The sequence below is a fragment of the Leptopilina boulardi genome, unplaced genomic scaffold (assembly GCF_019393585.1).
Source record: "Leptopilina boulardi isolate dan_hultmark-lab unplaced genomic scaffold, ZJU_Lbou_2.1 LbouV2_347, whole genome shotgun sequence".
NCBI classification, from domain to species: domain Eukaryota; kingdom Metazoa; phylum Arthropoda; class Insecta; order Hymenoptera; family Figitidae; genus Leptopilina; species Leptopilina boulardi.
The window spans coordinates 1-59,217 of record NW_026137915.1 but is presented as its reverse complement, the minus strand read 5'-3'; the positions used below and the strand labels follow the sequence as shown (position 1 = coordinate 59,217).

At 32.0% G+C, this 59,217-nt stretch overlaps 1 protein-coding gene across 1 annotated transcript; it reads left to right on the top strand.

Moving 5' to 3' along the window:
* Window positions 1-37,566: 37,566 nt before the first annotated feature.
* LOC127286079 (uncharacterized) lies at window positions 37,567-42,477 on the top strand. Its single transcript, XM_051312374.1, has 12 exons — window positions 37,567-37,612; window positions 40,457-40,552; window positions 40,635-40,799; window positions 40,892-40,960; window positions 41,035-41,109; window positions 41,206-41,295; window positions 41,370-41,501; window positions 41,607-41,687; window positions 41,774-41,851; window positions 41,950-42,021; window positions 42,111-42,269; window positions 42,356-42,477. The coding sequence occupies exons 1-12, from the start codon at window positions 37,567-37,569 to the stop codon at window positions 42,475-42,477; spliced, it is 1,185 nt and encodes a 394-aa protein (XP_051168331.1).
* The last annotated feature ends 16,740 nt before the right edge of the window (window positions 42,478-59,217 follow it).

Sequence of the window (59,217 nt, the reverse complement as noted above, 5' to 3'; positions counted from 1 at the left end):
CTGGATTATGGCTCTCCAATTTATGTTGTTGATGATGACGCAATCCTAATTTATGATTCTGGCTCTCCGACCTTGGTCGTTGATGATGACATTATCTGAGACATTGGTTCCGAAAATTCTTTCAGTTAAAAGAAAAGAATAGTTAAAAACATTAATCAATTAATTTCAAACTTCTTTTTGAGAATTGTGTAAGAGAGGATTTTCCGAGGAAAAACCTTTTCAATTTCTAAGTGCTTTCAAAAAGTACGTGACGACCTGTTTGAATTGCGAAAAATTGTGAATTTGGCTCTCCGACCTTGATCGTTGATGATGACTAATTCACACTTTTGATTCTGGCTCTCCGACTATGTCGTTGATGATGACTAATCGAAATTCATAACAGTAACTCTGGAAATTTGTTTCTTTTCGAAATACAAAAATTACTATTATTCCAAAATTTATAAATACTGTTTAAAATTTTCTTTTATAAAATTTTCACTTAAGGTTTTCCCTTTAGGAGAATTATGGCAAAACGAAGTTTAAGAATCATTAAATTGATAATAAAACCAGTTACTCTCCATCGCTGTTGCCGGTACGACACCGCGAGATCGAAAATTCCTATGCTGCATCTGAATAGTTTTCCATAAGGAAAAGCGAGATAGAAAGAAAATACAATTCTCTTTTGTACCTCGTCATATTCAGAAGCGCTGGTCTTAGTACGATCTCTCTGTGAGGAAAGTTTTAACTTGCTGAGTTGATATAAATGTAACGAATTCCTGGCGTGGAATTAATGAAAATCAGTGAAAAGAAAGGAAAATTTTCGATAATGGATATTTCAAAATGTCATCCAGTATAAACGGATTTTCTCCCAATAAAAACCCTAGAGAAAAAAGAGCAGGAAAGAGGTGGAGAAAAATTGCAGGAAAAAGGAGTGCACCCACAATTACAGAAAAAGAACCAGCGACAAGAGTTCCGAGTTGGGAAATTTATTATAACCTTACCGAACCGACATTAAAAATCAGACCCATTAATAAAGTGAAACCTTTGTCCTCAGTTGTCCTCCCTGTTGCAGGTCCAAGTAACCCCCAGGTCCCCCTCCAAAAGCTCGAGTAATTGACCTTGAAAGAGAGGAGGAATTAGCTGGTCGCAGAATAGAACTCTTACATCTTGACGATAGTTCAGACGATTCTGACGAGACCACAGCATATGACAGTGACGTAATAATTCTAAATTAAAAATAATCAATCTAAAATGTCTCCGCCTATCCTGACTGACAAAATATTCAAAGATTTAACACCTACCTCGATGACACCTTGCAACATCCCCTTAGTGCTGGTTTCTAAGAAAACGAATAACCGATTTTGCATCGACTATGATCGACTAAATAAAAATTTTAAATCAAGTACAATCAATTACGATGCAAACAAAATCAGCCAACGCGATAGATTATAATTTTCCGCATGCTCAATCACTCTCTATTCGAAACAGAACATGCCAACATAACTCTTCGACAAATCAGCCAGGACACTACGGCCGCCATGGCATCTGTCCTCGAATGTATGACCCTACAACAGAGTACATACCACATCCCTTTCTTTGACGGAATGAATCCACCCTTAAGAGAATTTCTACAAGATGTAGCAGAACCTGTTACAGAAATTCCCAAGACAAGATTATCATTCAAGGACCTTCTCAACCCCCAGACAGCGAAGGAAGCTCCGAGTCCCTCGCCGAGGAGGAGGTAGATGAGTCAGAAAATAGACTGGATCGGTCAGTCAAATGGTTCAACGATATTATGAAGAACCGTTCCGATCAAACTAACCAATCTCTAACATGGGATAACGAATGGATGGATGGAACCCCTAGGAAAAAGGTCTATGTATCTGATGGAGACAGTGATCATGAATATTTGGAATATCTGAAAACCCTGGACCCATGTCAAGAAAATGACGATCGACAATTCAATGAAAGATTAAAAAAAAATTTAGAACAACTCGACAAGAGTCGCATCGAAAATCGGGACAGTAAATAACCCCCTTCATCGGAACTTGAACTTCTCCCCATTACCACGGTGGATACCCCACTAACGAGCAATTCCTCCTTGACGCGAAAGAGGAGTATAGTCCGCTTTAAAGACATCCCCGAAGTTCTTGAAACCCCTAACTCAGATCGTAACCTTGCCGCAAGTTAGCCATCATTCACTCCTGGTCGGGTAACAATCCCTGAAGCACACTCTACCTTATTTTTGAGGTTTACGGATTACAGAAAGGAGAAACAAGAGGAAAAAGTGCGAAGAAAAACACAAATTATGCCCCGTAGATTAACCCCTACAAGTGAGACCGGAAGTAAGACAAAAAGGAACCTATTAATGGACCTAAACCTTTCCTATTGTGATTCTTCCTCCTCCCCTGATTCCTCAGACAACGAAGAAGATAACCCCAAAAATTGTGCTCATTCTAACCAACCAAACATTCCACATCAATGTACAGAGCCTTTGACTTACAAACGAGACAACTACGCTCATTTTATCTCCGAGAACTGTGAACCCATTGACCCCATTATGAAACTTTTGGTAGCAACAGAAAAGATCGACTTACAGGAAATTAGGGACAGTAAACCAATCAAAGGACAAGTGTACTTTACTATCTGTGGACGCTGTAGGGTATACTCAATTATTGTAAAAAAACGACATTTTGACGAAATCAACTGGAATGACGTAATCACTGGGCTAACAAACTTGAGAAATGCTATGACCTTAGACAATCAGAAACATTGCCGAATGGCTAACTCAAGTGACCTTCTAGGAGCACTTTCTCAAAATAAAATGACGGAGCTTTTAGCAGGAATATTCCGCGGTGGGGATATAAATATCACACTATGCCACGGAAAAATCGAGGTACCACCCTTACAATTACGCCCCAAGATAATATCAGAATTTCATGGCAGTCTGATTGAAGGGCATAAAGACCTATAGAAGAATACGTGAGAGGTATTATTGGCCTAGAATGCAAGACGAAGTCACAGAGTATATTCGCAAATGCAAGAGTTGCTTTGAGAATAAACTCGCCAGGGCTCGAACTCGTGAACCTATGCTAATAACAAACACACCTGCGCAATCCTTTGACAAAGTGTCCTTAGATACCGTGGGAAAACTTAGAACTCTCCCAGTGGCAATAAGCACATACTAACAATGCAGGACAATTTCAGCAAATATTGCATTGCGGTCCCCATACCAGATATAAAAACAACCACCATCGCCCATGCCATAGCAGCAAACCTCTTTTCTGTATATTAAGCGTCTCGATGCGTCCTCACAGATAGAGGAGGAGGCTGTATAAGCTCCCTAATGCGGAAACTGGAAAGCATCTTCGGAGTAAAACAACTTACGACTTCCAGATACCGCCCTCAAACTAACAGAGCGTTGGAAAGAAGCCATATTGAATTGACGGATTATATTAAGCAATATGCTTAAGATTTTGACGATTGGGATCGTTTACTTCCTTTTGCCATGCTCAATTATAACACGTCGGTTCATGAAGCTACTAACCTAACCCCATTCGAGTTAGTTTTTGGACGAATAGCCCGGATTTCTGCCTCCCTACCACTTGGACCAGAATTAGAAACCTATGGTTCATACCTAAAGGATCTCGTGGTCCGATTGCACGAACTTCAGAATCTGGCAGCCAACAAGCTTAAAGGAGCAAAACAACGCTCCAAAGAATTTTATGACCGAAAGTCAAGACCATCGAAGGTCAAAGTTGGCGACCAAGTCTATACCTATAAAGAGGTTAGGACGAACAAGTTCGACAATCGAGCTAATGGTCCGTACACTGTTGTAGGGTTAACCCAAAACAATAATGTCATTTTAGAAGATGACAATGGCGAAAGATTCGCCAAACACAAAGACAAGGTGATGGTTACCTATCTCTAACTATCACATTCACAAAAATTTGCTTTTAACATACATTAAAATTTTTTGGTAGAAAAAGATGTACTTGGCACAATACTTAATCATTTTGCACCTTTCCAACTCACTGATCGTGAAGGCGCAGATCAATGCAATCCCAATAGGACCAATTGACGGCCCCGGATACCAGATCACCCCACTTGACATAAGTAGTGGGCTATATTACGAATATTCGGGAGAAGTAAGGAGGTCAGTCAGTAATTGGAGGATCATCATCTTCCTGGACATCGGCAAACAAGTGAGGCATTTCGAGGATTTGAATTACAAACTGAACGACGTGAAGCAACAATGCTTTCCAAGAGAAGAATGGTGCGGATTCCGAATCGAGTCATTTCCCTGGGAGGACCGATGGGAGATAGCTTCAGACCTACAACGAGAACTTCAGCGGCAAATAGAAGAACTAGAAAGAACACGCGAAAATCTTCTATATTGGTATCATCATAATTTCGTGCTGAGCGCAGTGTACCCCTTTTTGGATTTCTTGGAAAAATTGCAGGACCCATAGCTGGTGTACTAAACTAGGAAGATGGGGAACATTACGAAGCAGTTATACAAGAATTGAATGAAGCGCAAGCCAACTTATCACACCTTGTTGGAAAGCAGACACATGTGGTTAGGTCTCAATTAGCAAGTCTGCTTAGTCAGGTGCTACATAATGACGAAGTCTTGCAGGAACTACACCAAGCCTTCGACACCCTAAATAAGGAATTAAATGGACAATTTAAACATTCCGAATTCCTAGAATACTCCAAACTCCTGGACAAGACTTTGGCTGCCATAAAATTGGATTGATCACAACATCCATACGACCACAACAATGTTAGACGCAGTTCACGATGCTAGGAGAGGACATCTTCATCCTGGAATTTTATCTTCAGAACAATTGGGACCTATCCTCAACGACATTAGAAATAACGCCACTGATGTTGTTTTCCTCATACCTGGACCGAAGGTCAGCGTAGACGAATTGATTCAAGTAGCCACAACCAGTATTCTATGCAAGGACCACAAAATCAAAATTTTGATAGACATTCCTCTCCTTGAACAAGATAAATATGCAGCTTTCAAACTACATCCACTGCCGACCCTTCAAGGTAAACTTGGAAACGGATTCATCAGCCCTATACGAACCCGAGTTACACCTGAATTTAAAACGAATTTCAAGTGTATTTTCTACCTATCCCCATTTAACAACTACAATGGAAGTTGAAGAGAGCAGCCGAAGAAAATCAAGGATTTCCAGTTTCGAGGCCAACTCAAAAACTCTAGAAGAAATGGAACAAAAGTTAGAGGATTTTGCAATGCAGCGTAAATGGAAGAACCATCAGTCCATTCTTATTTATGGATCATATGGAGGATTGATTCTGCTCAGCATCTTCATCCTTCTTCTCCTATGTAGAAACTCAATCGCCAGAAAGATCAATATCATCACTAGTAAAAATAAACTTAAAAGGGATGAGATCAACCCCTTTCCGAAAGCAGGTTATAATTAAAGGAATCAAGACGTATATTCAAGTGTTCGGAGATCTAAGGAAATCCCATCAACATTAGTGGATTTAGAACAAAGAGTAGAATTCCCGGAGATGACCTCAACAGCTGACGAACCTGTGTCACGAAATTAACTATCAACTCACGAAACGCTCGAAAATACTACATCAACAACCCGATCCTGAGAACTAAATTTTAAGGATTTCGAAACTATCATTAACAACACTATCACCATCGGCCAGTAGTGTCAGTTTACCAATGCAGAACTGCTTAAAGGGATAATTATATTACCACGTTGTCAAAGGACTGGGTGCAAAATGTGCTCTAACGAGACATCATCACCTGTCTAATGAGTTGTGGGAGTTTTGGGTCAGTGCCTGGTTGATGGAGTAGTCTATCGTGGAAAACCATGTAAAAGTTTATGAGATGAAGACAACGGGTAAATCCTACCCAGTATTACTGTGACTATTATCATCATAGAAATTGCTACTCTTATCATTACAAAATTTTCCTGAAAGTAAGAGAATAGAATGTTTTACACTTACCTTACATTGAAATACCAATCGTTGGAGGTTTCCTCCCCTCTAAATCTTTAACAAGATACTGTGCATAAAAAAAAAGAATTTTTTTAATATTTTTTTTTCTCTTCTTTTTTTCCATATACATGGGCGGGTCCGCAGAGGTGGTCGATTTTTATTTATCAAGATAAAATTTTTCCAAATAGCAAGCACACCTTTTATTTATGGTTTCTTTTCTTTAAAATATATTCAAGAACAATTATCTTCTTGCGTGATTCATTTTATTTTAATGCCGTTTCAGTTAAAAGCCAAAAACGAAAATATTATTTTTCTTCTGAAAATAACAATTAAAAATAGCATTTCGTTTTTCTTTTGTTTTTTTTATTAATTGAAATATGTGCAAAACTAAAATTTAAGTTGAAAATGGTTTACGTTAAAACATAGAGTGATAAACATTGAAATATTTTCTTTAATTCTAATTACACTCTATTCTATGATACGTATATTTGTTCGTCTGTTTACAAGCAATAAACTCTAATTTGAAAAATTCAAATCGAATAATTGCAGAAAAGATAAATACAAAAATGTATAAACATTTCATTACTTTAAATTAATGAGTAATGCTACTTTCAACGACTGCCAATTTTTTTTAGGAGCACATATTTTTATTACTTTCAAAACATTCTTCAATAAGTAAACTGTAATTCACCAACGTTTGGAATTGTTTCGATCTATGTCGAACAAGTTATACCTATAAGAATTGAGATTTATACCTGGAGTAACACCGTAAATTTCCTTTTTTTACTTAATTCGATTTTATTTTTATAAAAGCCTAGAAGGTTTACATTTATTGAATTTTCTTATGCTTAGGTTCTCAGAGATATTACAAAAGGGAAGAAGTATGAAAATAACTAATATAATACTTCTAAAATAGAAAAATATGTGAGTAACATGAAATCGACCGGTTCTGTGGATTTACCCATGTACCACTGAAGCGCGCGAGAGAAGGAGAAATGCGATCCTTCATCCTAAACAGGATCTGCAGCTAATGAGACGACCGGGCCTAAAAGAAACCCATCTGGACCGATCGTCTCCCAAACGCGACTCACAGGAATGTTAATCTTCTGCAAATAAAGGGGAATGGCTTTACCCTTGGCCAGATCTTTCGTTTTTTTTATTATTTACTTTTATACACAAGTATAAAACTTACCACTTGCTATCTTGCTCGGGTCCTGGACTGCCGACCTCGTGTCCAATAATGGCAATGCCTTAGAAACGAGTTGGTACCCAACCTCTGGTGGTACCGGCAGTATGGCAGATAAAGGGCTAAAAAGAAGAGATAAGGTTGGTTCTTTACCCCATTACAACTTTATAAAAAAAAAAAAAAAATTATAAAATAAAATAATAGTAATTATATATATATTTTACATTATTGTGTACAAAGGTACTGCCCTGTCGACTCACACCAGTCGTTTATTCGATAGGGAGCCGGCCTCCATTTCCCAAATTCAACAAAGAACCTATTATTAAGAATGACTGTAATGATTCTTTTTCCTATTAAGAATATTGTTTTGGGAGTTTTTATAAGGATAACAATTTTGAGGGTTCTGTTAAAACGGTATTTTTTCCTTGAGAAAGTGTAGTTTCTGGGAAATTTTGCTGGAAGTATCCTTTTAAAAAAATTGTGATTATGAATTTTATCAAAATTATTATTTAAAAAATAAATTGCTACTTTTTATTTAAGTTTTTAATAAAATTATTACTTTTCGAAAACTACTACTTTTCAAAGTTTAATTTTCGAAAAAATTTAATAAAGTTGTCATTTTTTTAAAATTATTATTTTTCAAAGTTTAATTTTCGAAACAAACAAATTGTCGCATCAATTATCTTAAAATTTTCCTCTTCCTCTGCCAATGGGGCTCGCTCCTCATCCTCTTGGACCTTCGCGGACCGCATCCTTTTTGCTTTTTCTAAAAGGGCTAACAATCCCTGTCGTTTTTGTCTTTTTGACCGGCCAGTCCGCTCGTGTGGTGCCTGCGCTGTTTAGATTTGGTGGACCCGTAAGTGCATTTTTGTGCGCTACCACTTGACATTTTCGCGATTTGATAAGTGTGTGCATTTTTCCGCCCGGCGGATAGCAGCTCGACGCCTCGCCCTCGTTAGCTTGCGACGGTATCATAAGCAGTAGAGTAAGTTTTTAAATATGTATCATTCCTCCTTATCTTACTGTATTATTTTTATATTTTAAAGTTGAGATTTCTTTTGATAAAATAAATGTATTAAAGGGTCTTAATTGTTTTATTGTGTTTTATCCCCTACATTTATTGTCTAATAACGTAACTTGGCAGTTTTTTTTAAATAGGATACACGATCCCATAAAATAACAGGAATTTTTTTTAAATTTCGGCAGCTTGGTGCCTTCAGGACATAAAAAAATAATAATTTTATAATTAATATTTTTCGGGTCGGAAAAATTCGTCCAAACATTTTCATTAATAACTAATGTTTAAATTAACGTAAATACACAGGTAAAATTGCAAAATGTTCCTGATGATTCAAGGATTGAGATAAAATTATTAGAATCTTCATAAATTTATTATTTATTTATAAATAATGACTATAAACTAATGTAAAAAATACTAAATACATGTTATAAAAATTATCTATAGAGTAGATAAATTCCATTCAAAAAATTGTTATTTATACAAATTAGTATCTAATGGTTTTTGGGGTCGCTGATTACGAATCCGAAGTCAGTTTTTGAAAATTCAAAATGGCCGATCCAATATGGCGGGTGACTTTTTCAAAAAATTGATGGATTTCTATGAAACTTGGTAACTGGGAGTTTTTGGGGTCGCTGATTACGAATTCAAAGTCTGTTTTTGAAAATTCAAAATGGCGTATCCAGTATGGCGGATGACTTTTTTGAAAAGTTGGTGTATTTATATGAAACTTGGTAACTACGGGTTTTTAAGGTCGGTGATTACGAATCTCAAGTTGGTTTTTGAAAATTCAGAATGGAGAAATACAATATTTCTATATATTTTTCTTAACGAATAGGATCTGCTATACCTTTTACAACCAGGTACACCCAGGATGTTGTACGTGAAGGCTTCTAATTTCGATTTACATCCGTAATTTTTTTTAAATTTTTTTTTTTTGAGTTCATAATTTTTTAAAATTTTTTTTATTTTTTTAAATATATTTTTTATATTGTTAATGAAACTGACATTGGGACTTTTGTACTTTTACACCGTGACTTTTTCTTGTCTAAAAATAACCGAAACTTGATTAATATAGCACTTGCAATATTTCTTGTTTAAATTTAACCGAGTAACATGATTACTAATAAACAAGTGTTGGTTAAAAGTAATCATGTTATTGTTTAAATTTAATCAAGGAATGCTGCAAGTGCTATATTAATCAAGTATGCAAGCTTCATGTTCGAGTTCGCATAAAGATGCTTCGCCGTCACCAAAGAAAAAGGTTGCAGAAAGTTTAAAAAAAGGCAAAGAGGAGATAAAAAAGCAGTTACTATTCTCTTTTTCTCTGCAAAAACAAATAAAAAATAATTATCAGTCATGTTCGTCAACCGAGAAGACTTCGGCGGCTAAAATTGTAGCGGGAAAATATTGAAAAAAAACCGAGTTATGAAAAATGTTAAAAAATTTAATATCTCATAGACGATACACTCATAATGCTGAAAAAAGGGGAATCATTTTGAATAAACAGGTCAGAAGTGTGTCTAAACCTAATTTATTGCAAGAAAAAATTCGTGAATTTTTTTGTAATGATCAAATTACTGTGCAATCGCCAAATAAAAAAGATTTGAAAACATTCCAAAAACAAAAAGAATTGAAAAGGTATTCGACAGACACATTTCCAAACTTTTATCAAAAATTCAAGAAACTCTACGATACTGAAATTTCATTTCCATAATTTCTTAAATACAAACATTTTTTTGTTACTCATCTGAAATGTGATGCACGTAATACGTGCGCTTGTGTAAAGCATATGAATATGCAACTCAAATTCGAGAAACTACACGAATTGAAATTAATCGGCAGTAATAATTTGAGCGAGTTTATAAGCGGACTTACTTGTAACAATAATCGTGAGGAAAAATGTATGTTTAATCTTTGTAACGAGTGCAAAGAAAAGAAATTTTCGAATAACGAATCCGAAAAAAAATTTACTGTCTTATTACTTTAAATGGGTAAACAGTGAAGAAAAAAGGATAAATAAAAAAGGAGAGAAATACACTTTCAAAGCCATGATAAAAAAACAAATTGTTGCTACGTATGCAGAAATTGTTACTGCAACTATGAATGACATTCCATCGTATCTCGAACACCTACAAAATATTCGTGTCCAATTTGAGTATTCAGCAAAAGTTAAATCAAATCTTGACACTAAAACAGTGGTGTTAAGGGCAGATTTTTCTGAGAATTACTCAACGAAGTACCATTCCGAAATCCAAGCTCTACATTATGGTGGACACAAAATCTGAAAAAATAAATGCTGTTAATTCTTGTACAGTATCTGAGGACGTCCGACATACCGCTCCAGCAGTATTCGCTCATTTGAAGCTGTTATTTCAGAAATTTCAAGATTCCGATGTCAAGGTTCTACATGTTTTTACTGATGGACCCACAGGTCAATATAAGAACAAAACAGCTTTTTTTTATTTATTGCACTTCGCAAAAGAGTTTCATTTTGAAATCGTTATTCGGAATTTTTGGGAATCTGGCCACGGAAAAGGTCCAAGTGATGGCGTAGGTGCAATCGTTAAAGTAAAAGGTGATAAGAAAGTTGCCCAAGGATTTGACATCATAGACGCAAAAAGTTTTATAGAAGCGGTAAAGGATGTCAAAGTAAACTTGATGGACATTGCGACTGAGGACATAAATCTCGTTGAAAAACTAGTACCCGAAAAATTGACAGCAGCAAAAGACACTTTGAAAATACACCAAATTATTTGGAAGCGGGAAGATAAAGACAATTTGTATCTCAGAAAACGCAGTGGCAACCATAACGAAAATGTATCTCCTTGTTTACATTGTGATTTAAAAATTCCGATCTACAACCCGTTGGATGATAATTCACAAAATATCGACAAAACAAAGAAATTACCCGAACCTGAAAAAGATGCGCTATCTTCGACTTCGAATTCTTCTCAAAATGAAAGCTGAAAAACGCTCAGTTAATACTGAGCAATACTCTCTTCAAGTAGGCGAGTGGATTTCCATCAAAAATATTCCTCATTGGTACTTAGGTAAAATAGATAATTATAATGCGACTGGCGATAAAAAAATTAGAGTAGGAAATGTACTATCGCCAGTCGATAATAAATCGAAGCGTTTTACGTTATCTAAAGAAACCAAAGAAATTGCGGAAAGTGATATTATTTGCAATATTCGGTCTTCTAAAGAATTATAGCCACCGAAAAATGTTTCCTCTATTGCAGAATTCGCAAAAATAGAAAAAAAATTGAAAGTGTAAATTGTTTCCTTTCGTAAACTATATGATTTCTGTTATATAATATTATTATCTTTATTATTTTATTATACCGTATGTGATAAGTGAAAAGTATTATTACTTTGTGTTCCTACTAAATATTTGTGAGAGAAAATAGTATAATATGTTTAGTTAAAAAAATGTATAAAAAAATAAATTTTTAATTTTTTCTGTCAAGATTCAGTTTTCTGCATTTTTCCCTGCAAATTACAAATTAACATTTGCTTTATTTATTTTATGTTCAATTATTCGTATTTTAAAACTCAATTTTTAATTATTTAATTATAATATTATTATCATTTAGAAATAATTGTCAGTCGGATCCTTCAAAATGTCAGTGGTGTCCCTTACAATATTAGTGGTGTCCCCTAATTTACTCGCGCCTTCTTGAGATTTTCAACTAAATGATTCACGATGAAACTTAATGGAAAGTATTTCATAATTCGTATTTAACCATTTAGTTTTAGTATCCAAGTATTTACACTATTTAAACTGGAGTAGATTTATTTGAGGCAAAAGTAAAAGAAAGCAGAACAATTTTTGAATTTTTCTTTGGCGTTTGACTCACGTTGAAAAAAATATTTTGTGAAATAAAAACTTCAGCAATGAAATTGAAATTTAATATTACCAGAGAGGAATTGAGAGTAAGCACGTAATGCAAATCGCGCTTTTCTATTAAAGTCTGCCCCCTCGCGGTCAAAATATCGAAGTTTAGGTGGTTAGCTATATATATTCCTTAAATCGGTGAGGCTACACACATACGCATAATGTAATGGCTAAGCCGAATGACGTTCGGAATTGATCGGGCGGGCTCGTGTATCTTTGCGTGAATTAGAGAAACAAACTGAAAACGAACCGTGCGGGCCTCATCCAATGTTTTGACTTTTTTTCAGATAAAGTATATGAGCCAGTTTTTGAAACAATTCACTAACCGACAATATTTTTAAGGTTAAATTTAGAAATTTTAATTTAAATTAGTAATTAAAATACAATTTTAATTTATTATTTAAATTTCATTTTAAATTTTTATAAAATTTAGAATTCTAAATGTTCTCTCTTCGAATGCATATAGGTAGTTGAATAAGTACGAAATTCGTTTTCTATAAATCTTATCATAATTATTATAAATTTTTAATTAAAAAATGTTTTTCTTAAACGTATGGGTGATTTCACGTGAGATTTCAGTCGACCCTTTAATTTCAGCCAAATATAATTTTTTCGTGTTCTGTAGTGAAAACAAGATACTTTCTTTATGCAAATTTTCGAGTTATAAATTTTCAAAATTTCAGTTTTGTAAATGTAGACAAAAAACTGGATTTTTTCAATTTTTGCCAAGAGAAGAAAAGTTCCAGTTTATCTTTTACTTTTCAATAATGTTAACGAAATTTTTTTTTCATTTTTTATTAAAAAATAAAAAAATTAAGTTTTTTTAAATTGGAATATGATTAAAAAAAAAATTTAAACATACCTGAAAATACTAAGAAATACTGGAAATAACTAAGATTATAGGTTTAAATAAACATTTAAACACTGCGCGCAGCATTGTGCACATTTCTGAAAAGTAAAAAAAATTGTTAAATAGTTAAAAAATTTTCTTTCATTTTTCATAGTGAAATAAAATTTCAGGTTTCAAAAAAAATTATTTTAAATAATTGTTAACAATTTACCAATTGTTTTTACTATTCAAAAATGTGCACAATGCTGCAAGTGGTGTTTTTTTTTAAATACATAAAAATATAAAACTTATTGGCCGACTCTAAATTTTTTCACTAAATCTTCTTCTTATTTCCAGGTATGTTTTAAAAAAATCACATACAAATTAAAAAAAAATTTAATTTGTTTATAAAAAATTGTTACTTTTTTAATAAAAAATGAAAAACAAATTTTTTTGATAACACTATTGAAAAGTAAAAAAAACTGACATAATTTTTATAAATATTATCTTTATTTATTTAATTTAGTTAAACATAAATAATAATGTGAAACTAAACACCATAGAATATTCTATACAAATTAATAATGTATTAAATTGTGGGTAATTTTAATAGGTATTGACAACAATGTTTACAATTTAAATTTTAAGAATATTCTCATTTTATTTAAAATTAAATCATTTTTTACTTGGACAAGCCCAAAGAAAAAATAATTAATTAATTTACAAAAACAATTTTTCTGATTTAAAAACCTATAAAATATTTTTTAAAATTGATTATTTTATTTATTTTAAGTTAAAACATGTAATCTCTTGACAAAATGTTTTTAAATTTAATATTTTAAAAAGTGTAAGCTACCCGAGGCGAAATTTGAATCCTCTTTAGCTTCCCTTAGAACCTAAATAGGCCCTCTTTACGATCTTGTAGACTCCCGTAGGCCCTCCTTTGAATCCAAACGTGGAAGAAAGGTAAATTTGCGACTGGTTGAGGAAGCTAAAGAGGGTCTAGTTCGATTAAAAAAGTACAAAAAAATGCAAAAAAAACTCTTTTAATTATTTTGATTAAAGCAAAATGAATTTTTTCTTCACACAATATTTCTTTAATTACCCTTTAAAAACTGGAATTAACATATTTTGAAGCGTTTTCAAAAAATTAATAGAATTAGAGCAATTTCAAAATTTTCAATATTTTAATCAATTTTTAGACCCTACTTTAAATCCAAACGTGGAAGAAAGGGAAATTTGCGACTAGTTGAGGAAGCTAAAGAGGGTCTGTTTAACTCTACTTTACTCTTTGTAAATTAGGGCTTAAATTTTGCCTCGGGTACTTATAATGTGTAAGCATTTACAAATCGAAAATTTAAAAGTATAATATGAAAAAAAATTATATTTTTTTATAAACTATTAAATAGACATAAAAAATTGATTCAATTTTAAATAAAATAAGAACATTCTTAAGAATTAAATTATAAACATTGTTGTCAGTATTAGGTAAAATTTTTAAATTCTAAAATTTTATTATAATATTACAAAAAATATTTTTCAAAAATTTTAACGGCAAAATAATAAAAAGAATTTAATTTTTCTTTTAATATGACTTTGACAAAAGCACATTGTTTCACATTACTAATCTATGATTTAACTGAATTAAATAAATAATGATAATATTGTAATATCGAAATTTTTTTTACTTATTATAAAATAATTATGATAAGATTTATTGAAAACGAATTTCGTACTTATTCAACTATATGCATTCGAAGAGAGAACATTTAGAATTCTAAATTTTATAAAAATTTAAAATGAAATTTAAATAATAAATTAAAATTGTATTTTCTTTACTAATTTAAATTAAAATTTCTAAATTTAACCTTAAAAATATTGTCGGTTAGTGAATTGTTTCAAAAACCGGCTCATATACTTTATCTGAAAAAAAGTCAAAACATTGGATGAGGCCCGCACGGTTCGTTTTCAGTTTGTTTCTCTAATTCACGCAAAGATACACGAGCCCGCCCGATCAATTCCGAACGTCATTCGGCTTAGCCATTACATTATGCGTATGTGTGTAGCCTCACCGATTTAAGGAATATATATAGCTAACCTCCTAAACTTCGATATTTTGACCGCGAGGGGGCAGACTTTAATAGAAAAGCGCGATTTGCATTACGTGCTTACTCTCAATTCTTCTCTGATATTACCTTAAATTTTGAAAAACAACGATTTGTTGACTAATCTAATTGTAATTTGAGTTTCCTCTACCGACAACTCACTAAAAACGAGTGTCATGGAAATATATGTTTTTTTCCAAAAACCTGCCTGATTATTAAAAAATTTTCTACCATGTGCTCGACCACTATTAATTTCATAAATTATACATGCTAGACAAAAGAAAAAAATTCAACCACAAATTTCAACATGACCAAGTCAACATATGTAGGTGTCAAAAATACACTTTTAATTTTAATCACCCATCACAGTAGTCAGGAAGACAAAAAAAGTTTGCGTATGATAACGACGAAATCGAAGCATGTAGAGTAATACTTTAGATGTACAGAAAACCGAAAATCACAGAAACAAAATCAGAGCGGTTCATGTGCATAAAATATTTACAATTTTGTAATTTTTATAGGTAATTTTTATGTTTATTGCATATTATTGAAAGCTTAACAAATACATTATGATAAAACAATGTGAATTTACTTATTTATTCAATGCATTATATTTTTGTTCAGAAAAATTACATTCATTTGTTTTATAACCTGATAAGTTTGTTTCGTTTACAATTAGTCACGAATCCTATAATGTTATTTTATCGCCGCAGTTTGCATTCATGATTTAATTTCGGTATTAATATTGTTTTTTATGTAAATGAAAGTGAATTTTATACATGTTATATTTTGAGTGCATAAAATGTATCCATCTTTGCAACAGATTTTCAAGAGTGACAAATAAGTGTACAATGCTTTTGCAATTTAAAAACAACTTTAAAAACTAATTTTAATTGAGGAGCAAGTTTTCAAAAGTTGATAAATCCATTTTCCAAAAAATTGAGATAAATACAGATTTAACAAATTTAGGACCTTAGAAATTGATTTGTCACTCTTGAATTTATGAAAAAATTTTATTAACAAAGAATTTTCAATTTAAAATCGTCTAGATTTAACCTAAGTGATTATTATTTTCAATTTTTTTTATTAGAAAAAATTATCAACGTCTTTAATTAACCCTATAATAAAAGACTTTAATTAAACACAAAATGTATTAAATTCAAAAAATATTCTTATAAAAATAATTAATTAAAATTTTGAACTTTAAAGTTTATTTTGGTGGTTATGTGAAAAATGCCATTTTTTAAATTTCTCAAAAAAACAAAATATGGATTTATCAACTTTTGAAAACTTGCTCAAGTAAACGCAACTTTAAAAAACTAATTTTAATTATTAAAATTAGTTTTTTAAAGTTGTTTTTAAATTGCAAAAGCATTGTACACTTATTTGTCACTCTTGAAAATCTGTTACAAAGATGGATACATTTTATGCACTCAAAATATGACATGTATAAAATTTACTTTCATTTACATAAAAAACAATATTAATACCGAAATTAAATCATGAATGCAAACTGCGATAAAATAACATTATAGGATTCGTGACTAATCGTAAACTAAACAAACTTATCAGGTTATAAAACAAATGAATGTAATTTTTCTGAACAAAAATATAATGCATTGAATAAATAAGTAAATTCACATTGTTTTATCATAATGTATTTGTTAAGGGGTTATGCCACCCTGAAATTTTCAAAAAATTGATTTTTTTTGCTTAATTTCAAAATTTATATTCTAACGAATATTTTGAGATGTCTCCGAAAACAATGTCTCACTAATTACAAAAGTTATGATCTTTAGAAGTCAGCGGGTAGGGACGCGCCGAGAGCTGCTAGAAGCCGTCTAGCGTCTACTTAACGACTTTTCATTTTCAGATCAGAGGACATTCTTTCCATTCTCGTAACCACATTTTTCGAGACGGTGTACACGATAACTCAAAAACAATTCAACCGATTGACTTGCAAATTTATATACATCTTCCTCAATAGATTTTTCACAGAGTGTCGTGGGATTTTTTCGATTGAATAATTTGAACATTTTTTATCCAATTTTTTATACGGTACTTTTAGCCCAAAAAAAGTCAATTTTTGAAGTGCTTCCATTTGCGTAAAAAATTGTTTTTTTTTAAATGGCTTCGTCACTCTGTTCAAAATTTGTCACTTTTTAAGAAAAATATTGTTTTACTTGTTTCAGACAAAAATTGAACTGCCAATCAGGTACACCATCAAGGAGTGCTCCGGAAAAAATTGATCCACGCCAATACTTATACCTCCGCCATTTTTAATTAAAAACCATTTTTTTAATATTTATAAAGCTTAATATATGTATTAAAGCATCAATAAATGTAAATAAGTCCTACCTCTAACAGTTTTGTCAAAAAAATTCCTAAAAAACCATCCGATTTTTATGCGTTCAGGGTGGCGTAACCCCTTAAGCCTTCAATAATATGCGATAAATATAAAAATTACATATAAAAATGACAAAATTGTAAATATTTTATGCACATGAACCGGTCTGATTTTGTTTCTGTGATTTTCGGTTTTCTGTACATTTAAAGTATTACTCTACATGCTTCGATTTCGTCGTTATCGTACGCAAACTTTTTTCGTTTTACTGACCACTGTGCCATATGAGTCAAAATTCCTGAAATATCCGAACAAAAAATTAAAAGTTCTTGAATTTAATCCATACTTTTCTAAAATGTTGTCATTGTTGGTGAAAGTCTAAAAATCAATTATTATTGAATTTAATAAAATAGTTTTTGAATTACAACGTTTTTAATTTTTGACTTTTGAAAAAAAAATTTTTTTTCAATGTACAATATTTATAAGTAGAATGCATAAAAGTTAACACATATATAATAATTTTTAAAGCTTTTTTGACGGGCTACACGCTGTTAATAAAATTTTTTTTTAAATAACATTTGACCTTGAAATTCAAGGTCAAAATGTTAATTTACGTTTATCTGAAAATCGGATTTTTTAAAATTATTTTTAACTATCTCAATGAAAAGCTTGACTAATTTCCTACAAAACATGTAATTTTCAGAGTGGGATCTTTTAAAGTTTTTGAGATATTAATTAATTAATTAATGTTTATAACAAATTAAATATTTTACAAAGAATAAAGTTACCGTAATTCTGAAGTTAGCAATTGAAACTTAACGTAATTGCGCATCCAACAAGCCCTGTATGAAGTATTTTTATTCAATTTTAGTTAAATAACAATAAAAAATGAAATATCTTACAAACAAAAAAAGTTATAGTAAATCTAAACTAACCAATTGAAAGTTAAGCTAATTCCGCATCCAGCGAGCCCTATATGAAGTATTTTGGAAAAGTATATTGTTAATAAACAATTGCAATGTTAACTAATTGTTTATTAACAATCTACGTATCCAAAATACTTCATACAGGGCTCGTTGGATGCGGAATTACGTTAAGTTTCAATTGCTAACTTCAGAATTACGGTAACTTTATTCGTGTGTAAAATATTTGATTTGTTATAAACATTAATTAAATAATTAATTAATATAATTGATTTTCAGACTTTCACCAACAATAACAACATTTTAGAAAAGTATGGATTAAATTCGAGAACTTTTAATTTTTTGTTCGAACATTTCAGGAATTTTGCCTCATATATATATATATATATATATATATATTGTAACGTGGTAATTTAATTACCCCATTTAAAAACAGTTTTCAGAGGTTTCGCCGAAAAGTAAATTATTAATGGAATTTTTAATGTTAATTAAATATCGCGTTTTTCATAAATAGTGAGAAAAATAATAGCCAAACCCAGACTCAACCTTTATATTTTTCTTTATTGGTTATTATTGTATAAAAGATAATTATTGTATTTTTTTTATTTGTAAATCTAACTTTATGTATTTGGTTTATAATAATTTGTAAAAGTAAATATGTACAAATTATTATTGAAAAGGAGGGATATTCTATTTCTCAGTGAATAGAGAAATCCATAGTTGGTCAGATTATTATTTTTGTTATTTTATAAAACTCGATCAGTCGGGTGAGAAAGAAGATTTCAATGAGGAAGATCTTCACATTTTTGGACCTTATATTATTAATTATTCACATAATTAATAATCACATCCGATATTGATTGTGATCTGACACGGAAGTATACCGAGGATGCCACACGCATTGCGCAGGTCACTTGGTCAGGCGACCCTGCTGTTGCAAATCAGTTCGAGTTTGACTACTCACCAATTAATACATAAAAAGTATTATTCTATTTGTTTAATTATTTTAATCGGTGTAACCACAGTTATGGATTATAGAAAAATATTAAACAAGATAAAAGGTTTGTGAGCAGTTCTTCCTATCAGTGGGCAAATTTGAACTCACACGGAAAAACTAAGTGAAAACAGGAGAATATTGGCCGACGGCATGGCATGCAAAATGGACGCCAACCTGTTCTCGCCGGCTAATCTCACTGCCTAGTAGTGTGGATTTCACGAGTGAAATAATTGAGTTATTTAATAAATTCAAAAATAATTAATATGAAAATTATTTTAATTGTAGTGTTTTATTTATTAAATTCAGTGTAGTGTGTCGTTCTCTCTCACCTGTGTGTGTAACTCACGTCCTGAGAATAAAATAAATGTTTCGCTTAATGTAATGTGTGAACTCGCGGTCAGTCGAGCTAGTCCGAGTAGAGTTCACACTTCGAAACGGTCAACGGGGATCCAAGTAATCTTTTACCTGGCGCTAAGGAGAAAGCTCTAAACGGATCACCGTGGGTCTTTTTCTAAATTCGAAGCGTGGAATTTATAAATCGGAAAAGTGTGTAATCAACGTTATTTTTGTAGCGTCTTCTCTATGGAATTTTCCGTTGAGCACATGTTAGACAGGAATATAGGAAATTCGTAGAGAGAGATAAAGAATATCGTTACAATATAAACATATAACAATATGGTATAGGAATGCATAAGGGCAAGGCTATGCTCTTCATAAAGAAAAGCATGGACTTGCTCACTGGCATGCATCCCCGTCTTTGGCTGAACCATTGGCCACGCACATACTTTTTCCTCCATTTTCCTTCCTCATGCCTCCTTTCACTTTCTTTTCTTTCTCCAATCAATGCACATCACCCCTTTTACTTCCTTCCGTTTTTCTCTCATTCGCTCTCTACTTTCACTGTGCGGCCTATTTCACCTAAGCACGTATACTCTCTCCGCCCCACTCCTTGCGCATCAGGCCTTCGTTCTCGCCTGACACTTTCTCCCGTCTTTTAGCGTCCTTATACTTTCTGCGTTTTATTTTAATCATGAAAAAACAGTAAATTAAGTTTGCTTCTCAAAATTATCTATTATTAATTAATAAGTAAACTAAAGATGAGTGTGTGTGTATAAGAAGATAACCTAAAATTATATTATATGTTGTTCTATATATTTACATTTATAACTATAAGAGCGTTTGATGTTTTTAGAGATTATTTTAGATTTTATTTTATCATATTATTGTGTGTTAATGTACCCGGATACTTGTCGCCTACGGATTTTGTTAAAAAAAACATCGATTTTGTTTATATATAAACTTGTAATTTTTCGTCGTAATTATTTTATAAATTGTAACTCTTTTAGTTTACGCTACGAGCGCTATCTTTTAAAAAATCTAATAAGATTAATTTTCTCTCGCAATCGAGATGCTCTCATGCGGAGATAAAAGCGTGGGTGCGAGATCACCAAGGGTCAGTCGTATTACACTTGCACTAGTTGTATGACCTCTCGATCAACTTTCAAGTCCTTACTAATAAAGAATTTTCTTTTAAATGTCAAGGCAAGTTTTATCTTTTCTTACTCTCTGTTTCACTACAGTGAGTAGGACTTTATTAACCTCTTTTACTTTTCAGCCCGTCAACCTTTGCCGCGGTTTCGACCGTGTGGAAATACGACGACAGTTTCCTGGCAACAACACGTTTGTCTACTGTACCGCTGGGAACATTTCTCGGGCAGGGAGTAGCCTTTGGTACACCGGTGAATAATCCCCGTTGGAACGGAACAAACGCTCTGTTAGTCAGGAAGACTCCACCTTTCCACTATTAACCATGACTTCTGCTACAGATGCAACACGTTTCGAAACTGCTGAAGAGTGAAAGGAAGCGAGCACGAGACGAGTAACGCCCTCGCCGACGCCGAGAAGAAGCCCGGAAAATCGTGCGGGAGTTTCGACGCGAACACGCTTTCCCGCCATTACCCCGAGTGCCACGCCCTCTAGCCTACTCCACGCCGGCTAACTACGAACCCGCCGTGATATTGCCGTCTGCGCCACCTCTGCCTTTGGTTTGTTACGATCCCACTCCTCGGGACAACCTCGTCTCTCACGCCAAGGCTACCCTCAGAGTGGACGAAAACAACACCGTTCAAGGAATACTCTCCCTTTACGGGAAGATAAACTTTTTCCCGTTTAGAAGGACGCCTGTTTCCAAAACCTTGACGACACCGCCACCTTGCTAGCCACCTTCGACGCTATATATGAGGCCCCTTTAGTCGACACCGAGACATTTGTGGAGGATTGCCTAGAATTGCACCCTAGTGCTATGCTCGTGCAAGAGATCGCTTAACACGTGCCACAGTGGTTTGAAATCAAAAAGTAAGGTTCAAAATAACCTAGAGCTTACAATTATCAACCGATTTTGGATTTTCTTTTTGGAAAATAATCTTGATTAAATTTCTAAAAGATTGGTCGAGTCCGATTTTTTAATTTTTTAATTGCATAATTATTTATATTTGTATAAACAATTAAAAAAACGCAATTTTTTACATATTTTAGTTAATCTCAAAAATATGAGTATTCTTTTTATCGATAAATACTTAAATTTACTCCTAGAAATAATTGGATTGTAAAATGGTGTTGTAGACTCATTAGTCAATTGTTATAAACAAATTATATAAACAAATAGTTAATTTACACGATGCCTTCGATTAATCTTTGTGAAACTCGTTACTCGGGGGTTTTTGGGGTCGCTGATCATGAATTCGATGTCAGTTTTTAAAAATTCAAAATGGCAGATCCAATATGGCGGACGATTTTTCTAAAAATCACTTGGATTCGCCTGAAACTCGTTTCTCGGGGGTTTTTTGGGTCGCTGATCACGAATTCGATGTCAGTTTTTAAAAATTCAAAATGGCGGATCCAATATGGCGGACAATCTTTCTAAAAATCACTTGGATTCGCCTGAAACTCGTTACTCGGGGGGTTTTTGGGATCTCTGATTTCGAATTTAATGTCAGTTTTTCAAAATTAAAAATGGCAGATTCAAAATGGCGGACAAATTTTTTTAAATTGCATATCTATAAATCTAATAGTTCTAAAGCTTCGTCGTCAAGGCTGAACTCATTTTTTGTCCATTTGTGTCGATACGAAGCTAATAATGGATCTGAAGAAATTAATAATTTATGAAGTAGATCTTCATTCGTTTCTAGCCGACCACATTTCCGAGTGTTGTATTCTCGAAATCGTTTGAAATCTTTATTTCGCGCCTCTTGCGCGTCTTTAGACAATTGTCCAATAGGTATTAAAAGCGATTCAATTACTTCAGCACCGTGAAAAAGAATTTTATGAAGGGTTGCGGGCATATAATACCAATCATAAAGTTTAACATATAACTGAGCTGTTTGGAAACAATAAGTTTTGTATTTCGCAGTATTTACTTTAAGCCCACAACATAAAACCTGTAAAATAACTGAAAATCGTTTAACGAGTTGTAAATCAATGTTAGTAATTTTTGAAGTCAATTCAGGATCTTGAAAAAATCATCGTGCAGTATTTCCGTCATTTGATGTGCCAAAACCCAGCCTAGGCATATCAATTATTAAGCCCATTTCTTTACGAAAAGCTTGTTGTATCCTTTCCTTGGCAGTTTTGACTTTTGCTTTATTTTCATCGCCTGATACTTTCCAAACTTTAGGTTCTAAGCGATATGATATCTTAAGCAGACATTCCATTAAGTTTTTCTTTGCATGCAATGATGACAAACCATACTGGAAATTCTCTTCATGAACATATTTCTGATTGAGTCTATTTAGATCGTTCATTTCAGTAGGGTTAGCCTTACAAATATAACATGTTGCAGCAGATGGAGTTTGAGAAAGATTTTGACAGACTTTACCGTCTACCATTGTTAACAGAATTTTATAATCAACTGAAATTCGAAAATCTTTTATTAAAATTTTCAATGGTACAAGTTGATCAATTTCGTTTTTCAATGTTCCCATTTCGAATAAAGTTAATTCTTTTGTTTCCTTAGCGTACTGAAATCCTATTGGAACGCATAATTTTGTGGAACCAGGATGAGGATTTTCCCAAAGAACCTTATCAGATTCTGACATAAATTTTATTGGCACCATTGATATCATGAAAATACTTTCATCTGTCTTCATATTTTCAGGAAGCTTTTGTTTATATTTGCTTTGATCGGATGCTCCATCACATCCGTACTTCAATACAAGTGTTAATGATTTAACATTTTCAGTTAATATACTTTCTTTGACGTCAAATACCTGAAGCAAACGCGAGGCAGTATGATCTAATAGATCTTGCAGTTTAATACGAGCACTTTTTTCAGTGATAGTAATCGCTTCTGCAGGAGGATAACATTCTTTTTTTGCCTCCGCAAGATTGAAATATGGTACAAAAATATCCGCATTTTTTGATTTAGCTTGCAAGCGAATTAATTGATATTGATGTCTACTTAATTTTGCATCTTCAATTAAAGCGAGACATTCGTTATCAGTAAATGGATCAACAGATACTGCTTGAGAATCGACTTTACAACCATCTTCCAACAAAAGTGCATAAATTCTAATAGCCAATTTTTCTTTCCTGAAGTTCTTAGATTGCTAAGAAAAGGAATCCGGATTTTTATTTGCAGTATAATTTTCTTGAATGGCTTGTATTTTTCTCCGTTTCGTTGACTTAGAGCTCTCTTCAAAATCATCTTGACTTTTTCTACCAACTTTGACAGGTTTGAAGTCAACTGTGAAGTTTGAATTCAACCAATCAATGTTGTTTCTCTCAAAAGTATTCTTTTGGTAAAAAGATGAAATCCATTTCTTTTTAAACCATGGCAGAAAATAGCGACATAGTTTATCTTCAATAAATTTAATTTGATTGCCATCCACATTATACTGTTCTTTAATATAGTTCAGTAAATGAACTGCTGTTAATTCTTTAAAATTAACACTGATTGCAATCTCGGCTAACTCTTTTACAGGTACACTAAAAGAGTCCATTTTTTGGATTAAACGAAAAGCTACGAAAAGCAAAAAAATTAATACTTTCCTCAACTAATGTTACCAGATAGTATTTAATACTATCTGGCATCTTAAATGTAATTATTACACTTATAATATATAAATTAACCTATAAACCATATAAACAAAAAAATAAATAAAAAATAAATTTACAAAAGAAATAAAAAAAAAATAAGGAAAAAAACGATGTCAAAACAAGCGTTTTAAAATGCAAAATTTTAAATACTGCTTCTAAAAGTAGTTCTGAAAAGAACTGATTTTAATAAGAATCTAAAGACCACCACCAAAGACACAAATAACCACTCTCCTTCAGAAAAGAACACAAAAATTTTGTACAGTTTTCAGATTTAGTTTCCCGTATTTATGTATTTCTAAACTCATGTCATTAATGGGAGAACTTCTCGAAACTATTTGTTTATATAATTTGTTTATAACAATTGACTAATGAGTTTACAACACCATTTTACAATCCAATTATTTGTAGGAGTAAATTTAAGTACTTATCGATAAAAAAATACTCATATTTTTGAGATTAACTAAAATATGTAAAAAATTGCGTTTTTTTAATTGTTTATACAAATATAAATAATTATGCAATTAAAAAATTAAAAAGTCAGGCTCAACCAATCTTTTAGAAATTTAATCAAGATTATTTTCCAAAAAGAAAATCCAAAATCGGTTGATAATTGTAAGCTCTAGGTTATTTTGAACCTTACTTTTTGATTTCAAACCACTGTGCGTGCCATCCACACCACTGGCAGAGACACCTATCGCCAGCTTACTGACAACTCAACCTCTTAACTAGGTGTGGCCGCTCCCTTACAAAACAACGCTCCTGATTGCTGGTCCATTTGTAAAATTAAAAGTGAATTTAGCACTTCTTATAGAATGGCTCAAAAATCTAAAAAATTGAAAAAAGATGCAGGAGTCTTGGGAACTCCGATTCCAAAAAAGGGCAAAAATTTATCCGAGAGTACAGTTGAATGAGTTAAAGAATTTTATGAAAACGTTATAAATAGTACAACGATGCCAAATAAAAAGAATGTTGTAAGTGTAAGAATAGATGGTTAAAAACGAAGTATGCAGAAACGATTGTTGTTGACTGATGTCAAAATTCTGCACGAACAGTTTAAGGAGCAACATCTTGAAATTCAAATAGGTTTGAGTAAATTTTCAGAATTACGGCCAAAATGGTGCGTACCAGCTAGTTCAAGTGGAACACATAGTGTTTGTGTATGTGTAATCCACGAAAATTTCAAATTAAGGTCGATGCTTTTGATTTTAAGAATTTGACAATTCATCTACCCAATAAAATTCAAGATTATACTGACTGCCTCAAGTCCTGGAATCGACAATTTTTCTGATTACGTACTCAACATCTTTAAAGAGAACGAGATAGACCAAATAATTTATAGTGTATGGCAGTCTACTGACAGATGTACTCTGAAAAAAGAATGTCTTTCCGCTGAAGATTTTGTGGATGAATTGGGTACTCAAGTAAGAAAATTATTGCCTCACCACTTTATTGCATGAAATCAGTCTGAATATATATCAAGCCTGAAAAATAATTTAACTGACGATGTTGTGAAAATATCGAACACCGTAGTTTTGTGCTGCTGTCTGACTGCACAACCCATGATACTACTGCTGTGCATATAATGCAAGAAATGATTATTCCGGAAATTAAGAAAATCTGTCCAAAAGTTAAAAAAATTATTCAAGTAACTGATGGCGCTAAGCAAACTTACAAAAATCGTTTCCAAATGAAGAATTTGATGCATTTTGCTGAAGACTGAGATTAACACCGAATTGCATTTTCATGCAATAGCGCATGATAAGGGTGCATGCGATGGAGTTGGAGCTATATTGAAAAGAGAAGCCCCACGTGCAAGCCTCCAAGTTCAACCATCAGAAGCAATTTTATCATCGCAAGATTTGTTTAAATGGGCTAAAGATAAATTCAGGCAAATAAAATTCTATTATTATAGCAAAGAAATGCATTCCAAAATGGTGAAAAAGCTTGCGAGAAGAATTTCCTTGACTCCAAGTGTCACAAATATTCAAAATGGACATGCAGTTATTCCCACTAATAACAAACGCTTACAAGTGAAAAGGTATTCTAGTGCTTCAGATAATCTTTCGGTTGTTCAATATTAAATTTTTATTGTTACTTGTTCTCTTAAAAAATTCTGAAAAATACAAAAAAATATATAACTTTGAAAAAATAAAAAAATGTAATGCGGGCTTCACACGACATATTTGAAGACAGTCTCAACCCTGTAAACGCAGAGAGCTTTTTAAATAAAAAAAAAAAGTTTCAAAACAAAACATCAATTTTGTACTTTGTAAAACTGAGTTCATATTTGTAAACAATAATATATAATATATCTACCTATATTACAAAAAGATATCGCCGCCAACGCCGCCGCCGCCGCCGCTGTTCCAAGACTCTGAATATAGCCGCAAGTCAAGAGAAGGGGGGGGAGAAGAGAAGGGAGAGGGGGGGGACTTGCGGCTATATTCAGAGTCTTGAAACGATCTTAACCATTAAATTTAGGGTGGGGAGAGGGGAAAAGGAGGGGAAGAGAGGAGGGGGGATGGGGGTTGGCGCGCGAAGCCGCTGTTCCAAGACTCTGAATATAGCCGCAAGTCAAGAGAAGGGGGGGTAGAAGAGAAGGGAGAGGGGGGACTTGCGGCTATATTCAGAGTCTTGAAACGAACATAACCTTTAAATTTAGGGTGGTGGTGGGGAAAAGGAGGGGAAGAGAGGAGGGGGGATGGGGGTTGGCGCGCGAAGCGCGCAGGGGGCATAGCCCCCTAGTATATATATATATATACTAGGGGGCTATGCCTAGTATATATATATATATACTAGGGGGCTATGCCCCCTGCGCGCTTCGCGCGCCAACCCCCATCCCCCCTCCTCTCTTCCCCTCCTTTTCCCCACCACCACCCTAAATTTAAAGGTTATGTTCGTTTCAAGACTCTGAATATAGCCGCAAGTCCCCCCCCTCTCCCTTCTCTTCTCCCCCCCTTCTCTTGACAGTCTTGGAACAGCGGCTTCGCGCGCCAACCCCCATCCCCCCTCCTCTCTTCCCCTCCCCCCACCCTAAATTTAATGGTTAAGATCGTTTCAAGACTCTGAATATAGCCGCAAGTCCCCCCCCTCTCCCTTCTCTTCTCCCCCCCTTCTCTTGACAGTCTTGGAACAGCGGCTTCGCGCGCCAACCCCCATCCCCCCTCCTCTCTTCCCCTCCCCCCACCCTAAATTTAATGGTTAAGATCGTTTCAAGACTCTGAATATAGCCGCAAGTCCCCCCCCCCTCTCCCTTCTTTCCCCCCCCCTTCTCTTGACTTGCGGCTATATTCAGAGTCTTGGAACAGCGGCGGCGGCGGCGTTGGCGGCGATATCTTTTTGTAATATAGGTAGATATATATATATAACATTATAAATTATAAATCACTATAACAATAATATCTACCATTAACAATTAACAAATTATAACACAGGCCTGCATCATTTTAAACGTTATATTGATTATTGAAGTTCATAAAAAATTATTTAAGGGTTGTTTTTAGGGGTAGTGATTGGGGAAAATTTTTTTAACAACAGGTTTGAGTACACGGCTTTTTCCATTTCTATAATAATTATTTTTTTTTATCCTCTAGATTTCCAATTTTTAGTATTTTAATGTTGGCGCACCCCTGGACAAAAACTCACCCCCTGCTTTAAGGGTTGAAGCATATTAATCGGCTAAGGGCTCATTTGAAAGGGCACGAATTAAGCTTTAATTTCTGATATTAGCGAAGTTTCTATCACGTCAGGATTTTGCCCCACAATTTTTCAAAAAGTGCCAAAAACGCTGTTTTTAGGGGTTTCAACCCCATTTTTCTCAAAAACTTGACGTGATGGAGCATTTTGGACCCCGGATTCGTGTTCAAGGCAAAATTTCCCTTCGGGAACACCTAGTCGCATTCATTATGCCGAAAAAAAGTTTGGATTTGCAGGCCTGTGTAATTATTGTTATAACAATTATAATTAATAATAATTAGTTAATAATAATTTATTATGAGCAAAGTTTTTGCATTCTTCATGAATTCTCGTTACCCCTATCAGTGACATGTATCAAGATAAGTCGAGAATTCTTCAAAATTAGGACAAGATGCACATTCATTTAAATAACACGAAGGTTGCGGATTTTCACACAGTACGAACTTAAAGCAGTCTTTATAATTTCGAATAGGATTTTGCGAGTCCTCTGTAAGTCTTTTAAGATTAGAAGCGTCGATCATGGCCTTACAATTTTCATGAATAGTGCAAACGCATACACTATGTGTGCCCTTTGCTCCCGCAAGTACGCACCATTTTGGTCTCAATTCAGCAAACTTACTGAAACCGATTGGACAATCTGGATTAAGTTTTTTAAAATCATTATATAAACTGCTTACATCACTCAGCAGTAATCGTTTTTGTACTTTTTGTTTTTCTCCATTTACTTTAATTGTAACAGTGTCCTTCTAATTTGGCATAACTCTACTATAGAGGTCACTCTCATAAAATTGTTTGACTTTATCAACCGTAATCGTAGGTAACTTCTTTCCGTCTTTTCCGTCACCTTCTACTTTCTTTAAATCTTTCGATTTTTTAGCCATTCTGATGGATGTTTCGAATTCTTCAGCTACTTTTCGTAGAGGCCAGCTTTCAGGAGCAGTTGTAAGAATACTTACGCGAAGCGGATCATTGCTTGCTAAACTTGCAAACTTTTCTTTTAAACCGTTTAAAAGTTCCTCTAATTCCTGTTCTCTAGAAAGATGAATTTTTTTTCACGGCGGTGAATCTGTTTCAGAATATAATTCTACATTATCTTCCTCAAAATTGTCTGTATTTACAGTATTAGCATTACTAATAGAAGCCGATTTATTGTTCTTGTCAAACATATTCTTTTAATTGAATCACACTAAAATCTAAGAATAACAAAGTATGAACTGAAAAAACTAAATAATACTTCAAGAAAAATTAAAACTATACTGTAACAGCAGCAGTAAAAAAAAATAATTAACGGATATAATTAACCTGCAAAAGAAGAAAGAAATACACCTTACATTGCGAAAAAAGCAAGGAAGAAAAATAAACCTTAAATAACAAACTTTATAAACTGACAAAAGTAGAAAAAATGATTATGTTAAGTAATCAAAACTGCAGTAATGATTTGACAGGAAAACAAAAGAACTTTACTGTTAATAACGAGCTTTATACCACAAAAAAGCAGACTAAAAAACCATGCCTACATAAATGTCAAGCACCGAAAAAAAACTATCGAAAGTAACGAATTATAATATGCAATGACGGAATAGTCAAAAAAACACAATCAATCGTAAATAAAAAACTAAACGAATATGAAAAATAAAAAAATTGTATGTAAAAATAATGAGTAGTAAAGTGTTTGTAAGGACTTTTGATATTTAAATCTTCCTTTTACATAGGTAAAATCATAAAGCTCTAAAAAAATACACTGTTAATTACAATGCTGTCGTTCAGAAAAGGTTTCAAAGACACTTGGATAAAAAATATACAAGTGCTCCTTTGTTTTAAAAATAAGCGACCTTTAAAACACCCGAATAACATATTTAATCAAAAAAATTTAATTTTATCATTTATTCATCAACACCGAAAACCCCTAAATAACAAGTTTCGAAGAAAAAATTGAATTTTAACGAAAATGGACAGCCATTTTGGATTCGCCATTTTGAATTTTTAAAATCTGACTTTCTATTCGTATTCAGCAACCCCAAAAACCCCCGAGTAACCAGTTTTGAGAAAAAATTGAGTTTTAACAAAAATCGACCATTATTTTGGATCCGCTATTTTGAAGTTTTAATATCTGACTGCAGATTCATATTCAGCGACCCCAAAAACCCCCGAGTAACCAGTTTTGAGAAATAATATTGAGTTTTAACAAAAATCGACCACCATTATGGATCCGCCATTTTGAATTTTTGAAATCTGACTTCAGATTCGTATTCTACGACCCCGAAAACCCCCAAGTAGCAAGTTTCGAGGAAAAATATTAAATTTCTAAAAATCCAACACTATTTTGGATCCGCCATTTTGAATTATTAAAATCTGACTTCAGATTCGTATTCTACGACCCCGAAAACCCCCAAGTAGCAAGTTTCGAGGAAAAATATTAAATTTTTAAAAATCGAACACTATTTTGGATCCGCCATTTTGAATTATTAAAATCTGACTTCAGATTCGTATTCTACGACCCCGAAAACCCCCAAGTAGCAAGTTTCGAGGAAAAATATTAAATTTTTAAAAATCGACCACTATTTTGGATCCGCCATTTTGAATTATTAAAATCTGACTTCAGTAGTGGGATTACGAATAGCGCTAGTCGCTATGTAGCGCTTTTCGCTATTTAGGGTTAAAAACTTACATATTTTTAGTCAAATTTGTTCTAAATGATGTCCAAAATAAAATAGCGTTGACAGTTTTTTCAAAACTTAAACTGCAAGATCGTAATTCCAAAGAGAATATAAACATAACCCTACTGGATAAGACCTTTGACATAGAATTCATGTCAATTTCCTAAAAGGTTTTATCTACGTAGCAAACAAATATTACACGAAGGTGGAAACAATTCTCTAACTTCATGTTTGCCAACTGTTAGTTTCAAATAAAATAATTAACTAGTGACGAAATAAATTATACTTTAATATTGCAAATAACCTATTAATTTAATAAATAACAACTTTAAAAATAAATTATCTAGTTTAATGTTAAAATAATTTATAAAGGAAATAAATTTTTTTAATTTAATTTAATAAATAAAAATTAAGAAAATTAATCTTATTGCAAGAATTTAAAATAATAATTGCATGAGATTTAAAATTAGGATATTCTTTACCAGCCTAAATTTAAAAATTGATAAATTTTTTTAATTAAATTGATTTAAATTTGCTTTTCTTGAAAAACTCTTTAACTCACAAAAAATACCCTATACATTTTTTTAGTGAAAATTTAAAATAAATGTTTTCTTTATTTCTTTATTATTCTTATGTTTTATTTAGCTTATAATTATTAATTATAAAAAAATTTAAGGTTAAAATTTAGAAATAAAAGTGTTAATATAATAATATTAATAATTATTATCGTTGCCTCAAATTGCCTTTTTTATAACTTTTGAGATTGTTACACTTGAAAAATTTGTCAGACTTTTAGATATTTCTTTTTATTGCTTCATTTCTTCATTGTGGGAAATCCTTATGAATTTGATACATTCTTGATTTAAAAAAATTGTTAAATTATAAAATAAAGCAAATATGAGAAAAAAATACACAGAAAAACAATTGTACCAACCTAAATCTATCAAAATGATACCATTTTTTTTAGTCACCCGATAGCAAGAAAATTTTTTAAAGTGAATGTAGCTTTGAATCGCTACGTAGCGAAATCTTCGTAGCGCTGTCGCTATTTGTAATCCCACTCCAGATTCGTATTCAGCGACCCCAAAAATGCTTAAATGTGTATTTTTTGATTCAATTTAATTAATTTTGGAAATTTTATTCATGTTTGTATTTGTCGAATCGTGACATTAATGACTTATATCACTTCTACAGGCACCGCCATATTGAATTGATGAAATCGCTCATCTGCTGTCGACAGATACCAACTTGTATTTTTGTTTTTCATGTGCCCGTTGAAAGAATTCCTCAATTGATTCCAACCCATCCGTGGATTTGTTTATTAAAAGAACATGTGTTACAAAATAATTGTACATTAAGAATAATGATGTGATATCAGTCAAATTACAAATAAACTAACTATGTTTTTACACTGTAGACAAAAAGTTTCAGTACATTTTATTCGATTGCTCTTAACAGCTAGCTTCAATTTAAATTTAAATATTTCTGCAAAAAATACAGTAAAAGCTAACAATCAGGGATCACTTGAAAGCTTATTAAATTTTGTGATAATTGATCCATAAAAGAACCATTTTAACTATATAAATGAGGCAAAATTCCTGAAATGTCCGAACAAAAAATTAAAAGTTCTCGAATTTAATCCATACTTTTCTAAAATGTTGTTATTGTTGGTGAAAGTCTAAAAATCAATTATTATTGAATTTAATAAAATAGTTTTTGAATTACAACGTTTTTAATTTTTGACTTGAAAAAAAAATTTTTTTTCAATGTACAATATTTATAAGTAGAATGCATAAAAGTTAACATATATAATGATTTTTAAAGCTTTTTGGACGGGCTACACACTGTTAATAAATTTTTTTTTTAAAATAACATTTGACCTTGAAATTCAAGGTCAAAATGTTAATTTACGTATATCTCAAAATCAGATTTTAAAAAAAAATTTTAACTATCTCAATGGAAAGCTTGACTAATTTCCTACAAAACATGTAATTTTCAGAGTGGGATCTTTTAAAGTTTTTGAGATATTAATTAATTAATTAATTAATGTTTATAACAAATGAAATATTTTACAAACGAATAAAGTTACCGTAATTCTGAAGTTCGCAATTGAAACTTAACGTGATTCCGCATCCAACGAGCCCTGTATGAAGTATTTTGGATAAGTAGATTGTTAATAAACAATTAGTTAACATTGCAATTGTTTATTAACAATCTACTTATCCAAAATACTTCATATAGGGCTCGTTGGATACGGAATTAGCTTAACTTTCAATTGGTTAGTTTAGATTTACGATAACTTTATTTGTTTGTAATATATTTTATTTTTTATTGTTATTTAACTAAAATTGAACAAAAATATCTCATATAGGGCTTTTGGATGCTTGTTGTTAGTAAAAAATAAAATATTTTACAAAAAAATAAAGTTATCGTAAATCTTAACTAACCAATTGAAAGTTAATCTAATTCCGCATCCAACGAGCCCTATATGAAGTATTTTGGATAAGTAGATTGTTAATAAACAATTGCAATGTTAACTAATTGTTTATTAATAATCTACTTATTCAAAATACTTCATACAGGGCTCGTTGGATGCGGAATTACGTTAAGTTTCAATTGCTACCTTCAGAATTACGGTAACTTTATTCGTTTGTAAAATATTTGATTTGTTATAAACATTAATTAATTAATTAATTAATATCTCAAAAACTTTAAAAGATCCCACTCTGAAAATTACATGTTTTGTAGGAAATTAGTCACGCTTTCCATTGAGATAGTTAAAAATAATTTTAAAAAATCCGATTTTGAGATAAACGTAAATTAACATTTTGACCTTAAATTTCAAGCCAAATGTTATTTAAAAAAAAAATTTTATTATATACTTCATATCTCGAAACAAAATTTGAGACATGTATAAATTTTAAATAAAAACAAATCATATACCTGCGTTTAGAGGGGTGCTATGATATTCCAAATCTTCTTTTATTTGGGCCCACGTGGCTGGAATTAACCCGGCATGTGAAACTCGTTTGACGTAAGGGATATATAAATATGGATGCAGAAATACCAAATTTACTAACGCTTTGTCATATGATTGTTGCGACAATCTTTTACCGTACGGAAACATGATTGGTAAATTAAACACTTAAGTTAAGATGATTAAAAAGAAGCCGGCGGCTTGCACGTTACAAAACGTTTTGGATTGAAAGTTATCAAACTAATATATGAATAAAGGTAGCTGTATATCACGTACAGTGCCGGCTTTACGGTAGGGGCAGGGTGGGCCGGATTAAAATTTTCATTTCATTTAATATATTAAACTGATTATTTTTAGAAAATGAATTTCAACTTTTTTTAAAAAAATTGTTCAAAATGTTATACGTTTAATGTCTTTATATTTAATCGGAAGAGAGGGGTCCAATGTTTTCTTGAGTCGACCCTTCACTGACATAATGTTCGTTGGACAACCTGTATTTAAAAATTATTTTCTTAGAAAAATAATTTTATAAATGAATAAAAATATTACTTTAAATATAGCGAAGAACTCCTTCCGGCGATGAGAAATAATCCGCTAAAATATTTTGCTGTTCATAAATATCTTGGGGAACATCAACAAACACTTGTTCGTTTCGAAGAACTCCCCCTTCGTTTTCAGCGACTCGTGCAGGAGCATATCTGTGTCTTCTTTCTCTAGGGTCGATTAATTCCTCATTAAGAATGAAATTGTGCAAGTGTTACGAACGAGAAAATTAATTTATTAATTTTTATAATTTTGAACAATTATTTAAAATTTTCTATTCGCCGGAGGAACCAAGTTGCCATTAAAAAGTCAAAATGAACATTCAACTTAATAATGTTTATTTTTAATGTGGGTTCGATTAATTATATCGCCGATAGAAGACGAAACTGCCAATTTAATCTTTAGATCGTAAATAATGTTTCTTAGCTTTGAGATGAAAATCCACACTATTTTTGACAGCACAAATAAAAAGGTCTATTTGATTGAATTTAACAATTGGAATTTTAGTTTACAAAAATTTATTAAAAATCAAAGTAAAAATTGCAAAAATTACACATTATATGCTTTCTTTTGTAAAGAATAATGTTTTTGGAACGATACAGTTTTTTATTACTTACGGCTAGATTTCTCTTACACACTACCGTCGAGAGAGCTTGTTGAGAAGGGAGAATTCTCGCGATCTCGTCACACAATCAACGGGCAAAACGAAAGAAAGGTGTTATGCGTATTTCCGCGTCTCGAAACGCGGTACCGGTACCCTATCAGACACAAGCGGCGCAGGTACAATCCGTACGGACTGGCCGGTTTTAAGAACAAAAAATTATTTAATAAATTATAAATAATTTATTAAATAATTTCTCACTGTACTGATCAACCGATTGGGACTCAGCCGGTTCAAGGTTCGATTTAATTTTACGTCCGCCCAAAGAAAATAGAATTTAAATTGGAGCCAGCTCGCAGACGGGCCTTATTCTTAAAATTAAAAATTGGCTCAACGAAAATCTATCGTGATTCAGCAATTTTAATTTTAGAATTTTAAGCACTGCTGTTAATTTACCTGGCTCAACGAAAATCTATCGTGATTCAGCAGGTATATTATTGAGCTTTCTCCACAGTTTAAACTCTAAGTTCACTTTTTAAAGAAATAATGCAAAAATCAGTAACACGTACTAAGTGATTGACTGAAGACGAATAGGCAATGAGGCCCTATGAGCTTCTGCTTATAAAGAGCATCGCGAGATGCACTTAGTGGGATTAGTGAATCAGGGGTAGAAGGATTCTGGGGGTTTCAGGGGTATCGATAAGAAAACTTAGATCATCGTCCATCGATATTCTCAGAACCCATGATTCTTGTTATTCTTTTCTTTGTTGACACTATTGGAACTGCACATCTCCATATGTGTAAGTGTATATGTGTGTTTTTAATAAAGTATAACTCGCAACCTTTGTTGAATTCCAGAGCGGTCATAGTTCTGCACAGATTATCGTTTTCATATTAAAAATGAAACTATTTTCCTTTTTATATATACATATACATTTTACATATACATACGTACGTTTACCTTAATATACATGCATATATGCACGACATACATGTCTCAAAAATTTTCTTCCCCCTCTTTTTTTTTTTTATGTGCATTTTGTTCTTTTACAAAATTGACCCTCTTAAAATAAAATCTTAATTGTTGCGAGTTTATATGTGCTTGGAAAATGTGGCATGTTCCAATTTAAGCTATCAACAATTATTGTATTTTTATTTCCTTTTTTTTTGAGTTTGAAGGTATTATAAGGAAAAGAATAAGGGAAGGAAGGCAGTGTATGCATCGCGCGATACTCCTCGAGCGCCTCACACATATGCGTTACGAAGGCTATGGGGAGTCCGTGTCTGTGTGCACCGCATCCACGCTGCGAGACTCTTTGCACCTGCACGCGTAAGAGAGAGAAAGATAGATAGAATTGACGTATGCGATTCTTCTCCCTTCTTAAAATAATACATTCTTCTTAAATATAATAATTGCAATATAATAACCATATTATTATTATTTATTATTATATGCGTAAAATTACCACACAATACATACACATGTCTATCTGTGTCACCTCGGCATACTATGCACTCACGTACACACGATAAAAATAATGCACACGCATACGTGCATATACAATGCATATTCTTTGAAATAATATTTGATAATGATGATTCTAATAAGTAGAAAAATAGTATTGGTAATATATCCAATTGTTTATAATAATAATTATGATTAATTATTAATATTAATTTTAGTAAATGTTAATAACAATGATAATAATACGATTTATCATTATTATAATAGTAAAAAAAAATTAATGAATTAACAATAATTTGCATACTATTAATTAATTAATTACTGCAAATTATAAAAAAAATGAGTAAAGTATAATTGTTTTATTTATAATAATTAATATTTTAGTATCTTTATATAAGGTAAGTACACTATATTATATTTTTCATGCATATATTTATAATATTCAAGCTTGAATATTGGTATTAGATAATTAATATAATTTATAATATGGCATAATATAATATAGTATAAATAATAATATAGAAAAATATAACATAAGATAGAATAAAATAATATATTATAATATAACTGTTTAACAAAGTTATATTATAATATCATACTCATAGATACATTTTTAGAAGCAACGAGAATATAAGTCTGTATGTGTGGAGTATCACTCAACGCGCGCGATTATCGGGGATTCAAATTACATGCCTATATACATTGTGGCATTTACTTGGAGATTTTTCTTAAATGATTTTCAATTATTCTTGAAAATTATTTATTATCATTTTATTTATCTTTAATTTATAATTTCGTTACGATAGTTCGTAACAATCCACCGCGGATTTTTCCGTTTTCGTCCCCGAAAAACTTATGGTCTCGACCACAGCATTCTTTATACTTTGTATATCGACATATAATCTAAATATTGTGTCTACTTGGTGACTCTTCTAAGCACTGCTACAGTATAGGACCCAGTGTCAATGTCTTTGTGCTGATACAAATCAGTTCATTTCGTGAAGTGATCAAGTGCGCTTGTGAAATTTAAAACTTTTGGTATTATTTTATTTTGAACAATTTTGGTGGATATTGGAGGATTTTATTATAAACAATTATTGTAAAAGTGCGAATAGTGCAAAAACTTTGGAAAACTATATATATATTTTTTTTTATTAGTGTAAAAGTGCGGGTGGTGCAAAAACTTTGAAAAACTATATATTTTTTTTTTTTTTTTTTTATTACAAACAATTAGTGAGAAAGTGTGAGAAGAGAGTGAAAATGGCTGGAAATGCGGAAAACAGCAGAGAATTTATGGAAAGGTTTGGTAAGTTTCAAAATTTTCTATTTTTTTTTTTTTTTTTTTTTTATTTCTTTTTACTATTATTCAATTATTTATTGATTGTTTATAACAATCGATAAATATATATATATCTCATTCTCAGTAAGCAAATACACAATCCTTTTAAAAATAGATAATAATTATTATTATTATAAAAAATTTTTTTTTTTTTTTTTTTTTTTTTTTTTTTTTTAACCTAATTTATTTATTTTAATAATTATTTAATAATTTTAATTAATATTTTGTTTATAATAAAATTTTATTTATTTATTATTATTATTTTTTTTTTTATAGATTTCAAATAAAATTAATAATTTTTGTTATTAATTTATAATAATAATTATTATTGATCATTAAATATTAATTAAACAATTTAAAAATATTTCAAGATGAAAATCGTTCATAATTTTGAATTTGCTTTCTAAATGCTATCAAATGTATATTCCATGCTCTTGGAGGGGTATGTATATAGTCGATGCGGCGCCGCATCTTACACTTGATGACAGCATATATAGATATACATGTATACACAGTTCCAGCGCGATGATCATAATATGAACCCAGACACCTTATATTACAAAAAAAAAATATTTTAAAATTAAAACTAAAATATATTATTATTACTATTATTATATTTGTTTAATTTTCTTTTTTTTTTTTTTATTAATTAAATTAATAACATACATTTCATTATAATTTTAAATATAATTAATATTTTTTTTTTTTTTTATTAACAATCGATTATAATTAATATATATATATATATATTTTTTTAAACTTTCTTTAAAATTTTAATTGTTTATAATTTATTAGCAATATAAAATTACTTAATCAAAATATTTTGTAAATGTAAAATTAAAATTGATTAGAATAATTAATTATTTTCAACTTTATTATTGATGTTTTATAAAAAAAATTCTTTGTTCATAAAAATAAATTGACATTTAAAATTGCATTTTTTTTTTGTCTTGGTTCATATATTTAAAGCGCTATTAGGCATGGGTACCATCTATTTAGAGGGGTGCGTGTATAGACAGCTCGGCGCCACGGCTCATGCCTTGTACACAGTATATATATATATAGAGTATACATGCTTAGGGTTTGAACATAGTGACCACAATATAGGATTTAAATGCACAGTGTATATAATGAGTTATATGAATGAATTTCTCCTATATTTTTATCTAATAAACAACATCTATTAGTTAACTAAATTAATTATTAATTAATTATTTATTTAATAGAAATTTCGTTAAAAATTTTAAGTTTACTAAGTTTTGTTTATTTAATAAATTTATTTAATGTTATAAATTTTTAGCAAAAAAAAAATTTTTTTTTTTTTTTATACATATAAAAAAAATTGTTTATTTAACAATTTTCAAAAATTTAATAGTTAAATTTGGTACATATAATAAAATTTTGATAATTATTTAAATTTTAATAATACTTATATTATTATTATAAAAAAAATTTTTTTATTTATCTAACAATTTCTTTAATAATTATTATATTATTATTTATTTATTTATTTTTTTGTTTTAATTAGTTAATTTTATAAAAATTTACAAAGAATTATAAATTATTTAATAAGTGTTTATTTTAATAAAAATTATGGGAATTTTTGTTAACTTTTTTAAAAAATTGTTTATTTAACAAATTTTTAATATTTAATACAAACCTCCAATACTAATTTAAAATTTAGTAAGAATAATTAAAGTATTTAATAAATATTTGGTTCAATAATAATTTTATAAATTTTAGAAAAATTATTTATTTAACAAATTTTTAATAATTACAAAATTTATTTTTATTTATTTATTTCTTTGTTTTAATTAGTTAATTTTATAAAAATTTACCAAGAATTATAAATTATTTAATAAATGTTTATTTAAATAAAAATTATGGGAATTTTTGTTAACTTTTTTTTTAAAAAAATTGTTTATTTAACAAATTTTTAATATTTAGTTATATAATAAAAATTTACCAAAATTTATCTGATTTTAACGTATTTTTGTTTAGTTATCGAATTTTTACGAAATTCAATAATAATTTTTATTACTTTGAAAAAAAAATTGTTAAAATTAAATTTAAAGTTGGTTCAATGTAGGATCTATGTCGGTCGGCCTATCTAATAACAAATGCTCAATCTGTCGCTTGACTACATCCCCTCTATGTAGGCTAAGTAATATAGGACCTCTATAGAAGATATATATATGCGCTATGTAGGCCATAGTATGTAGAATCTATATAGGACTTAAATGTATTATTGACGTAGGTCAAATGTTCTAGAATGTATATGGGGTTTTTATGTGATTTCTATATAGGCCTAACAATATAGAATCTATATAGAAATTTTGAGGAAATCCGATATAGATGAATATAATATAATCTATGTAAGACTTGAAATCATTTCGAATTAGAAAGAATAATAATTGCATTATTATTGCAAAATTTTAATTATTTTATGTCCCCTTTTTTTTTTTATTTATTTAACAATTTTTATAATTATCAGGTAATTTTTTTATAATTTACCAAAAATTATTAATTATTCTAAAATTGCGCTTTATTAGTAAATTTAATAAATTTTGTTATAATTTTTATTATTTAACAAAAATTGTTTATTGAACAATAAAAATAGAAATTTATCAATTTTTTATTAAATTTGAGATAATTATTATAAATTACAATTATTTAATAAAACTTTTACTAAACTTTAGTAATAATTTTTATTTAAATTTTAATATAATTGCACTATTATCATCAAAATTTTTTTTTTTTTTTTTTTTTTTTTTTTTTTTAATATATGAAAAAAAAAACTTTATAACCTAGGGATTTTGTTAGTTTTTACAGCAAGAGCTGAGGAAGGGGTGGTTTCCGCTGTGTGTTCTCACACCGGTATTAGATACCGCTTTACGATTGAAGAGGGTAAGTACTGTGAATAAGAAAATAAGGTAAGAAAAAATATACATATATACACATACACATATACATTTGTACTTAATTACAGACGGATGGCATTGGTATAAGGCCAATGAATATGAAGGTGCAAGCGATGCTGATGATGAGCGCGGTGAGGAGGAAAGGATAACGGTCGGGTGCAATATTGCAGCCCGCGATCGCAGCCCCGGCTCATCACGCCCGCCCAGTCAGGAGCACATCTTGCCCCCCACATGTAAGTATTATATATATATATATATATATTAGAGAAATATTTTTAAATTCAATTGTATTTATTGATTTTTGTGGTTTATTCTGGATTTTTAGTGGAGGAACCGGTAGGTGAAGATTGGCCTGAAGAGAATGGCCTGGCAGGTGATGATCTGCCTATAACAGGTAGGATATTGTTAACGTAAAGCCCATACGTGTATAAATTTTAGACATGCATATTAATACTTTAGTTTTTATAGATCGAGCTGATGAAGATGTTACATCTCCGGATGTAAGTGACATTGAGTCACGAAATTGCGAAGAAGATTTAGAAGGTAACAAAACCTCTTTTTTTAGATGAAAAACATATACATAATTATGGGTTCCTATATATGCATATATATACATTTTTCTTTTTTTTTTTTTTACAGATGAGGCAGAAGAAGAAGACGAATCGGAGAATGTTACGTCTCCAGATGTGAGTGACATAGAGTCACTAGGAGATGACATATTTGTCGAAGGTGAGTCGTGAATATTATATATTAAATACACATTTGGGTTTATATTAACATTATTATTATTTTTTTTTTTACAGATGATGTTCAGGGAGCAAGGGCTTTGACTCCCCCCGATATGCCCGAGCTTGTTTCTTGGGCAGATGAGTTTGAGGGAGCAAGGGCTTTGACTCCCCCCGACATGCCCGAGCTTGTTTGTTGGGCAGATAACGGTATGTTTTTTTATCATTACATGTATCCTTATATAAATTTTTGTATAACACTTGTACGTCTTTTCTGACATTCATACTTTTATTCATTCAATTTTTATATTACAGCTTATGGTTTTGCAGCCCAAGCTTTGGGTCGGAGTATAACTCCGCCCGATATGCCCGATCTCTTTTCGTGGGTGGATAATGGTAAGATATATATATATTATTTATTTATCATATTCGTATGACCTTTTTATCATTCATTCTTGTATTTATTCTATTTCGTTTTATAGGTGAGGGTCGAGCAATGCGAGGTTCGGGTCGGAGTACGACTCCTCCCGATATGCCTGAACTAGTGTTGGCGGGCAATGGTAAAAAAAAAAATTTATCTTCCTATACATTTTATATCACATTTGTACGCCTTTTTTTTTAACATTTATACTTACATTTATTCTATTTTATTTTACAGATTATGGTCATTCAGCACGAACTTTGGGCAGGAATAGAACTCCTCCTGATCTCATGATGCCTGATAATGATGGTAATAATAATTTTATTTTTTTTTTACAATAGTATTTTAATTATTTATAATTTTAATGATTTGTGGTATATCTTTTATTAATTTATTAGGTTGGGTACCATTCTTGCGTCGACAAGAGCTTCTTCCTGAGCTCCAACACTTTGAGAAAGTGATTGGAGTTCTTTTGAAAATAAAATTGAGGGGGGAGGACGATGATACAGCCGATTACCGCATAATTTATCAGGAGGAATCTGACGCACCCCCTCCGTGTTAGTAAATCTGTTTATAAAATATATATAATATATATATAGGTACATTCAATAAGTAAATTTTGTTTTCTTCTTCTTTTTTTTAGATTGGTGTTTTGGGCCCACTAACCCCTACGAAGAATTATTATGCGTAATTCTTCAGTTGCGAATTGTGGAGGCAATAGGAACTCGAACTGAGTATCGCGTAATTTACGGATTCGACGATTAATATATTATTTTTATTTTATTTTATTATTATTAAAAAAAATTTTTTTTTATTTTTTTTTTAATTAATTTTTTTTTTTTTATTTTCTTGTTTAGTTAATAATTGTAAATTTATTATATATATATTATTATTATTTTATTTTATTTTAACTTTAATTTGTGTTATATGGACTCATTTTCATCTAGAATTAATATATATTAAGTTCTGAGCAAATGTCCGGTTGTATGCGTGTGTGTGTGTGTCACAAAATATTGTGTACAAATTATCTCAAAAATTTTAACGGATTGTCTTCGAATTTTGTATGCTAAAATCTGACACAGGATTTACGGATATATCCAGAACGTTTTGTTTTTTTTTTTTTGTTTTTTTTTTTTTTATAAAATTGTAAATAAATTCACACGGCATTTATTCACACATATGCATTTACTCGCATTCATTCATTCACACATTCACACATAATCACTCATAAAAAAATGTATTTAGAAAATATATATATATTTTTTTTTTTCAATAGCAAAGAATGTTTGTTTGGTTGTTGTTTTTGTTTTATTTATTTATTTATTTATTATTATTATTATTTTTTTTTTAAGAATAGTTTAATTACTTATTCATCTCCACTTCCAGTAAAACTTTCCTGTTTTTGATTCTTTTAACTGAAAATTTAAACTTAGGGTATGACTGTAGCAGCAATTAGAGTGAGTATAAAAATCATACATATATATATATACAAAAAATTTTGTCTTTTATTTGTTTTAACCATAGTTATTTTTGTAGAATTTCATCGCATGTAGTCAACATCGTTGCACTGATCACAAATTTTTTACCACTCACATCGTTAGAACTGAGAGGCCATTTTCTTTATTAAACTACACTTGACACATGGAGATTCTTTTACTGATGGAGAGAACTGGAGCTCGTATATTTTATTTTGAATGGGGAAAACTGGAATTTGTTGTAGAGTTCAGCATCGTATTTGGATAATTTTTGGGACTATTTGTAGAAAAACAAACAAAAACTCGCTGCATTGTTGATGAATGTTGACAAGATGAAAATTATATGCACTGGTTCGTATAGTTAATATTCACTTAATTCATTATTGTTTTGCTTTTTCTTATTATTTTATTTTTGTAGGATTTCTTTTTGAAAAATTGGCTTCGGTTTCCTGTTTGATGATGGTTTGTATAGTTTTATAACATTGTTTTTGATTTTAATTAAAAGTTTCGTGAGAGTAATTATAAATTTTCTTTTAGCTACTGAAGATAATTTTTCAATGGTATGACTCTTTTGTTGAACGGGAATGAAATCTGGGTCGTTTGCTGGATCTGATGCAGGACACATTTAATTTTGGAAGGAGCAGCAGGATTCAGCATCGACTATTATTCAGACAGAGACGTCAAAAGCAACTCTGTCCTGGAGCATCACATGAGGCGCAGGTGGAGGAGGCGGTGGAAAATTGTTGTTTCTTCTACGTCTGCTAGATATCTTTCGATAGCATAGGTAGATATTGCGAGACAGGATCAGCATCAATAGCAATAGTATAACCTTGAATCCAATGGCGATGTAGTTTTTCACATCTAAAATGCCTCCTATTAGTGGAATTTCCATCCTTTCTTTGCCGTGGTGAAATATTCCAGATAGTTTTTATTGAATGGGATTTTAGACCTCCTATTTTTACAGAAGAAATAAATGTTAGAATTGAATTTAAATGAAAACAGTGTTTGTATTTGAATTTCTCCAATACATACTGACATTAGGACTGATACTATTCACACTCGTTTGGTCGTACATGCGTATCTGACATTCCGAGTTCCTTTTCGTAATAGGTAATAGTTCGAAAATGCCCTCCAACGACTAACGCTTTCCTGAAGTGAGTTTCGAACAAGCTTTCTATAGTAGATTGTCGCCAGTCATTTTCATTGTAACGTTCTATGAAATTATGGTCTATATATTCGAAATCATCTTTTAAATACCAAGGATAGGGTATGTTTATAATTTGATATTTTGACTCTTCTGCTTCTTTAAACAATGGTGGTAAATCAAAACATGAACACAAACAACTTGTAAATCTCCTATTTATAGGTATTTCATGAAAATCAGTTATTCCTATTTTGTTTAGTTTATTTTTCCTAGCTTTGTGGATAGGTGTCTTGAATGGGAGAGACAATGGGAAAGAGACGTGTAAGCATTGACCATCTGGTAGAAATTGTAAAGGCCTAAAACAGCAATTCATGTTGTTTATTAGATAATATATCCAGGAAGAAAAACCCATATCTAGACCTATTTGAAGAGTGAGTGTATTACTGCTTAGAATAACATACACTACATAATTATACAAAAGGCTTTTTGGATCTATGATTTTAATAGATCTTAGTATAGCATAGAGATTGGGATATAGACAAATAAAACCAGATTTTAATCGAAATATTGTCCTTTGTCCAGAAAATACTTTTACTGTCAATGATTCGAGAATTTCATTGTCGGATTCATCATAAATGATCATTGTTTGACCAGCAACTCTAACATCACGAATATTTTGAGCAGTTTTTAGACAATCTAGCAATATGGCATTATATGCTAAATTAGCTAGTGTTCTTGGGATTTTCCATGATTTTTCGAAATCCTTTAATAATCTTTTGATAATTAATGGTGGATTTTTCCGACTAATTTCCGAAATAGGGACATCTTCTACATTGGGAAGCAAGACTTCTAAAAATTCACTCATTTTGAGTTATATATATATATATATATATTTTTTTTTATATATACCTAATAATTAAACGGGATGTTGAAGATAATATTCTACAGTTAGGTTTGAAACTAATCCTAATGTTATAGCAGTTTTAGTTCCAATTATTGCAGAATTAAATTGAAAAGATGATTCCGTATTAGGGTCTATAACTAGAAAGAAAATTTTATCACCGTTAACTTCTAATTCTACACTTCCAACTACTAAAAGAAATTCGTTTCCTATCTTCTCTATAGAATGACTAATATTTTCATATTCCACGTTTAGAAGATTTACAGAAATAAAATTGTGTTTTGTTTTTAGAGATAGTAATACGTCTATTTCGTCTACAATTAAATCTGGGGACATCAGCGTTATATATTCTTCTCCATTTAACACTATTTCATCCTCAAAATTGGCAGGTGGCATTTTCAACGCTTAAGTACATATTGATTTTTTTTTTTTTTTTTTTTTTGTACTCCTTACACAGTTTGCTTCAATCTCTTCACAACCTGATAAAAGAGAAAGATTTTAATTAACAATATGCCATCATTAATTTATCTTTATGTTTTGAAAATCTCTCGTTATTTTCATCTTCTAGGATTACATTATTATTTTGAGTAAATCCTACTACGGTATAAGGACCTTCGGCTCTCTTATCGAATTTATTCGCTCGGATTTCTTTATACGCGAACACCTTGTCGCCAATTTTCGCTTTTAGAGGGCGGGCAGTCCTATCATGATATTCTTTAGACTTTAGTTTCGCTTGGACAAGATTTTTGGCAGCTATTCCCTGAATTTCGCTCATTCTAGTTATAAGTTCTTTTAAATAGGATCCATAAGTCTCAAGCTCTGGTCCTTGGGGAAATGAACTTGGAATTCTTGCTAGTTTTCCGAAAACCAACTCGTAAGGAGTGAAATTAGTTGCCTCGTGAACTGATGTATTATAATTAAACATCGCAAAAGGTAAAAGACGATCCCAATCGTCAAAATCCTCAGCATAATGTTTAATAAAATCTGTCAGCTCAATATGGCTTCTTTCTAATGCTCCATTGGTTTGAGGTCTGTAGCCAGAAGTGGTAATTTGTTTAACTCCAAAAATTCTTTCCAATTTTCTCATGAGTGAACTTATAAAACTTCCTCCTCGATCAGTAAGAACACATCTAGGCGCTCCAAACTGAGAGAATAAATGAGTAGCTACTGCATGAGCGATTGTGGTTGTTTTTATATCGGAAATAGGGACTGCTATACAATATTTACTGAAATTATCTTGCATAGTGAGAATATACCGATTCCCATTTGGAGTAGTAGGTAACTTTCCTACGGTATCTAGGGATACTTTGTCAAAAGGGCCTGCAGGAGTATCGGTTATTATCATTGGTTCACGAGTACGAGCTCTAACTAATTTATTTTGAAGGCAACTCTGACATCCTCGTATAAATTCTGTTATTTCATCTCGCATTCGAGGCCAAAGGTAGCGTTCTCTAATTCGTCTATATGTCTTCGTTATCCCCTTGTGACCTGCTAGTAGACTTTCGTGATATTCCGAAATAATTTTTGGCCTCAATTCTGGGGGTGGAACTTCAATTTTTCCGTGGCACAATATCATAGTGATATCGCCACCGCGGAATATTTTTGTTAATAATTCTGTCATTTTACCTTGGGGAAGGGAACCTAACAAATCACCTGTATTTGCCATACGACATGTAGATCGAGTATCTCGGCTCAAAGCTAATTTAAGATTTTTCAAACCTAGAATTACATTTCGCCAGTCAATTTCGTCATAATGTCTTTGTTTAACAATTATTGAATAGGTACAATATCGTCCACTAGGGGTAATAAGTATCTGACCTATTTTTGGTCGTTTTTCCTGCAGTTCTTGAAGATCGATTCTCTCGGTTGCCACTAAAAGTTTTGAAATAGCATCAACTGGTTCACAATCTTCTGACATGAAATGAGCATAATTGTCTCTTTCATATGTTAATGGTTCTGACCATTTTTGAATTACGTTATTTTTAGTCAACACGTCTTTCGTTATTTTAAAGTCATTGTCGTCACAAGTATCAGAAAAAGATGGGGAATCATAATACGGAATACCTACACCTTTGGAAGATTTTTCTATGGGTGTACACTTTGTTCCCGACACATTATCATTAGTTTTTTCCTGTAGTCGGCGTGGCACAACACTAGATTTTTTTCCCATTTTTGAACCATTTGTTTTCATGTAGACAAATGGAGTAGATTGAGCATCAGGAATGACGGAAAATCCAGGTGTTTGAAATATTGATCCTTGCCATTGGGAATAATCCTTAGCGGGGGAATGCATGACATCTGGATCGTCCCTGAAACGTACTGTACTCTGTCTTCCTTCAATTTGTTTAGCAGGTAATGTAGGCGAAGGTCGCGGCGAATTTTCTATTTCAACATTTGAAACTTGGCGCTTGTTGTAATTGTCCAAAAATTTTCTTATCCTTTCTGTGAATGCATCATCTTCGACATCACTATTTTGGCATGGATCCAGGGCTTCTAGAGTATCAAGGAGTTCTTCGTCATTTTCACCTTCCGATACATGCGTTAATTCTGGACGAGTAAATTCTTTATCCATTCCTTCGTGGTCCCATGCTAATGTTAGGTTAGTTTGATCGAATCCTCTATTTTGCATTGACTTGTCAAATTGCTGAAATGATTTTTCTAACCCACTTTTTACTTTCCACACTTTGACGTCTGATTCTTCTTCTGTGCTTCCAATCGGTTGGGGAGCAATATTAATAATCACATTTTCAAGATCACAAATTCCTTCCTCTTTTTCTTCTTCGATTTCAAAATCGTCCATGATTTGTTCTTTATTGACACCTTCTTTTGCTAATTGATCGGCCATTTCATTACCAGTTAGGCCTTGATGGCTCGGTATATGTTCCCAGACAACGTTTAAGGGTTCTAAAGCCTTTATTAATTTTTCAAAGGCAATGCGATTTTTAACAGGTTTATTTTCCTTAGTCTTCCATTGATTTAGTTTCCATTTTGGGATCCAATCCGTAACACTTTGAATTAAGAATTTTGAGTCGGTGTTAATCCTCAGATTTCGGATTCCTGCTTCTTGAGCTTTTAAGGCGGCTACAGTTGCTGCTTCTATTTCAGCTGCATTGTTTGTTTGTCGACCCTTGGATCGCTGAGAAACATTTAAGGGGTGATCATGACCAAACCAAATACCTATTCCAGCTCTTGGTTCTCCACTTCCGTTGAAACTACAGGCGCCATCTACATAAACGTCTGTATAAGTGTTTTTCGCTGGGGAGAACAGAGGAATAGTGGTTTGAATTTGATCCTCGGAACCTACTATTTTTGGACTCGCCTGTTTCTGTTTTGGGGTTATTTCTACACTAGGGAAACCGCTATGACTTTTTCTGAAAACTGGGGGATCAGAATCTTCATTTAATTCCTCATCTGTTGTTGTTTCGCTAGAAGATGATGGTTTTTCACTAGAAACAGGGGTTTCTGGATTTGGAATTTCCCTTCCTCTAGTTAGCCTTTTTGCAATACAACTCTCGTTCGGATCGACGAGATTTTTAGTACCTCGAGGTAAGGTAAATGTTTGATCCTTTCGTTCATCTCTCTTGGTACTACCTTTAGGTCGACCCGGCGGATTTTTACCTGTGGAGAGGGGTTGCTTAGGAATCGTTGATTTTATGAGAGTTTTAGGGAGAGGTCTTCGCATTCTTACAACTTGTGATGGATCACTTAAGGTTCTTTTATAATTAGGATTCAAAATATTTGTTTTTGGCTTTTCCTTATACCTTGCAGAAGTAGAGGGCTTTTCACTATTTGAAGAATCCTTTTTCGCGCACTTTTCCTTATTATCCTTCTTGCTAGATTCGCTTCGCGTTATGGGTAAGGCTCGATATTGCACGGATTGTTTCTTATCTATTAACACGTTCATTGGAATCTGATCAGGATTAGGAGTTTCACTTTTCGCACTAAGGTTCGAGGATGTAGATTTATCTGTATCTGCGTCCGTCGTCACGTCGCTTTGATTGTCTTTTTCTTTTATGGGACTGTTTGATAATGCTTCTACAATTCTGTTAATTTTACCTGGCTTGTACTCGAATTTATACACGTAATCTTGAAGACGTAGCCTCCACCTGTGTAATCTCGCACCTGGATTTTCAATATAACTCATCCAGTGTATCGGTTCGAAACCGCAAGCTAGAATAAATTCTCGACCATATAGATAAGGTCGAAAATTTTCTACGGCATATAGGATCGCAAGGCATTCTTTTTCCGCTTTCGGATATTTTTGTTCATTTTTATTTATGACCTTTGAAAAATAAGCCACGGGTAAATCGATTCCGTCGCATTCTTGAGTTAAAATAGCACCTATTGCACGCTCAGATGCGTCGGTAGTTAATTTAAAAGTTTTCGTAAAATCAGGATATTGTAGAATAGGTTCTTTACAAAGATGGTTCCTGAGTTGACGAAAAGCTTTTTCCTGATCATCAGTCCATTTCCAAACAGTTTCTTTCTTTAAGAGGTCTGTTAATGGATTTGATATTTTTGCATAATCTTGTATAAATCGCCTATAATAACCGGTTAATCCAAGGAATCCTCGAAGTTCCTTGATAGTGGTAGGATGGGGAAAATTCCTTATCGCATTTATTTTATTAGGATTAGGTTTTACCCCTTCTGGACCGATTATATGACCGAGATATGCTACTTCCGTTTTTAGAAATTCGCATTTGTCAGGTTGTAATTTTAAGTTTGCTTCACGGAGGCGATTAAAAAGCCGTCTAGCTCTTCTATCATGTTCTTCTAAAGTGTCGGAATGAATAATGATATCATCTAAATATACGAGAGCTTCCGTATCAAGCATACTGTTTAAAACGTTATTTAATAATCGTTGGAATGTAGGAGGGGCATTCTTTATTCCCATGGGCATACGCTTATATTCGTAATGAGCGTTGCCGGTAGAAAAAGCTGTTTTAATCCTATCGTCAGGGTGTGTTTCTACTTGATGGAAACCCATGGCTAGATCAAAAACTGTAAAATACCGCGCAGTGCCCAATTTTTCGAGCAGGCTATTTATATGGGGTAACGGGAAAGAGTCACCTATAACTTGCTCGTTTAGTTTCCTATAGTCTACAACAACTCTCCATTTCTTTTGACCCGAAGCATCGAGTTTTTTGGGAACGATAAGAACTGGGGAATTGTATGGTGAAGTCGAAGGACCAATGATTCCACAGCTCAATTGTTTTAGGAGCTGCAGATCCATTTGTTCTCGAGCTTCATGAGGACACCTGTATTGTTTTCTAGTGATGACTTTGTCATCTCTTGTTGGAATTCTATGCTGAATTAAATGGGTACATGACAAAGGTTCCCCATTCAAGTAGAAAATGTCAGCATAGTCTTCTGCCCAACCGTAAACAACTTTTCTTTCTTCAGGGCTCAGATGTGAAACGTAAAGGGCATTTTTAACCTTTATAACTCTATCAGAATAACCATTAACATTTTGATCCTGAAGTTCCTCTAGTTCCGAATCTGTTAATTCTTCTCCAGGAAACTTGCAGAAATCAAAAGGTATTAATTCTTGTGGAGTTAGTTCAAGATCAATATCCTCTTCAGTGGTATTGATAGCCACTGCATGACATACACCATTGGTATTGGTAACCACTGCTTCACCAAGGTAAAGTCCTTCGGGTGTAGGTACTAGAGGTAAATAACCTTCTTTTAGGCCCTTGTTAGAAACGTCGATCGCGATTGGTTGTCTAGTCCTCGCTTTAATTCTGAGAATTCGAGCAAATGGTTTAATTTCAGGTTTCAAATTTTGTTTCGATTCTTGTGATTCTAAATCTACGAAGGGTATAGGAGTTATAGGATCCGAGATTGTAACTAACGCATTATGTCGAAACGATATTTGAGCTTGCTCTTGACGAAGAAAAGGTCTTCCTAAAATACCTGATGTGGATATCGGAAAATTATTTTTAACCACGTGGAATTCGACTGGATTTTTCTGAATTGTAAGTTCGATAGTTCCCAGAGTCTTAACGGAATGATTTGTTATTCCTGTAATTTCAGCGCTGTTTTTGACTGCAATTATTAGTTCCGGGTCCAGAGCATTCAGTTTAATCAAATTAGTATCTGATCCAGGATCAACTAAAAATTTGATTTTTGGATGTCTAAACTCGGGAGCAGTCAATTCGACTACTGGGGAGTCTTCGCTCCTAATTCCGACTCTAAGGATTTTACTGAATTCTCCGCGAAGTGTACCGTTTTCGAACGCTGGAGGATCGGACTCGCCACCGCGTCTGAGCGGCGAGTCTGTTGGGAGTTTAAATTAGTTTGAGGTCCTGGTGATAATGACCTTGGGGGTGTGTTGCCACCTCTATATGGTGACATCACCTGCGGTGTTTGAACAGGTGCTTGAAATTGCATCTGCTGCGGGTATTTCGCAGCCTGTGGATATTGATATGGAACAGACTGAGATTTTTGAGGCCACATTGATTTGTAAAACTGGGCCAATTGTTCGGGCGTGAGTTGAATCAGATTTGATTTGTTTGTTTCAGCATTTACTTTTTCTGACCGAGAATCCTGAATTAGTTCGCGGGTTCTTTTTTCGTTTCCAATCTCTAACTGTCGCGAATATGGACTTGGCGAACGTGGTCGATCTATATTTCCTGTACGAGAAATGTGATAGGATGATGACCTAGATCTTTCTGAATACCGTTGTCTTTCTTCTGCGCGTAACGCGTGTTCAAAAGCTTCGGATAGGTTTCTCGGGTTTCGTGTGTCAACGAAAATTGACATTTCCTCAGGAAGACCCCTTATGAAGGCTTCAAGGGCACAGTCAATTATTGGCTTGATCATAATTTCACTAACAGATATATCATTATCTTCATCATCATCGTTAACGCGTCGATAACGTGCACCATACTTTTCTCCAAGGGCATGTTTCGCACCGCTAATTAACCCTTGTAATCTATCATTATAGTCACTGACTGTTTCCGTTTGTTTCATTCGCAAATTAATGATACTTTCAAAGTACCATTGGTATTTTTTTGTAGAGGCAAAACGTTTTTTTAAGTGAGTAATAAGGTCGTCGAGTCTATCAAAGGTTTTATCTCTAACACTTTCTCGAGCAGGTCCTTTTAATTTACCAAGAACTGCTTTTATAAAAGCCGATTCACTGTTTTCGCTTATGAATACAGCACCGTTTAGCACATCTTGTAAAAATTCATTTAACGAGGGATTTTTACCGTCAAAATGTGGAATATGATAAGTGCTTTGTTGTAATGTCATACACTCTAAAACGGACGCCATAGCTGCACTAGTATTTGGGTTAATAGTGGGAGCTGTAATATTCGCGGTAAGAGTCGTACCGCTATGATGGGCAGGAGGGTCTTCGTCAGCCATTTTGATTATGGTATTGTCTCTATTAAATATTATTTTATGGTATAAAGATTTTCTTAATTGATTCGCCAGGTTGTCGCAAAAATTAATTAGGTCTCAATGCACTAAATCCTGATGACCCTAAAATTCCGTTCTCATAAGGTCCTTGTAAAGGACTTTGAGATGATACTACGTAAAATGTCAGAGCCACATTCGAAAAGAACAAGTTTACTTCGCCTAAAATAAGATGATAAGCGTTACCAATCGGATAATAGTATGGGGGAAACCTTCTTTGATAACCGATTAAGGCATCTTCTGAAATAAAATTGTAATATATGTCGGATGAGATTTTTAATTTAACATTTCCTGATCTTAAACCGGAAGACAAAATTAGTACTTCTTCGGGTGGTACTAAAGAAATGGCTTCAGCCATCACGCATTCATTATTTAAACATGTAATGTGCTTATTATTTTTTTTTTTTTATTCGTAAATTATTATCATATGCAAAAAAAAATTGGCAGTATCGTCTGTATTTCGCCACCGCGGATAATTTTTGTTTCGCTTTTATTGTTATCTTTTGTTACAATTTAAGATCCGATAATAATTGCTCTATTTCTTTTATATTATCCTTCAAACGCATGTCTCTATCAGTTTCATCACGAATTCTGTCAGTAAGGTTATCTACTATCTCATAGGCTATTTCCAACTGAGTTCTTAAGTAGAACGCATACTGTGCTATCCTAAGGTAATCGTCAAGAAAAGATTGAATCCTATTGTCTATTATTGTCAATTGTTCTTCAGAATTATTGAATGTTAAATTTTTCCAGAAAGGATTCATTCTATTATTTAAATGCCCTTTTTAATACTTAGAGATTTAAATTCGTCAATTAGATCTCTTATCACATTCTCTTGTTCTGTTAAATTTTCTCTTATTTCAATAGCCGAATCTACCAATGCTGTGTTCGAATCACTAAGAGCATGTAACCATGAAGATAAAAATTTAATTCGTCTTTCAATTTTTTCTAAATGACAATAGACGGATTTGCAATAAATAGCTAACTGTTGATTGTGATGTTCTAAGTTCTCTAATCGCTCGTTTATTTCTGACCATTGATCGCTAGATAGTCCGGAAGCTACCCTAGTTAGTCTAGGAAACATTTGCCCTTTTTGTATATTATTTTTAGGGCAATAATCCTAAAACTTGACCTGTTATATTTCCTATAACACCGGTAACTATAGGATGGTTGAAGGGTGTATCTTTTGATATTACCAGAAAAGTCACAGTTGTTCCGAAAGCAACTACATTCATTTGACCGATTATTCTATAGTGAGTATTATTAACTATGTGATCTTCTGGTTGTGTAAAATGAAGAAATTCTACTTGCAAATCTTCTTCCGAAATATAATTGTATGGTGTTCCTGGAAAAATCGATAATCTAACTCTATTTCCGGTTAAATGTGGCGATTGAAATATAATTCCGGTAGGACGACCAAATAAAACACGTATATCATCAAGTAAAGGCGCCATTAAGAATTCATTAATTTATTATATCGATATCATTATTTTCAAATTCAATTTGTCTGATTTCCTCTTGCTGAGATAAAATTCTTTGTTCTATAGCTTCTTCAATTGTTAGATCTATAATCGAAATGTCGATGTTTTCATTGTTGTTATTAACGAGTACCGGCTCTAGTATATTTCTAACAGTTGGTTTAACTTTTGCTACTGGTCTATTTACAATTTGTGAGTTTACTAAATTTTGGTAAAGAGATGGTTTTGTAACGAGCTTTAGTTTTCTCGATCCGCGTTTACCTCTTTTCGAATTCCTTGAAGAGGATGGTTGTTGATTTTTACCGTTTTTCGGCATTGAGGAAAAGTGGAAAACTTTATACAATTAAAGTTTTACAAAATAAATTCTAAAATAAGTAATATCTTACTTTAAGAAATTTATTTTGTTTTTATTTCTTTTAACATAGCAAGATGCTTAAAGCTGCAGCATAATCACTTGCGCTTTAAGCAGCAAAGTAATTATTTTTGCGCGTTTAAGCGATAATTATTTTAAAACAATTTACATTATTTTAATATAATTTTAGCACTCTTGCACATTAAAAGGGCACCAGGAAAGAAGAACAAAACCAATCTCTCAAAGGTATAAACCTCGAGCGGCAAGGTCGCAGGTAAATCAACTAAGATTTCCGCGTCTTCTTTTTGAGGTTTTTTTTTAGGATTTGGAATATTGGAGAAAGAAAACTAATTCTTGAAAATTAAGACTCCATCTTCAATATCTACTTTTTGCAGAAATTTTAAATAAAGAACCAATTTTACAGAAATGTTTGTTTTCTTTTTAATATGTGGTTTTTATTTTTAAACGTCAAAATATTCAATGCTGCAGAATACTTACTCGAGCTAAAGCATCAAAGTAAATATTTTTGCGCTTATGAACGATGATTATTTTAGAGCAATTATATTGCTCTAATATAATTTGACACTTTTGACAACTTTAAAAATTTCAGGAAAGAAGTACACAATCAAGCTCTCAAAGGAATAAACCTCGAGCGGCAAGATTACAGGTAAAAATCAATTAAGATTCTGTGACTTCTTTATAGGATTTGGAAAGAGAAGAAATTCAACAAATTTTCTTATTTATAATCTGCTCAGCTTTTTCAAGAACAAAATCAAATAATTTCGAAAATTCTTCAAAACTTTTTATTTCACGAATTTGAAGGTCATCGCGTTCAATTTTTGTTATACCGAATTCTTCTGAGAGAGTTTTCTCGTCGCGAAAATTTTTTTGTTTTTTACCACCACGTCTACCTTTTGAAGAATTCATTTTAATACATTTTTTTTTTTGAAAGCTACTGATTTTCCGGAATAGGTAAACTAAGTTCACTCATAAACGATTTGCCTACAATACCGATAGCTTTTGAATTTAGTCCTGTGTCAACAATACAGAATTTAATTTCTTTCCATAGTATTGGAATTTTTACCGATCCTAATATACTTAATATTTCATTTTCCGTAAACTTTGTATAATTAATCTGAACGAATGATGCTAAATTTTTCCTTTCTATTAAATTGAAATTAACAGTAGGATCGTAAACAAAATCTCCAGAATTTTCCCTTAAACAATCTGAATTTATTGTTACTATGGTCGTATGGTTTAGATGACTAAAAGTTAGATTTGACCATTCTTCTATCATAAAGATTTATTTATTTTTATCAAAGTTCATTTTTAAGAAATAGTAGAATAGAAATAGTTGAAACAAGCGTGCAAACAATAAGCACTGCTAGTTTCTAAAATAGTAAAGAGGTCAGGCGTGCAAACAATAAGCACTGCCCTGAAATATTAGAGTAGAAATAGTTGAAACAAGCGTGCAAACAATAAGCACTGCTAGTTTCTAAAATAGTAAAGAGGTCAGGCGTGCAAACAATAAGCACTGCCCTGAAATATTAGAGTAGAAATAGTTGAAACAAGCGTGCAAACAATAAGCACTGCTAGTTTCTAAAATAGTATAGAAGTCAGGCGTGCAAACAATAAGCACTGCCCTGAAATATTAGAGTAGAGATAGTTGAAACAAGCGTGCAAACAATAAGCACTGCTAGTTTCTAAAATAGTATAGAAGTCAGGCGTGCAAACAATAAGCACTGCCCTGAAATATTAGAGTAGAGATAGTTGAAACAAGCGTGCAAACAATAAGCACTGCTAGTTTCTAAAATAGTAAAGAGGTCAGGCGTGCAAACAATAAGCACTGCCTTGAAAATAGTTTAAATAAGGTAGAAAGAGTAGGCAGAGTTTTTAAAGAGAAAGCATTTATCTTTAATTAGAAATTTAAAAAAAATAAAAAAAAAATTTTTTTTTTTTTTTTTTTTTTTTTTAATTTAATCCAAATTATTGAAAATAAAAATTCCACTGATTTTATTTTTAATTGAATCCCACCGCTGCCACCATCAACTTGTTACGAACGAGAAAATTAATTTATTAATTTTTATAATTTTGAACAATTATTTAAAATTTTCTATTCGCCGGAGGAACCAAGTTGCCATTAAAAAGTCAAAATGAACATTCAACTTAATAATGTTTATTTTTAATGTGGGTTCGATTAATTATATCGCCGATAGAAGACGAAACTGCCAATTTAATCTTTAGATCGTAAATAATGTTTCTTAGCTTTGAGATGAAAATCCACACTATTTTTGACAGCACAAATAAAAAGGTCTATTTGATTGAATAGAACAATTGGAATTTTAGTTTACAAAAATTTATTAAAAATCAAAGTAAAAATTGCAAAAATTACACATTATATGCTTTCTTTTGTAAAGAATAATGTTTTTGGAACGATACAGTTTTTTATTACTTACGGCTAGATTTCTCTTACACACTACCGTCGAGAGAGCTTGTTGAGAAGGGAGAATTCTCGCGATCTCGTCACACAATCAACGGGCAAAACGAAAGAAAGGTGTTATGCGTATTTCCGCGTCTCGAAACGCGGTACCGGTACCCTATCAGACACAAGCGGCGCAGGTACAATCCGTACGGACTGGCCGGTTTTAAGAACAAAAAATTATTTAATAAATTATAAATAATTTATTAAATAATTTCTCACTGTACTGATCAACCGATTGGGACTCAGCCGGTTCAAGGTTCGATTTAATTTTACGTCCGCCCAAAGAAAATAGAATTTAAATTGGAGCCAGCTCGCAGACGGGCCTTATTCTTAAAATTAAAAATTGGCTCAACGAAAATCTATCGTGATTCAGCAATTTTAATTTTAGAAATTTAAGCACTGCTGTTAATTTACCTGGCTCAACGAAAATCTATCGTGATTCAGCAGGTATATTATTGAGCTTTCTCCACAGTTTAAACTCTAAGTTCACTTTTTAAAGAAATAATGCAAAAATCAGTAACACGTACTAAGTGATTGACTGAAGACGAATAGGCAATGAGGCCCTATGAGCTTCTGCTTATAAAGAGCATCGCGAGATGCACTTAGTGGGATTAGTGAATCAGGGGTAGAAGGATTCTGGGGGTTTCAGGGGTATCGATAAGAAAACTTAGATCATCGTCCATCGATATTCTCAGAACCCATGATTCTTGTTATTCTTTTCTTTGTTGACACTATTGGAACTGCACATCTCCATATGTGTAAGTGTATATGTGTGTTTTTAATAAAGTATAACTCGCAACCTTTGTTGAATTCCAGAGCGGTCATAGTTCTGCACAGATTATCGTTTTCATATTAAAAATGAAACTATTTTCCTTTTTATATATATGCATATACATTTTACGCATACACACGTACATTTACCTTAGTACACATGCATATATGCACGACATACATGTCTCAAAAATTTTCTTCCCCTCTTTTTTTTTTTTTATAGTGCATTTTGTTCTTTTTACAAAATTGACCCTCTTAAAATAAAATCTTAATTGTTGCGAGTTTATATGTGCTTGGAAAATGTGACATGTTCCAATTTAAGCTATCAACAATTATTGTATCTTTATTTCCTTTTTTTTTTGAGTTTGAAGGTATTATAAGGAAAAGAATAGGGGAAGGAAGGCAGTGTATGCATCGCGCGATACTCCTCGAGCGCCTCACACATATGCGTTACGAAGGCTATGGGGAGTCCGTGTCTGTGTGTACCGCATCCACGCTGCGAGACTCATTGCACCTGCACGCGTGAGAAAGAGAGAGAAAGATAGATAGAATTGACGTATGCGATTCTTCTCCCTTCTTAAAATAATACATTCTTCGTAAATATAATAATTGCAATATAATAACCACATTATTATTAGTTACTATAATATGCGTAGAAATGTGCAACCACACAATGCATACACATGTCTATGCAGTGTCACCTCGGCATACTATGCACACACGTACACACGATAAAAATAATGCACACGCATACGTGCATATACAATGCATATTCTTTGAAATAATATTTGATAATGATGATTCTAATAAGTAGAAAAATAGTATTGGTAATATATCCAATTGTTTATAATAATAATTATGATTAATTATTAATATTAATTTTAGTAAATGTTAATAACAATGATAATAATACGATTTATCATTATTATAATAGAAAAAAAATCATGAATTAACAATAATTTGCATATTATTAATTAATTAATTACTGCAAATTACTAAAAAAAATGAGTAAAGTATAATTGTTTTATTTATAATAATTAATATTTTAGTATCTTTATATAAGGTAAGTACACTATATTATATTTTTCATGCATATATTTATAATATTCAAGCTTGAATATTGGTATTAGATAATTAATATAATTTATAATATGGCATAATATAATATAGTATAAATAATAATATAGAAAAATATAACATAAGATAGAATAAAATAATATATTATAATATAACAGTTTAACAAAGTTATATTATAATATCATAGTCATAGATACATTTTTAGAAGCAACGAGAATATAAGACTGTATGTGTGGAGTATCACTCAACGCGCGCGATTATCGGGGATTCAAATTACATGCCTATATACATTGTGGCATCGACTTGGAGATTTTATTCTTAAATAATTTTCAATTATTCTTGAAAATTATTTATTATCATTTTATTTATCTTTTATTTATAATTTCGTTACGATAGTTCGTAA

What these genes read in the sequence shown, in the direction of transcription:
- LOC127286079 (XM_051312374.1), top strand. Translation starts at nt 37,567, where the DNA reads ATGGCTGGAAATGCGGAAAACAGCAGAGAATTTATGGAAAGGTTTG. An exon ending in TGATGATCTGCCTATAACAG is followed by an intron (nt 40,961 to 41,034) that starts GTAGGATATTGT and finishes TAGTTTTTATAG; the next exon opens with ATCGAGCTGATGAAGATGTT. An exon ending in AGATGACATATTTGTCGAAG is followed by an intron (nt 41,296 to 41,369) that starts GTGAGTCGTGAA and finishes TTTTTTTTACAG; the next exon opens with ATGATGTTCAGGGAGCAAGG.